Source organism: Vigna umbellata, chromosome 3 (genome assembly GCF_029865625.1).
Source record: "Vigna umbellata cultivar VRB3 chromosome 3, Vumbellata_1.0, whole genome shotgun sequence".
NCBI lineage: Eukaryota > Viridiplantae > Streptophyta > Magnoliopsida > Fabales > Fabaceae > Vigna > Vigna umbellata.
In genome coordinates this window covers 13,720,489-13,792,577 of record NC_142167.1, presented here as the reverse complement: position 1 = coordinate 13,792,577, position 72,089 = coordinate 13,720,489, and the positions used below count along the sequence as shown (strand labels likewise).

The following is a 72,089-nucleotide window of genomic DNA, read 5'->3' as shown; positions in this document are numbered from 1 at the left end:
ATATTGTTTTTCATCAGTATAAGACTCAACTGATTATAATTTTCCCCAAACTTAATTTCTACCTATATCTTGACAAATATGTTTCTTGTTCTCTTCTTCTAGAGTGTTGGATAAGGTAGATTGTTTTGTAATAAGCTCAGGGTTCACAAAAAATATATACAAGGCTCAAACAGGATAACAAAGGATGAGTATTCACATATGGATAGTCATATGGCCAAGTAGTTAATTTCAAAAACAAACAACTGCCTTTCTCATTTCTAAACCAGAATGTAACTGTATTAATAAGAATTATGCAAAAACCAAATTCATAGCAATAACTATGGGACTATATAAATATACTCTAACCCTACATTGTACTACTTATTTTAACAAGTAAAAAAATAAATTAATTGTAAACAAGTGAAATGTTAAGTTATCGCTTTCCTGAGTCTCGATTTATAAAAAAAAATCAAAGAATAAAATGATGAAATGTAAAACATACATTCATTAATAGATTCATAAAGCCAAAAACAAGATCAAGATGACTCTTTATAATAATATATATGTAAGTAGAACTTCCTCAATATAAATTTTACATAATTAAATAAATAAATAAATAAATATATATATATATATATATATATATATATATATATATATATATATATATATATATATAAAACAATGATCACTATATTTAAGTTAGATCTCATTACCAATTGATGGTTATTTTTCTAATAGACAATATTGTAGTTTTTTTTTATATTACACAAGGATTCAAGGATAAAGCACTTGTTTTAGGTTTAAAAAAAAGGCCTAAAAAATTTAGTACTAATATTTTTTTATTAAATTACTTATAACTTATGTTTAATAAAAAATGCTTCAAAATTTTTTTAGTATTAATATAACTCTAATAAATTAATTATAAAATAATGTTTAAGAAAAAAAAGGTTCATTTTTTTCCATACTACCTCTATTAAATTAATTATAAGTTTATGTTTGAGAATAAAATTGAATTAAACTATTATTAGTGTGTGTTAATTTTTATTGATATTAAAAATGATATTTGATGAGTTAAAACCCTTTTTTAGTAAATTATAATTTTGTTTATGAGAAAAAGAATCATTAGCTATCTTTATTCTCTTTTAATCAATTTTGATTCTATTTTTATTTTTTATATCTCTATGACTTCTCTTGTCTCTTCTTGTTTCCTTCTTTTCTAGAGTTTTTTTAAGGGTTTTGATAGACTACATTTCTTGAATCTCATGTTTTCTATGTATATCAATCCTTTTATCCGCATTTTTGGTTAGTGTGTATTTTTTTTCTATTTGCATTATTCTTATTTTTGTTGTATTTGTTGAATTTGTATTAAGATTAGAAATGCGTTTTTTCGTCTGGTTTTGTTTTCATGTATTTTCCGATTTATGGGTTTTGAGAGGTTTTTTTGGATATATCTTAATAAAGAGCATGAACTTCTTTTTATAGAACTATTAATTAGATTAGGGTTTTAGTCTTGTGGTTGATAATAGATTAATTGGAGCATAAGAATTAATAAACTACAAATAAGAGATGCTTTATTAATTTTTGTTAGACATATTTGATATATTTTATTTGTAGTTAACTCAATTAGTAAGAATTTATAATCAAAAGATACATGCATTGATGAAGCTATTGAACAATTAAAATGTTTTCTTTTATTTTTTTTTAAAAGTACAGAGAAAATGGATTTGAAAATGCATTGATTTCAGTCAAGGAAATTGCTTTTGAAATGAACATAGAACTTAAGTTTCGTGAAAAATGTATTAATCGTAGAAAGAAACAATTTGATGAAAATATTGAGAATGAAATTGTAAAATCTCTTCAAAAATAATTTATAATTGATTAATTTTCGTATATTATAGACAAAGCAATTACCACACTTCAAAGTATATTTGAACAATTTAAAATATACAAAAATACTTAGTGTTAAAAATTGAAGTCACTAGACTACACACTTTAAAAAAAATGTTTAAATCTTGAAAAATCTTTAAAACTTGATAATTTGTTGGATATTGGTAGATTTGATTTATTTTCAAAAATAAATATCTTAAGGAAAATTATAGGTTTGGAAAATAATAAATCACTTAACATTCTTAATTATATAAAAATATATATTCTTTTTTAAATGCATATATAACTTAGGTTAACGATTTAAGTATTAGTTGTGTAACATCCCAATAAATAGTAATTACCATTAATCAGAACTAATCACATTTACAGAAAATACAGTGCAGTTTTAAACTAAATAACAGCTGCTCCAAAAGAAAACAGCACGTATAAAAATAAACAGTACTGTACAGTTCATTACAGCAGATGCTCAACATTTAAAACTGAACTTGCAGCACTTTACAGTGTTCAGAAACTCATCAAAATATAAAACAGTTCAGTATTTACAATTCTGCAAAACTATATACAGAACTGTCAAAATACAGTATAGAACTAAATCCTAAAACTGCTACGGAATGAGCCTCTACTGCTCAGCTTTAACTTCAACTTCTACGAGGTTGGCATCCTCCAAATTTTCTTCTTCCAGCATAGATTCAAGGGGTGCCTCACCATCTGCTCACATCCACAACGGATGATCATTGCATTGACAAGACGGACATACAGAAAACAGTAGACAACACAAGGAAATTTGCAAGGGTAAGCTTAGGTAATTTAATTCAACACAATCAACATAATTTAACATATAAAATCAGTCATACAATTCATACAATATTAAACACATATCCACGCATACAGTGACTCATCCAAATTCTCATAATTAAAGACTGTCCGGACTGTATGATCCATGTATCTACAGGCGTTCTTGCACCCGGGTGATGTAGTAACTGGGATACCCTCAACAGCTGCCACCCGAGGTTAACCCTTATCAGCCCAAGTACTATAAGGACTAGTGCCTCCTGCCATTCCCACGCATGAACTACTCTCCTCTACATGAGGATGAGCAATCACGGAATATCAGGATGAACAGCCATCAGTAGCTTAATCCATGGTCATACTACACTACTTCTCATATTCACATCATGGAGACGTTCCTCCTTGGAACGCTCATTCACAATCCAAATCTCATAATTCCATTCAAATCACCATTTGTACATATTCACAATTTCTCTTATTCAGATTCGCATTCTGTATTCCACTCTCTTAATTTAAATACAAGTTACTTTTTAATAGATCACAACGACTGTATTACAGTGCACTGTAGTCTCGTTTCTGAACAAAAGAAACGAATCTGTATCCATTTACGTGAGTTAAGAACACTTAAGAATTTATTTGAGATTGAATCAAAAAGATCTGAATAATACTTAGAATAATTCTAAGTATAATACTGGAGATTGAATAAAAAGGATAAGTATAATTTAGATATATTTCAATAGATAACCAGAATACGAAAGAAATTCAGATATGAACACTGTCATAAAAAAAAACCGAACGTTAAATAAGAATTTGAACGAACACCATATACGTTCGCTCACGAGTCCAGGATAGGACGAGCGTTCAGTTATAAAACCGAACACTGCTTAGGACGAACGCCAGTCAATGACCGAGCATCAAATAAAACTAACGCGCATGGAAATGAACGCGTATGGGAACGAACGTTCAGTATCAGACCGAACGCTAACTAGAACGAACGCTCAATCTAAGATCGAGAGTTCCTTTGGGCGAACGCTCAATATAATACTAAGCGCCACTTATGACGAACGCTGGTGAACAAAACCGAGCGTACTATTACCCTTCAATTTAATTTTTAAATGGTTGGACACGCTAAGTTGAGCCGAACGCTCAAACCTAACTCTTGACACAAATAACGCTCGTTCTCGATCCGAATCCTCTCCAAATGAAAGAATTCTTACTCTAAGTTATTGTCCAGTGAAACCGAACGGTATAAGACCGTTCGATGACGAGCGTACACCATCAATCAGAGAAGACCAGACTTTCCAGATTTTCAAACACGAGAATTTCACAGTTTTACATACGATTCATAACTTAGAATTTATCTTTAACATAACTCTCATGCATTCCAAAATTCCTATTATCAATCCATAAATACAGAGTCTTCCATCTTCCAGTTTCAAACATATCATATCAACATACAGTTCAGATCAAAATCATTCCAAATTAGGCAGAATCAATCACATTACAACTCATACATTTCATTCACTGCATTATTTCATACAACATTCTTGATATACATCCATTTCAATTCTGCTTCATCACACATATTCAAAATTCGCATAATGCATACATTTCAGACATCCATCACAATTCATTACTGTCATACAGATCAAACATATATTAAATTAAATTACTAAAGCTTCCCTTACCTGTTACTGCAGTGTACTTCCAATTGCTTAGAATTTTACTCTTACACTCACGGCTTTCTATCCAGGAATTCACTCAACCAATTCCACTAAATCTGATACACCAGAATCACAACAGATCAGATTTCTAATCATGCATGCAACCAGAATTTTGGTTCGCATGAACTAAATGGACAATTATGCAGAATGAGAACTTACCAGTTCAGTTCTCAGTTCTGTTCGGATCAAATTGATGCTCACGGTGCAGTGAAGGTGTCTACGGTCTCTGAAATTAGATCAGAGGAGTTGATAGTGAGGTATTTTAGAGAGAAGATGAAAGAGTGCAGGGAAATACAGAGAAGATGAGAAATCAGAATTCGAGAGAAAGAAGAAGATTGCATGAAAGGAAGAGAAGAGTTTTCAGAGAAATTATTTTCTCTCCCTCGTCAAACGGTTGAGCAGTTACTCACTGCCACCTGGTCTCCACTACAGCTTTTAGAAGCTTCCAAAGTGACATATGGCATTCAGTGCATGCAGAGAGAAAGAGAGTGGAATTTTGACGTGGCAAGGTGAATTAAAACAGTGATCATAGGATGGATTTAAGTGTGTTAATTATCAGGTTCTCACATTCCCCCTAACTACAAAAATTTTCGTCCTCGAAAATTCTAAAGCTTACCAGAGAATAGGTGCGGATACAATTCTCTCACAGCCTCTTCAACCTCCCATGTTGAGTCACCAGTCTTTGCATTCCACACCACTTTCACGAGACTAACATCCTTTCCTTTGTAAAGTCTGGTGCGGCTGTCTTCAATGCAGACTGGTTGCATCTCCAGTGTTCTATCTGGCCGAAGTTGGATATCTTCTAACTCCAATACGTGTGATGGATCCGCTATATATTTGCGGAGTTGAGAGACATGAAAGACTGGATGAAGGTTGGACAGTTGAGGTGGTAACGCCAGTTCATACGCCACTGCTCCAATCCTCTTCAGAATTTGATAAGGTCCAACGTACTTGGGAGAAAGCTTCTTTGGACGAAGGACTCTTCCCACACCAGTGATTGGATTCAACCTCAGAAACACGTGATCTCCAGCAGTGAATTCTAAGGGTCTTCTTCTCTTATCTGCATACGATTTCTGCCTGCTTTGAGAAGTCTTCAAACGCTCTTGGATCAGTTTCACTTTCTCTGTTGTTTGCTGGATTAATTCTGGTCCAGTGACTGCAGTTTCACCTTCTTGGAACCAACACAAAGGAGTTCTACACTTTCTTCCATAAAGAGCTTCAAACGGTGCCATTCCTATGCTTGCTTGATAACTGTTATTGTATGTGAATTCAACAAGCGGCAGAACTTCATCCCATACTCCCATATGATCTATAACACACGTCCTCAACAAGTCTTCAAGAGTTTGGATGGTTCGCTCGGATTGGCCATCCGTCTGAGGGTGATAAGCAGAACTCATCTGCAGTTTGCTTCCCAATTCTCCTTGCAGTGACTGCCAAAAACGAGATGTGAATCTCGTGTCTCTATCTGATATAATGCTTGAAGGAACTCCATGCAGTCTAACAATCTCCTTCACGTATAGCTTAGCCAAATTTGTCATAGACATCTTCAAATTAACAGCCAGGAAGTGAGCGCTCTTAGTCAATCTGTCCACAATCACCCAAATTGAATCATGGTTTCGGACTGTACGTGGCAGATGAGTCACGAAATCCATAGAGATGCTATCCCACTTCCATTCTGGAATTTCCAAAGGCTGCAACAATCCTCCTGGTCTTTGGTGTTCAGCTTTGGCTCTTTGACAAGTTAAGCAAGAGGACACAAAACGTGCAATGTCACTCTTCATACCAGGCCACCAGAATGACAAACGAAGGTCTTGGTACATCTTAGTCATGCCAGGATGCATGCTAAGACGGCTGTGATGTGCTTCCTCCAATATGATTCTCTTCAGCTCGCCATCATTAGGGACACACGTCCTTCCCCGGTAACGCAACATACCGTCTGTTCCTGCATTGAAATCCTTATCTTTACTCAAACTGAGCGCGCTTAATATCTTCACCAGTTCTTCATCCTCACGTTGCTTCTTCCAGATTTGGTCAAATACATCACTGGAAATTCTGAGATTACAGCATCTGATAACATCCGTTCCCAAGTCAAACTGCAATCTTAGATCTCTAAAGCTTTCCACCAAATTCAGCTCCTTCACCATCATTGCAGAGACCCTTACGGCTTTCCTACTCAATGCATCAGCCACCACATTTGCTTTTCCAGGATGATACAGTAATTCAAATTCGTAATCCTTCAAGAATTCAAGCCACCTCCTTTGCCTCATATTCAACTCCTTTTGATCAAAGAGGTACTTGAGACTCTTGTGATCACTAAATACTTGAAACGTTGCACCATACAGATAATGCCTCCAGATTTTTAACGCAAACACCACTGCTGCCAGCTCCAAGTCGTGTGTGGGGTAATTCTTCTCATGAACTTTCAACTGCCTGGAAGCGTACGCCACTGCCTTTCTTTCCTGCATCAGTACACAGCCCAAACCTTGATATGATGCATCACAATACACTTCAAAAGGTTTGGCTGTGTCTGGAATGACCAACACAGGAGCGCTTGTTAATTTCTTCTTCAATTCCTGGAAGCTCTCCTCACATTTATCTGTCCAAGCAAACGGCTGGTCCTTCCTGGTGAGGTAAGTCAGAGGGGCTACTATCTTAGAAAATCCCTCAATGAACCTCCTATAGTAGCCAGCGAGTCCCACAAAACTCCTAACCTCCGTGACTGAACGTGGACTCTCCCAATCCAGCACTGCCTTCACCTTGGCTGGATCCACTGCAATGCCGCCAGCAGAAACAACATGCCCCAAAAACTGGATCTCTTTCATCCAGAATTCACACTTTGAACGCTTGGCATACAGCTCCTTCTCCCTCAACACGCTCAAGACAATCCTCAAGTGGTCTTCATGCTCTTCCAAGCTCTTGGAATATATGAGGATGTCATCAATAAACACCACAACAAATTTATCCAGGTACGGTCTAAAAATTCTGTTCATATAATCCATGAAGATTGCAGGTGCGTTTGTCACTCCAAAGGGCATCACCACATACTCATAATGGCCATAACGAGACCGAAATGCAGTCTTCTGAATGTCCTCCTCTTTCACTCTAATTTGATGATAGCCCGAACGTAAATCAATCTTAGAAAATACACAGGCACCATGCAACTGGTCCAGCAGGTCATCAATCCTTGGAAGAGGATACTTGTTCTTGATGGTCAGCTTATTAAGTTGTCTATAATCAATGCATAGCCGTGAGCTGCCATCCTTCTTCTTTACCAACAATACAGGCGCTCCCCAAGGAGAAGCACTTGGACGGATGAACCTCTTGTCCATTAATTCTTCAATTTGCTTCTTGAGTTCCACTAATTCAGCTGGTGCCATTCTGTAAGGTTGGACCGAGATGGGTGCAGCAGTGGTCACTAAATCAATCGTGAATTCTACCTCACGAATGGGAGGTAAACCAGGTACTTCATCCGGAAAAACATCTGAAAACTCATCCACTACTGTTCTCCCTCCACTGTTATCAACATCAGATGAACGCCCCATCTCATTGTCTTCATATGTCATGATAAGGAAACAGCTTGCTCCTTCCATGATGTCCTCCTTTAACTGCCCAAGAGTGATTGACAGTTCTTCATCTTCTTCAGCTGGAAAGAATAATTCCTTCTTCCCACAGTCAATGAGGATCCGATTGGTAGCCAACCAATCCATCCCCAAAATTACTTCTAAGTCTTGAAGGGGTAGGCAAATGAGATTAACTTTATATCTACGCCCCTCAACTTCTATAGGACATCTTACACAAACTGTAGATGTCTTGATCCCACCAGCCGCTGGGGTTGACACCACCAGATCGAACTGTAATTCGCTCTCCACTAGCCCCAACTTCTCAACACACGCCTTCGAGATGAAGGAGTGAGTCGCCCCCGAATCATACAATACACCACACGGCTTTCCAAACAGTAAACAAGTACTGGTGATAAGGGTACCTGAGCGAGCAGCTTCAGCACCAGTAATAGCGTACACCCTTCCTGTTGCTTGTGCACGTCCACCTCTACCTTGTTGAGTTCTTCCAGCATTTGGAGGTCTCATTACCGCACGGCCTCCCACATTACACTCCTGATCTGAATGTCCATTTCTCCCACATTTGTTGCAGCGTTTAATTCCAGCCAGTTGAGGACAAACCCATCTCAAATGTGGTCCTCCACACTGATAGCACGTCACAGTCCTTGACTGTCCAGTTTGGCCAACCGGAACCAAGGCCTGTGATCCACCAGATGACTGAGTTGGACGAACGTATGGGGATCTTCTTAAGTTCAGTGGGTTTCTGGATGCAACCTGCCCCCTGTTCAACTGCTGCTTCTTCTGTTGCTCGGCCTCAGCAACGTTCTTCTCCAATACCTTTGCTCTTTCAACCATGGCAGGGAAAGATCTGATACATAAGCAGGATATTAACACCTTCAAATCACTCCTCAGCCCATTTTCAAATTTCCTGCACTGCCATTCTTCACTGGTTGCCATGGTATTAAAACGGACAAGATGTTTGAATTTGTTGGTGTATTCTGAGACGGACATACTGCCTTGCACCAATTGAAGGAACTCCACCTCCTTAGCAAAACGCACACTGTCTGGGAAATATTCTTCATAGAATTTAGTTCTGAAAACCTCCCAGGAAATTGGACTTTGAGCTTCTGTCAACAACATCTTCACACTTGACCACCAATGGCTAGCTTCTCCCGTCAACAAATACTCTGTGAATGCCAAACGGTTTTCATTTGGACATCTCTTGGCCTCATAAATCCGCTCCATATCTCTAAGCCACTGATCCGCTTCATCTGGAAGTCCTTTCCCATTAAACTTGGCAGGATGGTGCTGTAAGAAGCTTTCCAAACTCCATTCTGCATGGGGTGCAGCATTAGAGGAGGAGGCTCCTGGTGTGCCTCGGCCAGCTGCCAAGATGTCCATTAGTTGTCTTTGCGTTGCTTCTGAGTGAACACGAGAAGCCTCCATACTTTGCATTGCTTCCTGGTTTTGCCTCATCAAGGCAGCGTTCTGCTCAACCAAAGTTGTGTTTTGTTGTTGAAGTCTGTCTATGACTGCCTCCAACACACGGGCACTAATTGGTGCATCAGATTCATTCGGCTGAGGTGGGGGAGGAAGTCTAGGAGCCATTCGTTTTCTGGATCAGAGAAAACGTACGTTAGCTATGTTCAAGAGTTAAAAATTAATAACTCATCAAACACATATCAAGCACACAACGAAAAGCACAGTGCACTCATACCCTATATGTCCATAAAAGAACAAAACTGCTCTGATACCAATAAATGTAACATCCCAATAAATAGTAATTACCATTAATCAGAACTAATCACATTTACAGAAAATACAGTGCAGTTTTAAACTAAATAACAGCTGCTCCAAAAGAAAACAGCACGTATAAAAATAAACAGTACTGTACAGTTCATTACAGCAGATGCTCAACATTTAAAACTGAACTTGCAGCACTTTACAGTGTTCAGAAACTCATCAAAATATAAAACAGTTCAGTATTTACAATTCTGCAAAACTATATACAGAACTGTCAAAATACAGTATAGAACTAAATCCTAAAACTGCTACGGAATGAGCCTCTACTGCTCAGCTTTAACTTCAACTTCTACGAGGTTGGCATCCTCCAAATTTTCTTCTTCCAGCATAGATTCAAGGGGTGCCTCACCATCTGCTCACATCCACAACGGATGATCATTGCATTGACAAGACGGACATACAGAAAACAGTAGACAACACAAGGAAATTTGCAAGGGTAAGCTTAGGTAATTTAATTCAACACAATCAACATAATTTAACATATAAAATCAGTCATACAATTCATACAATATTAAACACATATCCACGCATACAGTGACTCATCCAAATTCTCATAATTAAAGACTGTCCGGACTGTATGATCCATGTATCTACAGGCGTTCTTGCACCCGGGTGATGTAGTAACTGGGATACCCTCAACAGCTGCCACCCGAGGTTAACCCTTATCAGCCCAAGTACTATAAGGACTAGTGCCTCCTGCCATTCCCACGCATGAACTACTCTCCTCTACATGAGGATGAGCAATCACGGAATATCAGGATGAACAGCCATCAGTAGCTTAATCCATGGTCATACTACACTACTTCTCATATTCACATCATGGAGACGTTCCTCCTTGGAACGCTCATTCACAATCCAAATCTCATAATTCCATTCAAATCACCATTTGTACATATTCACAATTTCTCTTATTCAGATTCGCATTCTGTATTCCACTCTCTTAATTTAAATACAAGTTACTTTTTAATAGATCACAACGACTGTATTACAGTGCACTGTAGTCTCGTTTCTGAACAAAAGAAACGAATCTGTATCCATTTACGTGAGTTAAGAACACTTAAGAATTTATTTGAGATTGAATCAAAAAGATCTGAATAATACTTAGAATAATTCTAAGTATAATACTGGAGATTGAATAAAAAGGATAAGTATAATTTAGATATATTTCAATAGATAACCAGAATACGAAAGAAATTCAGATATGAACACTGTCATAAAAAAAAACCGAACGTTAAATAAGAATTTGAACGAACACCATATACGTTCGCTCACGAGTCCAGGATAGGACGAGCGTTCAGTTATAAAACCGAACACTGCTTAGGACGAACGCCAGTCAATGACCGAGCATCAAATAAAACTAACGCGCATGGAAATGAACGCGTATGGGAACGAACGTTCAGTATCAGACCGAACGCTAACTAGAACGAACGCTCAATCTAAGATCGAGAGTTCCTTTGGGCGAACGCTCAATATAATACTAAGCGCCACTTATGACGAACGCTGGTGAACAAAACCGAGCGTACTATTACCCTTCAATTTAATTTTTAAATGGTTGGACACGCTAAGTTGAGCCGAACGCTCAAACCTAACTCTTGACACAAATAACGCTCGTTCTCGATCCGAATCCTCTCCAAATGAAAGAATTCTTACTCTAAGTTATTGTCCAGTGAAATCGAACGGTATAAGACCGTTCGATGACGAGCGTACACCATCAATCAGAGAAGACCAGACTTTCCAGATTTTCAAACACGAGAATTTCACAGTTTTACATACGATTCATAACTTAGAATTTATCTTTAACATAACTCTCATGCATTCCAAAATTCCTATTATCAATCCATAAATACAGAGTCTTCCATCTTCCAGTTTCAAACATATCATATCAACATACAGTTCAGATCAAAATCATTCCAAATTAGGCAGAATCAATCACATTACAACTCATACATTTCATTCACTGCATTATTTCATACAACATTCTTGATATACATCCATTTCAATTCTGCTTCATCACACATATTCAAAATTCGCATAATGCATACATTTCAGACATCCATCACAATTCATTACTGTCATACAGATCAAACATATATTAAATTAAATTACTAAAGCTTCCCTTACCTGTTACTGCAGTGTACTTCCAATTGCTTAGAATTTTACTCTTACACTCACGGCTTTCTATCCAGGAATTCACTCAACCAATTCCACTAAATCTGATACACCAGAATCACAACAGATCAGATTTCTAATCATGCATGCAACCAGAATTTTGGTTCGCATGAACTAAATGGACAATTATGCAGAATGAGAACTTACCAGTTCAGTTCTCAGTTCTGTTCGGATCAAATTGATGCTCACGGTGCAGTGAAGGTGTCTACGGTCTCTGAAATTAGATCAGAGGAGTTGATAGTGAGGTATTTTAGAGAGAAGATGAAAGAGTGCAGGGAAATACAGAGAAGATGAGAAATCAGAATTCGAGAGAAAGAAGAAGATTGCATGAAAGGAAGAGAAGAGTTTTCAGAGAAATTATTTTCTCTCCCTCGTCAAACGGTTGAGCAGTTACTCACTGCCACCTGGTCTCCACTACAGCTTTTAGAAGCTTCCAAAGTGACATATGGCATTCAGTGCATGCAGAGAGAAAGAGAGTGGAATTTTGACGTGGCAAGGTGAATTAAAACAGTGATCATAGGATGGATTTAAGTGTGTTAATTATCAGGTTCTCACAAGTTGCTTCAGTCAAAAGAAGCTTTCCATAACTAAAGATTTATTTAAGATAAATTATATTTCAAGAAATATTAAACGGATTAATTTTATTATCTATTTAGAAAAAAAATGTTAAATAAAATTATATATGATAATTTAATAAATAATTTTACATAGAAAAAGCTCAAAAATAAAATTTAAATAAAATATCTTTATTTTTAAGTTTGTTTAAGGTTCCAAAACTTTAAGCTTTCCCTAAATACATATATAACGAAATATATACACGAAATTTGTAGTTCAAGAGTATGTTTTAATTATCCAATAATCAGATAGTTTTTAGTTCATTGAATATAAGTTTATGAATTATTAGTTACTTTTCTTTTTTACTAGTGTCATTAATGTATACAATGTTTTGGACAGTAAATTCACATTGTCGTTAAATGCCGTGGATCTATCATAAGGTATTTGGGTATGATCGAAACTATTATAATCATGCTAATTAGTTTTTGATGAATTAACTTTTTAGAATTTCATAATATAATGTAATAACCATCAAGAAAACTTTAATGTTATTATTATATCATGCATTTAATGTGGATCATAACCCATGTCAATATTTAAGATTATTGAGAGCAAGTAATATAATACTTCAAAAAAAATTAATAATACATTTTTTATTTCAAAAGTTGTTATAGAAAAAAATAATATTTATTATATAAGTCACAATTTTTTTTTCTGAAGACAGTCATTGGATACAAATAAATTGATAAAATTCATCATGAGGGACAAACTATTTGGGACGTTGACGTGACATGTTTTTTAAACGTGGCAGGATGTTACGTGTAAGTTCCTAAGTTTAACGTGAAAAATGTTTGATTAAAAAAATTAAAAAAAAATCATCCTTCATTACAACAGCACCCAGAAATCCTACATAGAAATCTTCTTCTCAGCTTGAGAGACAACAGAGAGAGAGAGACAACAGAAAGAGAAGAAGGAAGCAATGGGAAAGAAGAGTGGAAATGGTGGTTGGAGCGCTAGTGGTAGATGCACGGTTCGACATTTCTCGCCATTTGGTGAACCATTTTGGAAGAGGAAGTGAACCGTTTCTCGTCATTTTCCAAAATCTAACTATGGTTATTATTATCTTCCTTGATTAATTTTGAAGTGTGTTCTCTACTGTTTAGTTTTGCTTATCAACAATGTCTATCGACCCTTTCGAAATTAAAACATTTTTTGCTTTTAGTTGTGTGTTGTTGTTGCTATGCATGTTGCTTTCGATAGTATTGGTATGTCATCATTATGGTGTTGTTGAAGAAAGAAGAGACATTGAAATCGGTCCTTCATTTGCTTTTGTCAATCTAAAAGAACTATCAGAGACGATTCTTGAAAATGAAAGAACTGGAAAAATAGCACAGCATCGATCAATCAACCTCCAAAAACAAGAAAAGAAAAAAGAAAAACACCCATTTTCCAATCAACCCCCAAAATCACTTCTTTAAAATAAAATAAAAAATCATTTTACGAGATATGAAAAAAAAACCCAAAACAAAATTAATCTAAAATTCTAAAATTGCAGCAGAGAAAAAAACACGAAATAGAGAGGGAGGGAGAGAAAGAGAGACAAACATTGAAGAGAGAGAAAGTGATTTCCAGGAGTGAAAGGCATTGTCTTTGTAGGCAGAGAGGGTGCAGAGCATGTGAAACTCCTCGTCCCAGAAAACGACGTCGTCAGGTTGAGGTTGCACCTCTCTGGTGAGGTTCTTGGCTATGGCGTTTCTACACAACCAGCTAAACGAGAGTTTGGGACCCTTCCATTTAATCTGGAGTACCAGACCCATTATCTGCGCCTGGCCGCACCAGATCACATCCTTGAGAGTGAGGGTCTTCACTAGATCCCACCAGGCCGCGATGTGATTGGCGCGTGGAGGAGCCGTTGGAAGTGGTGATTCACTGGAAGAAGAAGCACCGACGATGGCAAAATCGATTTACCGAAAATTCTATTATTAAATCCCATTTCAGAAACCCTATTAATAAAATCTAATCTTTTAAAAAATGCTACGTATACAGGTTTCAACATGAAACGTTTAAAAAACATGCCACGTTAACATCTCAGCTTATCAAAAATTTAATTTTGTTAACACAATTTAACGACAGGATCTAATTAACTTAAATTAGCACTTTTTAAAACTAAATTGGAGATTCTAATAAAACAGAAATTGAACTAAGAAAAACCTACGAAAATTGAGACAAGGAATTTAACCTATAATAAAATATTGTTAAATTTTTTATTAAAATATTTAAAAACAAAAAACATGCAAAACTAATGTATTATGGAGATTCTGTTATCGAGAGAGAAAAGAAAAGACTGAGGCTGTGTTCGTTTGGAGTGATTTGGGGGAGATGATTTAGGGGAGATGCACATAGTGCTTTTGTGAGGAAAGAGACGATACAGAAAATGAGTTAACGAGGGATGAACACGTTGGACCCACCATTTGCACAGAACCCAACGAGTTGACAATCATATTAAACAATGATTAGAGTATGATAGTGCCATAGGAACACTCAATTACTGTCAAAGAGAAACAAACAGAGCTGATATTAGAGAATGTCATGGTTTCAGTGCCTTCTCTCACTGTGCCCACTTTCACCATTTTATTCTCAGATAAAATTGATCTAATAAATATATTAAAGATATAAAAATATATTAAAGATATAAAAATATAATTTAATAATATTTTTTAAACTTTTTCATTATTACACACTTCAAATATATATTTATATATTATATCTAAATTTTGGTAATTTCACGTGATAGTTATTATATTCTCTTGGACTCACTATCACATGCACGTTATCGTCATATGAAACTAGAAAGAAAAGACTAAAACAGCTGAGAAATAATAGGGATGAGGGGTCCTCTCCCTCCCATTATCTTCATCAAATTTACTCATACTATCTACATGGACCATTGGAGTATATTAGTGTTCTTCCTCCATTTTACTATATTTATCAAAAAATATATATGAAGAAACTGGAATCTGATAGTTTTTAGAATCAAATGTACTCACTTTTCAGATTTAGTAGTATTATGTTTGGTTTTTTCTCTTTAACTTTTAGGTTAAAATACAGATTCCTTCACGTGAAAAAAAAGAAATGTGTTCTTTTTTCTTCTGGGGAATGATTACTCTTGGGTTTCTAATTTAATGCTATATTTGGTGTTGTTTGGCAGAAACTCTTTATAAACTTTATTGAATTATCATTAGTAAATGAGAAGTTTTACAATATTATATGATAATGAAGAGATAAAATTATTCATGATGAAAAAATCATGATTTATGAAGAATTGGTAGATGGAAATATATGTAACCAAGAGTTTCTACTAAAGTTACCCAAATAGTATTCCAATAAATAATAATGATTAATGAACATAAAACATCTTATTAATCAATGTTCTTAAGATATTTTTAATAAATATTAGTCCGATTCAATAGGTTTTAGATTTACGATAAATTTTGAATATTTTTAATTAAGTTTTTATTAATTTTTTTAGTTTATTGAGTACGTTAAATTTTTTTAATTATTAATTGAATTTTTTTGTGTTAATATTTTCGTTAATTGAGTAATATGATTATTATTTTGTGATTAATATAAAATAATGTTAATATTAATATAAAATGATGAGTGATTTTTATTGTTTTGATTGAAAACATGTGTTGTGACAAGATCGCTCTCATCAATAATGGAGACAAGGACAATCTCTTAATTATTGAAAAATATGATAATATTATTATTCCAGATATTTTCAGTAAGAGTAATAAAAGTCGTAATTAATATTAACAATAATATAATTTTATATTAACCATAAATATTGCATATTTTACTAATATGTGAAGATAAATAAGCAAAATGAGGAGTAAAATAACAATTATGTCATCCATTTAATAGAATAATTAAATAACAAAAACTCAATAACTCGGTTAAAAAATATAGAAAATTGAGTACTTAGTAAAAAAAATAATAAGAACTTAATTAAAAATGTCCAAACTTATTAAATAGTTGAAGTTTAATTAAACCTATTCAACATCATGCAAAAAATAAGTTAAAAATGAGTCTAAGATAACCCGTAAGTATATACAACTAATTCAGAATTGATTAAGACAACAATATTTTATACATATATAACTTATTCATTGGTAGATACTAGTTATTAGATTGAATATTTATTATTAGATTAAAATTATATAATTAATAATGAGAAATAACTCTTTCTAATTACAAGTATAACAATAACTATTGTAATTTAATTTACTCAGTTTACGTCACAAAACAATTCATATATATAACTACAACAAATTCATTTTTATGAATATCAATAAAAAAACACTTGGTTAGGAAAAAAACTTAACTTAAGTTTTACCAAATTAATATACTTTATTACACTCGTTCACGAAATCTATTTCTATATATAGCTAAAACTTGTTATTAATTTTGAAGCAATAAAAACCGATTTAAAAATGATATCTTATCAAGAAAGATGAATTTCCACAATCTTTTTAATCATAATTGGTAGTCTTAAAACTGGTTTTTAAGAAAACCATTTCCTGAAAAAACAAAATCCCTTTGATTTAACTTTGAAAATGGCTACTTTGACAGGCTTAAGGCAAGTGAAGAGGAAGCAAAAGATGGCTGCTTTTTGTTGTGATTATTTTAGGAGGGCTTGTTTGGTACCATTATTGATCTCATGATCTATAGCAACTGTTAAACAAATTGATGGATACAGTTCTGAAGAGAAGCCAAAAATAAATAAATAAAAGCACGTGAGAGGGCAAGAATAATATGAAAGTTTTAGTTGAAAAACTATACAGAACAAGCTGGCACATGCACATGTTAGCATTTATGCTCTTTATCAAACTATATCATACATTTACTCTCTCTCTCTCTCTCTATATATATATATATATATATATATATATATATATATATATATAATCACCAATAGTATAATTAAATCTCTCTGAATACAGAAAAAAACTTAATTTAATTAGTATATTACTATCTGATTCTGAGGTATGTCAATAATAATAATAATAATGTAATATTTATCTAGGTAAGTTTGTGTCCTGTATATGAGCTATTATAGCCTCCTCTGCACAGTGTGATGTACAAATAATAATCATTATTTATTTCGCTTTCGGCTTCTCGCATTTCTTTCATGTGTCATACCTGTCATTTTAAGATGTACTTTTTTTAATGCTTAATTTTTCGCCATTTTCATTTTTCTTGAAAAGTTTCAAATTAACTTTTATTTTTATTATTTTTTATTTTCAGTCCATTTTAATGTACAAAATAAAAAATTTCATCTCATTTCAATGGCATATTAGATTTTCGATGATAAGAAGAAAAAAAACGGATCACATGGATAGTTTTAATTAAAATAACTAAATCTTCAAACTATTATTTCCCCCTTGTTATTGGCCTTTTTTTAAGATCAGCATGATATAAATGATTAATGCTCAATGATTTTATTATAAACTTAAATGCTTAATTCGTCCTGAGATCAATTTCTGTTTAGTATCCAGTTTTAAAAATGAAAATATTGGTTTCTATGTTATGAAAAATATATGAATAAGGTCATGTCCGTTAAGTTGATAGTAACGACGTTAAGTCAATGCTGATGTGGCCGTATTTTTTCTCTTCTCTTTTCTGCTGTCCAGCTTTTTCTATCTCTTGTTCAGTTTTTTCTTTTGATGATTTGTTGAACTTGTTCTTTCTTTGTGGACCTTATTCATACATTTTTCATAACATAGGAACCCAATGTCTTCATTTTTAAAACCGAGTACTAAACAAAAATTCATCGAAGACGAAGTAAGTATTTAAGCATTTATTATAACATTGTTAGTTTTTTTATGTGTTTTTTTTATGTGAATATTTTATGTTTCCACAACCTTATTTCTTCAACTACCTCTCGAACAAGTATACGTTTTTTCATGGAATGAAAGAAAATATTCTTTTCAATATGCAAGATACTCAATATCATACACATTGTTTGAGTTCCTCTATTAACATTTGAATCGAAATAACTTCCTTAACTATATATCATGTACTCAGTTTTTATAGCAACCAAAAACTTGAATATAAATAATTTATTGTGGTACATGCCAATGTAAACACTAATAAACTTTAAGTATCTATCCAAGAGAATAACCTTTTTTATTGTATACTTTTTAACATAAATCTAGGACCAAACCTCTAACTATTAGCAAAATTATATATCCCAAATATATTAATTCATACTAAACTAAAAATTTAAATAATGAATTAATCACTAGTTTATTTTAAATATATCAATCGTGTTTAATAATAAGCAATTAACTATCCTCACCCCAAGAAATAATTTACTAAATGACTAAAAATTAAATCAATAACAATTAAACAACATTAGTCTATTTTTATATAATTGTTTATACTCTTAAAAACAAAAGAAAAAAATATCATAATTTTATAATCACAAATACCAAAAATAGAAAACTAAACTAAAAATACCTTAAAATGATAACGTTATTCGAAACAGCTCAAAGCATCCTAAAATTATGATTTAAATAGAAGCATAAAAACAGCAAAATTTAACTCAACTTTGCTTTATTTTCCCAAAAGGAGCTTCTCTGGAATTGTCATGTCACCAAACTATGTTAGATACTATTTGTTTACTTAATTACCTGTTTGTTTGTTAATGGGTTTTGAAAACAAATAGTACCATGAAACATAAAAAGTGACATGCGAAGAACAGAAGCAAGGAATTGAAATGGAAAATCATGGTGGGAAGAAGAGAGTGGTGGTCGTAGGAGGGGGTATTGCGGGTTCTCTCGTCGCTAAATCTCTCCAATTCACTGCCCATGTTACCCTCATTGATCCGTAACTAAAACATTTTCTGCTACAGTTTCTTTTCCCTCTTCAATGATTATGTTTAATTATTCAAATTAATTTTTTAATTCCAAATTAGCTAGTTGAGACACCCATTTTTTTTTGTATTAATCCATAATGTTAATGGGCTGTTTTCTTTTGCTTTGGTTCTCTCCCTCTACGTGAGTTGGTCAAGAGAATGTCTGTAATTCAAAAGGGGCATTTTATACCCTTGTCAATTTTTGAAATTTTTGTACCATTTTGAAACTTCCCAAATTTTCAATTTTCAATTTTGTTCATCAAAATTGTGTTTTTTAATGTGTTTGTCATTTTCCCTCAAACACTGCATTGGCATTTCAAGTGTTTAATCTTTACAGCATTTTGAAACTTCCCAAATTTTCAAGTTTCAATTTTGTTGATGAAAATTGTGTTTGTCATTTTCCCCCAAACACTGCATTGGCATTTTAAGTGTTTAATTTTCATGCGCACGGCTGTTGTTGTTCAACTCGTCAATGTATGTTTTCTTTTTTCTGATTGAATGTGATTGAATGCAGGAAGGAATATTTTGAGATTACATGGGCAAGTTTGAGATCAATGGTTGAGCCTTCTTTTGCAGAGAGATCTGTGATCAATCATAGAGATTACCTTGTCCATGGCAATATCATTACGTCCAGTGCCGTCAATGTTACAGAAACTGATGTGATCACCGCCGATGGCCATAAAATTGCCTTTGACTATCTTGTTATTGCCACTGGCCATGCAGATGACGTCCCCAAAATTAGGAGGGACAGACTTCATCAGTTCGTAGAACGTGAGTTTGAACTTTGAACATCTATCTATGATAATCAGTTCAAAATACCTAGAAAACATACTATGAATTTACTCTCTAACTTATTTAGAACTAGTTGATCCTACACGTGTAATAAAAATGAGATTTTAGTGTTGCTGGTATTGGAATAATCTGAGAGGAGAGTAGGTTATTACATGACATGAAAACGAAGCATTATAATGCTCATTAAGAGAAACAAAACAAAGGATCAGGAAGTTCTGGATCAACCGGAAGAAATAGTAGAAGCACAGAACACATAATAACAGACTAAATGCTGACTATGTTGTTGCTTATTATCTTCATCAAAGGAGTTGTTTCATGCTATCAGGGATTATATTGTTTCTTATTGCTCATTTGGCCATAATGTTCTTGTGAATTTATTCTGTTTTGTCGAATAGTTTCAGTTAATAGTGTAACGAATTATTGTAGTCAGTATATTTGAGTTATGAAGTTCCTTTTCTCTGGCAGACAACGAAAGGATAAGATCTGCTCGTTCCATCATGATTGTTGGAGGAGGTCCTACTGGTGTGGAACTTGCTGCAGAGATAGCTGTAGATTATCCACATAAGAAGATTACGATAGTGCACAAAGGACCTAGGCTACTGGATTTCGTAGGGACAAAAGCTGCGGATAAGACTCTAAAATGGTTGGAATCAAGAAATATAGTGGTGAAACTAGAGCAATCAATTGACTTGAAGGAATTATCATACGAAAACAAGACATATCGAACTTCAAACGGAGAGACCTTTGAAGCAGATTGTTATTTCTTATGTTTAGGGAAACCACTTGCATCAGCATGGCTTGAGGAAACTATGTTGAAGCATGACATGGATGAGGAAGGAAGGATTAAGGTAGATGAAAAGTTGAGAGTCATTGGTAGGAGAAACATTTTTGCAATTGGAGACATTACAGATATTCCAGTAAGTACTTGCTATAAGTATAAGCTTTTTCACAATCACATAATTTCGTATGTATAACTTACTCTGTAACAAAATAAGCTACCTAGTCTTTTGCTGCTCACATGATTTTCAGATTTTTTTTTTCACTAGAAAAAAAGTTCATGTTTTGTTTCCTGGGTTTGGCCAATTTAGTTTATCCTAACTAGTAATGAAAATAAATTACTATGCAAAAATGAATGAGTATATTGCTTGTATGCTCATGAACTAGTATTTCTCCAATTCTATTAGAGGAATCTGTTTCATTGCAGAATTTGGATTCTCTGCTGCATTTTTTGTGTTATTCTTCTATTATGTCTGATGGATACTGATTTTGATGTTTTAAAATATATTAAAAAAACTTTTAATATAGCACCATCAGTGTATTTTTAATGCTCCACAGAGGACAATAACAAAAAATTCAATAGAGAATCTGAACTCTTCATTACATCATTGTACTACAATTCACTGCCTATCCACGAGTTTCATTGTTGTTCTTTAGGTGATTTTCTTGAAGAGAAATGTCCTAAATCCTTGAATTCAAGGCCTAAAGTTACTTTTAATGCATGATTTCCTATAGTTTTATGTAATTGCATAAATCAGGCTCTTGACAAGCCATCTGATAGGAATTAAGTTTGTAATGGAAATGTATACAACAGGAAATCAAGCAAGGATTTGCAGCACAACAGCATGCAGAAGTGGTTGTGAAGAACTTGAAGGTGATGATAGATGGAGGAAGAGATTGTGGTCAATGTAGGATGGAAAATTACAAGCCACAGATGCCAATGGCAATCGTTTCACTTGGGAGGAAAGATGCTGTGGCACAACTACCATTAATGACAGTCATTGGAAGAGTTCCTGGGTACATCAAATCTGGAGATTTATTTGTTGGTAGAACAAGGAGACAAATGGGACTGGATTCTCATACTGTGCATGCTTGAGTCCATGTAATGCATTATGTGTACACAAACTACAAAACCAAACATTGTTTCATACTTTACATGTTATATTGATGTATTTTGGTACTATGATGTTTGTTCGTACATATAGTATAAAGAAATAGAGTGAGCATACTAGAGAATCAAATCTTCTCATATGGTGTTCCATACTACCTTAACCCTTTTCATTTTTTCTGCACTATATTCTCAGAGTCAACAACATCTTTGTGAAGATGAATCAATGTTTTACATTTCAGAAGAAAGAGAGATTAAGGCATGTGAAAATTGAAAAACTTATACTCTCAGAAGTGTATTGCTGTATAATGTATAAGTTTGACTGAAAATTAATATAAAATAAAACCTTGTGGCATGTTTATGTTGGAAAAACAGTGTTTATCTTTACGTAAAAGAAATTCGAAATGAATATTATTAATTAAAAGAAATATTATGCGTATTTACATAAGAAAACAAGCTGTAAACAGTATTGAAAAGTTCAAGTTATTCTTTACTTAAAAATTATTTTTCAAAAAAACTAGTTGGCATTACAGTGTTGAAGAGTGACAAAATGTTTAAGAAAATGTATAATTATTATGATATAATTTTTTAATTTAGAATATATTAAAAGTTGTTGTAGTTTTAATTACTTTTCTTAATGTGTAAATTAAAAGTAAACCATTAAAAATGCATGACTAAAATGTCAATAGAAGAAAAGTCAACTGACATCAAGAAAAATTGTTATTAGGAATTGCAAAAATCCGTAGATAATATTAAAAAAATTGTAAATTAAATTATTTATAGATTATTTATGGTAAAAAGTCTGTATGTATACCGCTCTTAGTTAATTGTTTAATATCTATTCTCATGTGCAGAAAAGTGTCATACACGCCGTACATAATAATATATAATATGAAATTATTTATGAATAAATGTAGGAAACTTTTTCTGCAATTCTAATAAAAGTGTACTTTTCCTACATTTCCTGCAAAAACATATATAAAAACTAAAATTGCAGAGACCAAAATTGTCTACGCAGAATTAAAATACCAAAAATATAATAAATCATTAATTTATTAAAAAAAGAGGTAAGCCCAGTTTTAAATTTGCTGTAGTCACAACAATCAATTGAAATCAGTTTTAACTTTCAAATTAAGATGAACCAGTATATTCTCTTTTAAACAAATTCGCAACTTTCCTTTCGTATACTTAATTATCAATTATGATTAATTCTTAAATACTTTATTTATTTATTTATTACGTTGATATCTCGGTCTCTTTAATATTTGAGTCATTTGTTAACATAATAAAAAATAAATAGTTAATGAATTTTTAAATATTTTGTTTATATCTGATTATTAAATATTTATGTTCGTATATTTTACGTATGTAAAACTGAAATTTTTGTATATTTAATTTTAAATTTATATGTATCGACATTTTTTTACATATTAATACTGATATAATTAACATTTTAAAATATATAATTATAAATATTTGGTGTAAACTGTTAATAGAAAATCTAAATATATTTTTTAGATTTTTTTTAATGTTTATCTTTTTATCATGTAATATCCCATTTTAATAGTATAAAATTACTAAAATGAAACATTACATAGATGCTAAAAGAACGACTAGGTAAAACAAATCTCCTCCAAAGAAGAGATCTACTTTTGTAAATCTATCTAACAACTCATCTGCTACTCCCTCACCTCTAGTTGAAACAACTGAAAATATGAGTTCCTAAGCTCACATCATTAGGTGATCATCGCAAAAGAGAAACAACATACAAAGACAGACAACAAAAAAACAAGGGTAAGCTAGATATAAAAGATTCATACATTAATAAAACATACAATCACAACTTAATTCATGCATATGATATAATTGACTTCAAACATCATAAATATATCATGACTTAGACTTGACTGTCCTAACTTAGAATGATTGTCGAGCTATGACGGGTTGTGCACTCGTGGTGGCCTCTACTGCTTTGCAAAGCCATTGCTAATGAGTTTCGCCCTACCACACTCACGAGGTTAGTCTGTTTCGGACCTTGAGACATACTGGAAGCCCCCAAGACTAAGACCTCCTGCTACTCCTCATGACATGGATCAATCCTCTCTACTTGAGAATGAAAGACCATTGGAGTTTCAGGATAACCCACAAGACTAAGCTCTTGCATTCATTCTAAACACACTTGGATCTCACCAAGAGATTCCACTTTGAAACTTACTAAATCACTTTGAAATTATACTTTACTTCCATTTGAATCACAACTCAAGTCTTTGATAATTATAAAATCCATTACATACTCATACATAGTCCCAAGTAATTCACCACATCATTTAAATCAAACAAGAACAAATAAGAAAAGAGTAAACTAAAACCTGGACCAGTCGTTAAGCGCATACCCTCAACAATTTGAATAAAACTGACAGTGCTCCCAAACCTCAACAATTCGCTTAGTGCATACCATTCGCTAAACGAAAGTCCTCTGACAGAAAATCCACCTCTACCACCACTCGTTAAGCGAATCCACTCGCTCAGCGAGTCTACATAATCTACAGCACCAAATCTGCAAAATTATGCAACCTACTCCAAATTACCAATTCCAACTATTTTTCTCAACTTCTAACCCTCCTAGATTGTATTATACACCTAATTAGACTTGAACAATTGTTCCTAAACCTTACTAACATCAATTTAGAGAGTTTTCTAACCCTATTCTACTTCAAAACCTCCAAGACACCAACTTATAGACCCAAATCCCATTCTACCCCTTTTTTCACATTTTTGATCAACTAAGTAGTTCTCACAAGTCACAAATGACTTGACTAAACTATTACAACTGACCATTTGAGCCTCTAATCCCTAATTATCATTTTCACTACTCCACTTCCTCAAAATGAACTTAAACATCCCAAGATAACTATTCATAGACAATCAACATTATCACATACATTATCATAGACTCCTCACATTTCATATTACCAAAACAAATCAAATTCTCACCCAATACAATTCAAAATATCAGTACATGATTTATCACTTAAAAACCATCAAATTTTATCATACTCTTATACCATAAAACAATATTTCAGCTCAAACAATTCAATATTTAACTTATACACAACATACTCTAGGAGTTATAAAATTAAAGAGTTTACTAGCTTCCCTTACCTCTAAACTAACCGTCAAACTCTAAAAACGCTCCGCCGATTACTTGAACCGCAAGGAATACCTAGATGAACCTATAAAACACCAAATTGGAAACGGACAGAGTTCTTAGAACTCTAAATGAATCAAGAACATGTAGGAGATGCATGATTACTCATGCAACAGAACAATATTACTCTAAAACAGATTTAGGAACGAAAAGGGGAAAAACGAGTCGAAACTTATTTGCTCTATTGAAGAAACTGACCGGGTAGAAACATAGATCTCGTTGCTGTGGTCGATTAAGTACCTTCTGATCGTCAAATAAATGACTCAGGAGTTAGAACTCTTAGAGAAAAGGTAGAGAACTCTAGAAAAGTGGTTTCTAGAGAGATGATACATTTTAAAATAGCGAAACTCGTTTATAACAAAACTATTTATAATAAAACTGTTTAATATTAAAATAATCGAGTCTCACTAATTTTAGACTACCACTACTTCTAAAAACACCATTTTTTGGGGTTTTACATGTCATATTTTTAGTTTTTTCATATGTTCATTGCATTTGATTTAATTTACTTTTTTTTTGTGCTTTTTAGTTTGTTTCTAATTTTTTTTTTATTTTTCATATTTTAAATTTATTTTTTATTTAATTATATATATATATATATATATATATATGTATGGATGTATAAATATTATAAATTAATGATACTCGTTGTTCGGAAGGTGATATCATGTAGTTTACCAATTCATCTAAAGAAGTACAAGACAGACTTAGTAGCATTAGTCTATTTCATAGCCCATAAAAAATTTCATTATGTTTTAACTTTTAAGTTAGTCATATTTTTTTTTTTTTATTTCACTTCACTCTTAGGCTGTGTTCGTATGAACAGAAAACACTGTTCAAGCGAAATTGCGGACGATGAATTACAAACTGTGTGCTGTTCGTTTGAGAGGAAAAAGATAAATCGTCGAGAATGGATTTGCAGGATACCCTCGATTTTGGTCACTCGCAAAATCGAAGAGATTTGAGTGGATTGTTACTGAAAAGTCATATGTGCCCTCCAATTGTTACGAAACGACGAGGGTGGCGTAACCGGTTACAGCGATATGAAGTTTTGGCTGGCGCATGTGTAATCGGTTACGCAAACACGTAACCGGTTACCGGGCTATACATTCATTTCCAAAACAATTGCTGCTACTCAATGACCAAGGTCATTTCCTTTTCCAAACTAACACCTCTTTATTTTATTTTTCAGTTTTTTGTATAATTATTTTCATATTATAATTTAAAAAGATCTACATCTTAATAAAATTAGGTATATACTTTCAACTATTTAAATTTAAAATATATTTTTTGTTGTATTTTATACTCTCAATTTCACGTGATATGAATATGTTATAGAATGCATTATATTTTCTAATTTATTAAAAATAAGTTGATTATTTAATTTTTATAATTTTTAAACATTAATTTTATAAATTATTCATAATTTTTTTTTCTTTATAAACATTTTTACAATTAAATATAACATTTATAAATAACATTTTATATTACTTTTATAACTATGGGGATTTTGGTAATCTTTAATTTCTACCAATTAAACTAATTTTTAAAATCTATCACATCAATCAAATCCTACATTAATTCTCACAAACTTTACTTCCAAATCCACTCTCAATTACCCACAGATCCACTCAGAAAAACAACTAAAAAATTATCCTCAAATCCGCTCCAATCCATTCAAATCATCTCCCCCAAATACACCCAATAGAACAAAGCCTTAATCCATAAACTAGTTTGTTTGTTTTTTCATCATTCCTTTAAAGAATCTAAAATATTAAAAAAAAATTGTTAATGCAATATTTATATGTAAGTTTTATTATTAAGATTTTGCTTTAATAAATTCACAGACGAATCACTATGCCGAAGATACGAACAAAAATAGTTAATAATCTATGAATTATACACATTTAGGAAACACAAATAGCATTTTTAAGTTATTTTATAAAAAACAAATATTTAAACTAAATATGAAAATAGAACTGTCAAAATGGGTCAGAACCTGCGAGCTAATCTGGCCCACCACGGATTTGAGCTGGATTGGTTAGAAAAAAGGGTATTGCTCCCTACACCACCCCACTTTGCTCCTTGTACCACCACATTTTTCTAAAATCCCAAAACTATACTTTATATTTTAAAATATTCTACACCCCCACCTCTTTTCTTCAACGGATGTCAACATCCGTTGAAGAAAAAATTCTTCAACGGATGTGCCACATCCATTGAGTTTTTTTTTTTTTTTTTAATTTTTTTTTTAATTTATTGTATTTTAAATTAATATATAAATATTATTTAATTTTTTTTTAAAATTATTACTTAATTATTTATAAATTAATTTTATTTTATTTAATAAAATAATTATTATTAATTTTAATTTATGTATTATTATTTAAATAATAATTAAAAAATTTGTTATAAATATATTAAAATGGATGTGCCACATCCGTCATCCCTTAACGGATGTGGCGACATCCGTTACATTTTTTCTTTTGGTTTTTGGTTTTTTTTTAAATTTTTTTTATTTTAAATTAATGTATAAATATTATTTAATTATTTTAAAATTATTATTTAGTTATTTATAAATTAATTTTATTTTATTTAATAAAATAATTATTATTAATTTTAATTTATGTATTATTATTTAAATAATAATTAAAAAATTTGTTATAAATATATTAAAACGGATGTGCCACATCCGTTACATTTTTTCTTTTGGTTTTTAGTTTTTTTTTTTATTTTTTTTATTTTAAATTAATGTATAAATATTATTTAATTATTTTAAAATTATTATTTAATTATTTATAAATTAATTTTATTTTATTTAATAAAATAATTATTATTAAATTTAATTTATGTATTATTATTTAAATAATAATTAAAAAATTTGTTATAAATATATTAAAACGGATGTGGCGACATCCGTTACCTTTTTTTGTTTTTTTTGTTTTTAATTTTTTATATTTTAAATTAATATATAAATGTTATTTAATTTTTTAAAAATTAGTATTTAATTATTTATAAATTAATTTTATTTTATTTAATAAAATAATTATTATTAATTTAATGTATATATTATTATTTAAATAATAAATAAAATATTTTTTAAAAATTTATTAAACGGATGTGGGACATCCGTTAACGGATGTCAACATCCGTTGAAGGTGAAACGGATGTTGACATCCGTTTTATAGAAGGGCAAATTAGGTATGGAGAGGTGCAGAGAGTGGTTGGTGGTGGTGGAGGGAGCAACTCCCTAGAAAAAATTGTATTTTTTTTATGCGAGTCAGATTTCAACCCGGTTCGTTTAAACCCATCTCATACGGGTTGAACCCGTGGTGGGCCGGGTTGGCCCACCAACTCACCTACATAATTGTATTTTATTAAAATTTAATTTTAATTTTATAAAAAACTATTTATTATTTTGTTTTTTCTTGAGAAAGTTATTTAAGTTCTTTATTTTCAAAATTAATTAAACACCCATGTTGTGAGTGAAATTTGTGAGTGAAATTTGTTTACATTTGTATTATAAAAAGTTTGTAGTCTTTTTTATTAAAAAAAAATTGTAATTAAGTGAGTCAGTGAGCCAATCCGTTTACCACCAACCCGTGGTGGGTCGAACCGAATTTGAATATTTCCGACTCGCTAATAAATGAGTTGGGTTAGGTTAACTCACTAAGTGACCAACCTATAATGGGTGGATGGCACGTTTTTACGTCTCTATCTGAAAATAATCTGAATAAATATAGAAGGTGTAGAATGCTTTTACCGTCAATACGTGGCATCTCCACCATTCAACAAGTGGCTTTTCCATTAACTGCCACGTCACCTTAAATTGGTTTTTTAGACATCACTTTCTTTATTCAAGACCACTACATACATATACGATCGATTTCAAATTCAACATTTTCTCTCATGTAACTTTTTATAATTTTTACAATAAGGTCACATGTTACTATTTTATTAATCTGTTTAAATTTATTTTTAAAAAAATATTTAAAATGGTCAATAACAAATTATCATGTATACGTAGTAAAAAAGTTATCAACAAAAAATTGTTAAAAATATATTTTCTATTATTCTACGCCTTCAACATCTTCACCATCTTCTGGAGCTAGGTTTTCAAATTGCATTGCATGCTTCTTATATTTGTTATTATTCTCTCTCCGATTTTGGTCACGATAACCATTTTATGTTGTTCTTTGTCTCTTCTCTGCTTTCAACTAGTTCACATAACCATTGTAGAAATGATGTTGTCTTTTGCTTTCATCGACATTTTCCTTTTCTATGTTTGTATTCCTTTTCTAACTCTTTTAGATTCATTACAAAAACCTATTTCCATTTCAAACTTTTCGTGTTTTTGTTTTTTACTTTTACCTTCCAGGATTACATTCATTGTTCACTGCAAAAAGGCTGCAACCATAGTCCTTCAAGATTTCAAAACCTTATTTCTTACTCAATTTTGGTAATCTCTGCTTTGGAATACTTGAAGCATTGTTCAACATTTATTTTGGTGAAATTTGTATTTATTTGTTTTTCTCATTTTCGATCTCGTTTACCATTATATTTATCCCTAATTTCTTAACGTCTAATGTGTTGTGTCTCAATGTCTCAATTACGGATTATTAGATATTAGGTTTAATAGGTTCGGAAGTCCCTATATTTGCGGGTTAGTTTCAATTGGGTCCTCCAATTTTGGAAGTGATCAATTGAGTCTCTGTTTTGGTAAAATTGAATCAATAATGTTCTTGCCGTTAATCTTAGTAGACGGTGTTAACTTTCTAGCGAGGTGGCATGCTGAGGTGGCTTTTAATTAGCACGTGGCACGTTGTGTGGAAACCTTCTCCCCTTCCCCTTTTCCGAAACCTTTTCCCCTTCCCCTTTTTCGAAACCTTCTCCCCTTCCCCTTTCCCTTCTGAAACCTTCTCCCCTTCCCCTTCCCCTTTCTCGAAACCTTCTCCCCTTCCCCTTCCCCTTCTCGAAACCTTCTCCCCTTCCCCTTCCCCTTTCCCGAAACCTTCTCCCCTTCCCCTTCCCCTTCCTCTCCAACTCCAACGTCACCTTCTCCCATCTTTGGGAAACTTTCTTCTCGCCCTCCCACACCCACCTCTTCAACATCTACATTCACGCCCATCCCCCAATCCAACCGTCAAGCGCACCTCCCTTGCCTCCACATCTCTCACCGTCGCTCGCCATCTCATTACTGTCGCACTCCTCCACAACCCCCTCAACCTCTACTTCGCCCTCCGCCGTTGTTTCGGAGTTGCGGTGGCGCACCAATGTCTACGGTTCAGGTTCGTGACAGACATTTGCAGCAATATTTCTGACCAGTCCAAACATTTGCAGCAACTCCTTTCTTTTTTCAATTTCTTTTTATGTTGGAATCGCATATATGCAATGTTGGTGTTATTTGTTGTAATGTCTGACAGTGATTTGAGAAAGATGGGAGAAGGTGAAGTTGGAGGGGAAGGGGAAGGAGAAGAGGAAGGGGAAGGGGAAGGGGAAGGGGAAGGAGAAGGGGAAGGGGAAGGGGAGAAGGTTTCGGGAAGGAGAAGGGGAAGGGGAGAAGGTTTCGGGAAAGGGGAAGAGGAAGGGGAGAATGTTTCCACACAGTGCCACGTGCTAATTAAAAGCCACCTCAGCATGCCACCTCGTTAGAAATTTAACACCGTTTACTAAGATTAACGCCAAGGACATTATTGATTCAATTTTACCAAAACAGGGACTCAATTGATCACTTCCAAAATTGAAGGACCCAATTGAAACTAACCCGCAAATATAGGGATTTCCGAACCTATTAAACCTAGATATTATTAGGGATAATGTATTCTGTCACACTTAGGATTGGAGATTTTGAATTTTGACAGCTACAATTAAGGATTTTGAATTTAAATTCAAAAATATTTTACATTGATTTATATGTTTTTATATATACTTTTTGGAGCCTTATATGCTTACAGGATTACATTCTTTATTTTACATGCTTTATAAATTGTGTTTTTGTGTTTTATATATTGTGTTTTTGGGTTCACGACTTGGTTTTTTTGAGTCTATTTCTTTATTTAGTGTATTTGATGTTTGCATAACATTTTGAATATACAGAGATGAACATACAAAAGCCATTTCATTCGTTGAATGAAATCAATTTAGAGAAGGAAAACTAGAACATAATGGTAAGGGTATTGAGATTATGGTGTTTCAATAGACAATATACTTCATTCATAATTAATATAAATTCATCATTAATATTAATATGTTAGAATTTTCTATATGACTTGACTTAGTACTTTTGATATTTAAAATGGAAAATATGAACGCAGAATTATATCATTCCTGCCATAATTATGAAGACATTAATTTACAAATTTCAATCTGACGTTTTGAAAGACAAAGTTTACTGTATTCAGTGTTTTAGTATTAACTTTCAATTCGGAACAAAAGTTTTTTTTTTTTTTTATAGAACTAATCATCATATAGTATTAACTTTCAATTTGGAACAAAAGTTTTTTTAGATGATAGTGAATTAGTTCTAAAGGCTAACCCAAAATTCATTCCTTTGTCAAAATTCATCCCTTTCTAGATTTGACAATGGCTATTTAGTAAATATGTTACTTCTTTTAGATGAAAAAGTACATACTTGAGCTTGAAGTCTACATTTTAATGTTGATATTTATTTATTTATTTGAAAGTCTACATTAGTTTTTAAATTTATTTGTTAATACAAATGTTATTAGAGAGTTTACTAGAGTTAGACTTCCAAGAGACATTAAAAAAAATAAAAACAAAGTTGAATGTTATTTCACTCGATATTGATAAAAATGAAAAAAAAACAAAGTTGAATGTTATTTCATTTAAGATTGATGGATAACATCAATATTATTTCATTTTGTTCTTCTTATACTTTTTGTTTAACTTTCATATTATATTATCATACTAATGTTTATTTGTTCTTCTCAAGTGATTATAATCAATATTTTGTTATTATTATTCACTTTTGTAAAGTCAAAGTTTTCTTATAAAATCAAAGAGGTATTTTGTAAAGAAACTTTAACTTCGTAAACTTGTGAAGCGATATTTTGTAAAACATAATTTAATACTTATAGATCTTTATCTAAATGGTTTGAGTGTAGGCTCAATGACCTAATGAACCATTTATTTTGAATGAGGTGATGGTTAATTAGATTTTGCTAAGTTACACAGCAGGTGGTACACCATTAGATGTGGTAGGTCTATACGTACTTGACTAGGCCGTTTAGTAGGTAGTTCATTATTATCTTCAGCAGGCAGCGCACATTAATGATAGAAAACATGCAACCCTCAACAAGCAACAATTACTAGTAGACAACACTTAATTATGGCGGGTGACACATAATCTTTAGTAAGAGGCCTACCATCTTCAATAGATAATGCTTATTCTTTGACAAGGATAGATATGCTTATTCTTCGGCAAGGAACACTCGACCTTCAACATGTGACACATAATCTTTGTCGAATAATTCTCAACTTTCGGCATGCAGCTCTTAATCTTTGATAAGTAATACTCAACATTTTCGACATGTGACATTTTATCCTCGATAAACAACATTCATGATGTGCTTTGTAATAATTTGTTCTAGAAAAATATCAATGTTGAAGGATACTTGGCCATATATATAAATATTGCTAAGTTTTCAAATAGATCAAATGATGATGATATTCAATATATTAAGTATTGACTTGAGTTGTAATGTTGTTGAAGATAGATTCTACAAGTGCACACCCCAAAATAGTAAATTACCAACAAAATGTTATAAAAACAAATATTAAAATAAAGGAGTGAATGAAAGCTCTTTTTAGAAAATAATGTCTTTTGAATTTAAAAACAATTTGTATTCATTTGTGCATTGTCTATTGTCTGTTGGATTTATTATGTATACTATCTATATGTATTTGGTTGTTTAATTTATTTTGTGATCCATTACGAATATTTGATTTTCTAATTTGAATGTTATTTTTGGTCATTTTAATGTGAATATTGATTTCATATGTTTTAATTAAATGATGATGTAATTTGAAAATTTTTTCTTAAAGTTTTCCTTAACATTAATAAAACACATAAAATTAATTTTTCTCTCTCTACTATTTAAAGAAGAAAAATAACTTTAATTTTAAGATTTTTCTTTAAAGTATTGTTTTAAGAAACTTAAGCATGCTTTTAATTTGGTGCAATAAAAAGGTAGAAGGGAGTATGAAGTATTTTTAGCGTGTTTGATTTTTCATTTGAAACGCGTTATATTATTTTTAAATTATAGAAAATTTAAACTAAATATAAATATTTTAAAAATAAACTAAAAATACCTTAAAATGATAAGGTTATTTAAACCAATTTTTTACTCAACTAATCTGTTTTAAATAAATTCCAAAAATAAAATAAAAACATAGTATAGAGATTCCCATTTTTATAATAATCATTTCGTAAGAGTAAACACAAATCAAAGCATCCAAAAATTATAAAAAAATTGAATAAAATTTTGAAGAGTAACAATCTTTTTTTTTTCTCACTTTATCTTTTTCTTTACCCCAAACAGAGAAGCAGAACATAATCGTAGTTGTCGTGACCCCAGTCCAACCTATCTATCTAACCTTACAAATTTGCAGACAACTGTGTTAGATGGTATTCTCCTGTAAGAAAACTGTTAGATACTATTTTTTTACTTCTTCCCTTTAATTATATAATGCCAGATAGCAACAGGAGTAGAAAACTGCGATCGGCGAAGAAACGAAGCAAATAATCGAAATGGAAAAAGACAGGAAGAGAGTGGTGATTCTTGGAGGTGGCGTTGCAGGATCCGTCGTCGCTAGATCTCTTCAATTCCATGCCCGTGTCACCCTCGTTGATTCGTAATTCAAATATTTTCCGCAACTTTTTTTTTCTTGATTAATAATTCAAGCAGAAATATTTTTTATTTGAATTTGGCTAATTGAGGCACCCATTTTCTGCATTTAATCCCTGAGGTTAGTGGGTTGAAGATTATGGTGTGTATTTTTAGATTCTGCTCTGCTCTGGTTCTCTTCCTTTTGGTAAAGAGAAGGGTTTTGAGTGACCATTTTCAACCCTTGTCAATTTCGGGAATATTTATCGCCTTTTGTTACCTCCCAAATTTCCAAGTTTCAATTTTGAGGTTTAGAAGTGTGCTTTTGGAGATGTTTGTCAATAGGAAATATCTTGGGTTTGAAGTGGTGATGAGCTATACATTGCATTGATATTGAAGTTTCTAACTTTTCATGCATATGGTGGTGGTGGTTGTTGTTGCTGCCAACTTTTCATTGGGTTTTTCACCTGATTCAGAGTGATTGATTGCAGGAAGGAATATTTTGAGATTCCATGGGCAAATTTGAGGTCAATGGTTGAGCCATCTTTTGCAGAGAGAACGTTGATCAATCACAGAGATTACCTTACCAATGCCGATATCGTTACGTCCGAAGCCGTCAATATTACAGAAACTGAAGTGTTGACTGCAGATGGCCGTCGAATTGGCTATGATTATCTTGTTATTGCCACTGGTCGTGCAGATTCTGTCCCCAAAACTAGGAGTGAAAGACTTAGTCAGTTCAATGAAGGTGAGTTTGAAACTATATCCGATAATAATGGATCCAATAACAAAAGGACACAACTTCATATAAAAAAATTCTAAAATTTCCAAGGTTCTACATATTACAATTGCTCTCTGCATTTTCTTATTTTAGAAATATTATATGTTCTGTTTCAAGCAAGCGTTCAATCATTTCTCTCTCTCATAAGTACACATTGATGTATTCTTGGGTTTTTATATGTTTAGTAATATAAACTTAGAAAGTAATATAATAAAATTCATACCAATCAATAGGAGTGGAAGATCCTATCCATCCTCGAACCAACGGTGGTTCTCCATTAACTTGTTTAAAGCTATCGGTCATTATTTACATTATTGTGTTTTAGTCTATTGAATCATGGATTGACATTGCTCATTTAGTAATATTTCTTTTTTCTAGAATAGCTTCATCTGTTGAACCATGTAATATTTGTCTTAGTCAGTACTTGAGTAATGAAGTTCGTTTTCTCTGGCAGAGAATCGAAAGATAAAATCTGCTCGTTCCATTCTGATTATTGGAGGAGGTCCCACTGGTGTGGAACTTGCCGGAGAGATAGCTGTTGATTTTCCAGATAAGAAGGTTATACTAGTACACAAAGGGTCGAGGCTGCTGGAGTTTATAGGGGCAAAAGCTGGGCATAAGGCTTTAAAATGGTTGAAATCAAAGAATGTTGTGGTGAAACTAGACCAAAGAGTTAACTTGAATGGATTCACAGATGGACAGAAGATATATCGAACTTCAATAGGAGAGACAATTGAAGCAGATTGTCATTTTTTATGCATGGGAAAACCACTTTCTACTGCATGGCTGAAGGAAACTGTGTTGGAGAATGATTTGGATTCTCAGGGAAGGATCAAGGTAGATGAAAAATTAAGAGTCAATGGACGGGGCAACATTTTTGCAATAGGAGATATTACAAATATTCCAGTAAGTGCTATTAATAACTCATTCAGCTTTTCACAATTATATAGTTTTATTAAAAAATCAATAAGTTCCTGAATCTCTTGCTTTTTAACATTGTCTTCTGGCTGGTTCTCTTGAGCTAAACTGAGAAGTCATGCTTTACTGCCTGAGTTTTGGCCAGAATTTAGTTTCTTCTTACTGATAATTTATGTGTATTACTGGAGATCGTTATGTAGAAGTCTCTTTGGTTTTGTCCCATATAAATTGGTTAAAATGCTATAGGATCATTGGCATTTTAATCTTCTTACAAGGCACCTAATAAGAGGTTTTTTAATGGAAATCCATACAACAGGAAATCAAGCAAGGGTTTTTGGCACAGCAGCAAGCTGAAGTTGTTGTGAACAACCTGAAGGTGATAATACATGGAGCAAGAGAATGTAAGATGGAAACTTACAAGCCACATTCAGCAATTGCAATAGTTTCACTTGGGAGGAAAGAAGCAGTGGCACAGTTACCATTCTGGACAATCACTGGAAGAATTCCAGGATTCATTAAGTCTGGAGATTTGTTTGTTGGTAGAACAAGAAGACAAATGGGACTCAGTTATGATATTGTAAAAGCTTGACGCTAAATTGTGTGCATGGTGTGTACATAAATTACAAAATCAGTCCGTTTCATAGTTTTTGCTGTAGATTGGTGTTTTTCAATTTGTTTTTCCTTTAAAGAATACATATGTACGTGAAATATCTTTATGCTTAAATGGTGTTTCCTGGAACCATGAGATATAATTGTGATTCAGAACCATCGTATCGTTGACATGTACGGTTGATAAAATTGATGGGGTGGTTTGTCTGCAGAAAGTTTGACACACTACATGAAAATGAAAAATAATATTTTCACACAGTTCGAAATTAATTGACAATTATATCACATAATAATTTGATAGTTTGTAGGAGTCGAGATTTATATTCACATATTCAAACTTCAAAATAGACCCAGGTGAAATAACATACAAGCCACTTGTATTGCATGAAATCTCATGTTATGCTTGCTGTACAATGTGCAAACTTATCTTCAGTTCGAGTAAATCCTACCAAAAGCAAGGATACTTAATTAGATTCTTTAATCATTTTTGTGTAATCATCCACTAACTACTTAAAAAGGTATCCCTGTTCACTTCTAAGAGTGCATTCCAACTTTGACATGTTGGTGAAGATAAGACAAGAAAAACTTTAGGTGAGGCCATTTTAAAATACTGAGATCTTAATGGATCTCAAAGCTTTATTGTTTCATGACAGAACACAATAGTATTGTTTAATCCATATGACCTATTTCCCTCGAATAAGTATGGCTGTATAGATTAATAATGGTTGTTGGTACATATAGGATTAGAAAAGAAATAGACCATGCATTTGAGGATGTGATTTGAATTTCATATGATGGTGTTTCGCCGGCAAATCTGGTACCAAAATAAAGTGCTGGCTCGTTTGTTTTCACACTATTTCCTTCTTTTTAAAGTTTGATCTGCAATGACATTGGAGTTCTAAGGTCAATCGACTGTTTCACATTTCAATCTACATGTACGATCAAGAAGTCACTTTCCATGTGAACGAAAATGTTACTTTCAAAACAATATTGCTCACAACACGCAGCAGCGAAATATAAGGAATTGAATGAGAAAAAAAAAACATCTTGCATTAGAGAGCATTTTGGCTGCTAAGTGAATAGATAAAATAATATGAAAAATGTTCAGCTTAATGAGTGGTGTTAAATTCAAGTCTTATGTAGTTACGTTAAATACTAAACATAAAAACAAGTTTTGTCCTTCTGTTTTTACTGATTCGAACAAAATTGTCTTCCGTAAAAGATTTATGCAGTCTCAAATCAAATTAGTACCTTCTCCTCCACCCTTAAGATCAAGATTGCACTATATTAAATAATGAACAAAAATCATTAACTGGAAGACTAAGAAATTGCCAAAAAACTATGAGGGTGAATTATAAAAGATAAGAACAGAAAAGAAATTGATATTTCCAAAGGTGAAAAAGCATTAAGAATAATAAGAAAAAACTATTTCTTTAGGGTCGAACTAACCTGGATCCTGTAGCTATTGGTTCTCTTGGTGAATTTATACTGTAAGTTCAGGATAAAAGGCATAAATGTCAAAAAAGAAAGATTGGGACATAAGAAGAATCCAAAGCCTAACTCATCTAGAAGGAAGATAAGTCAACTTTGAACCCAATTAGTCAAAAGCTGATGAAAGTGAAGATAATAACCTTATCTTAAACTACACGAATCAAGACTATATCAAATCCTTAGCTCTTAATCTGCTGCTATACTAAGAAAGAAGGTCCTAGAAAACTTACGGCAGTATTTGATCACAAAGTGCCAAATCTGTGGTTTCAAGTTGGAACTCCAACTCATTGTCCCCAACTCCTTGACACCTTGCACGAAAAAGAAAAAAGAATACATTAAATAAAGGAAAATATCTTCTAACATGATTTATTTTAATCCTTTGCATTTGAATAATCACCTCTAGGAAGTCTGAATCAGCAAGCTACACCATATGCTGGCTGGCACCTAAGAACCTTTTTGAAGAAGCCATCATCGTCAATGATTCAAGAGTATTATACCATGTAATTATAAATTTTCATATAATTGTGGGGTCATTTTATTTTGTTTAATAATATTTTCCTAAAGAAATTTCACATAAAGAAGTTGTTGGAACACAGCTTTCTTTCTGGTTGTGAACTAGGAAGGTGATTGGTTGACTACAGCTACAGCTTCCATTTGGCTTTAGTCTTATTTGTGTCCAAATTCAAGATTTGACATTTCATTTTGATGATACATGCAATGACGCAGAGACATCTATTTATGTTGTTGCCTTATCTTATTTCAGGAACATAACAATCATTGCAAATTACAGAGTAAATTCCAACTCTTATCAAGGGTGAGTATATTGCAATCACTAAAGATGGCGGAGAAGAAAGTGGTCATCGTAGGAGGTGGTGTTGCCGGTGCCACCCTAGCAAAAAATATACAAAATCAAGCCAACGTTACCCTTATTGATCCGTGAGTTCCCTCTTTCTATATGTAATCGTACCATGGTCTCTCTGTTATCTCTTTTCTATATCTAATTGAAGTTCAATGTTGTATACAAGTATAAAAACTGTGGCTCATTTCAAACAACGCTTAAGTGCTTGATACTTAAGAGCTTGATTGCACAGTTTAATGAAATAAGTAACCTCTAGATGTTTATTAAATTAAGTTTAAAAAATAAACTTTTACTTCTTTGATAAGTTCAAATGAGTTTATAACCAATTTTAAGCAGACCCAAAATTTGAGAGTAGGTTTTACCATAGAGCTTGTTATGTGTATGTTGCATTGACTGAGTTGTTGAACACAGGAAGGAATATTTTGAGATTCCATGGGCAAGTTTGAGGGGATTGGTTGAGCCATCTTTTGCTGAAAGGATAGTGATCAACCATAGAGAGTACTTCAAAAAGGGTGACCTTGTTGTATCCAGTGCAGTCAACATAACTGAAACTGAAGTGTTTACTGCAGATGGCCAGCAGATTGCCTATGACTATCTTGTTATTGCCACTGGCCACGCAGAACCTATTCCCAAAACCAGGACTGAAAGACTTGACCAATACCAAGCAGGTAATACTTTAACTTGAATTCTGGTTGGATAGATTTATTTTCGTAAATACTTAGAGAAGAAAATAAGATAATAAAATTTGTTAAGAAGTTAATTTTAAACTAAACTCAACCCTATAAAATCTTGTGAGATGAGTTTTGCTCTACTTATATATATTTTAAATTAATCTTATCTGTGTGAAAATTCCAACAAAACAGTTCATATTGTTTTTATCAAAAATTAGCTTCTAAAGAAGTTGGATGAAAGAGGTTCTATAGAAGTTAAGTACAAAAGGTGATTTTAACACATAGGAATAATTCAATTCAATTTTACTTTTCTTTATTTCTTTTCCTGTGAGTTTTTTAATCGAGAAGTGTATCCAAAGAACACGTAGCTGTGTATTTCTAGTCAAAGTTCCATTATATAATAAATTTTGGCATATGAAGCGATTTTAAATGTATTTATTTGACTTATGAGGAGAATTTTGCATGGCAGAAAATGCAAAAATCAAATCTGCAAGTTCAATTTTGATTGTTGGGGGAGGTCCAACTGGTGTTGAGCTTGCAGCAGAGATTGCTGTTGATTTTCCTGACAAAAAGGTCACTATAGTGCATAAAGGGGTAAGGTTGCTGGAATACATTGGGCAAAAAGCATCAAGTAAGACTTTGAAGTGGCTCAAATCAAAGAAGGTTGATGTGAAACTAGAGCAATCTGTCGAAGTGAAATCCTCTTCGGAAGAAAATAAGACATATGAAACTTCAAATGGAGAGACTATAGAAGCAGATGCTCATTTTCTATGCATAGGGAAACCAGTTGGTTCCACATGGCTTAGAGAAACACTTCTGAAGGATGACTTGGATGGTGATGGAAGGATCAAGGTCGATGAAAACTTGAGAGTGAAGGGCAGGAGCAACATTTTTGCAATTGGAGATATTACAGGTGTTCAAGTAAGTGTTATTAACCAAAACAAGATCATTTTGGTAATTTGATTCTGTGCACCATATTTGTGGCATTTAAAAATCTTTGCTAGCAATGAACTATTGAATTGTGTGACAGGAAATCAAACAAGGGGTGTATGCAAGTGGTCATGCTCAATTGGTTGCCAAGAACCTAAAGTTATTGATAGAAGGAGGAGGCAAAGAGAACAAATTGGGAACATACAAGGCGCAACCACCAATCTCTATAGTCTCATTAGGGAGAAAAACTGCAGTAGCACAGTTCCCATTCATTACAGTGCTTGGAAGGCTTCCTGGCATGATCAAATCTGGAGATTTGTTTGTGGGGAAAACCAGAAAGGATTTAGGACTTGAACCTAATGTCAAGAAGTCTTAATTTGGTTTAGTGAGTGGTGTATATATACATCTTCAACTCTTCTTTTCATAGTCATTGTTGTGTATCTGTTGATTCTATGTGTTTGATTATTTCCCGATTGTATTCAAACTGATTCCAATGTATCTGTAATTTCCTGTTGATTTTGAGGCCAGCGTTGTCTCTTGAGAAATGGAATTGAAGTCAAAGGCAGAATGTAAGTCTTATTGAATCAAAGGCTGAATGTACAAGTGTTACAGTGTATTCATTGCACTAATTACTGTGTGTTTTATTTATCAATTTTGCTAAGCTGTGCACCATTCTGGAGATTCCGGTAGTTCTCGAACTTGTTCGAAGAAAAGAACTTGAGAAACAAGGCATGCAACCTTGCTTGCTACCCGATTCAAGAGCCTTTTCCTTTCCAGTTTCATCATCAACAACGAATTTCCCTGGAACATGGAGGATTTATTACTGGTAACTAGAAGATAACTGAATCTGCACTCCCTGTAAAGACATAAATTCTTGCCAAAATTGGCTAATGAAGATGGCGTCACGATCACTGGTGATGCTAATTGGGTTTCCAAGGAGTTTAAAACATAATCAAGATATGTTTGAGCTACATCGCTAGCTGTATACGTGTGAGTTAAAGTCATGAAATGGGCAGCTTTACTCAACCTGTCCCTCCTAATTTGGGCAATCCTTCAATGATATCGTTGTAGAAAACTAGTTTAGGGGTAAGAGAGAGCTACAAAAGAACAAGTATATTTTTATACATTTATTTCTACTATTAGTCATTTTTATTATTTGTTATTTTATTTTAATAATTTTATAGTCATATGCAAACAAGTATATTTTTTATACATTTATCATTTTTTTTTTAATTTTTAATATTGATTCTTTTAAGATTTGGTTAGTTGCAACAATTTTCAAATAAATAAAAAGCACTAAAAAAATATATTAAAAAAACGTAAATTAAAAAAAAATCTATTTGGTCATTGTTTAGTTTCATATGGGTCATATCTCTATATTGATGGTAATGTTGTCCACTCGTCCCATCTTGATCCGTTTGCATTTAGCTTGCAAAAAGCGAGTTAATTAGGTTAGCATGTTGATAAGTTTTTCATTTAAGTTAATTTTGAGATGAATTTGATACATTTTTTACTATATTAAGATTTTACTAAATTTATTTTTGATCCAATTGGTTCTATAGTTTTTAACACTAAAAGAGAGTCAAAGTGAAAACTTTTAAAAATTAGATGAAATTCTAGCAATTTTGGACAAATGGTAACTTGTGTAATTGAGTAATAGAATTGAAGTTCGGCCACAAAGAGTAAACCCCTTGGAAGAAAAAGCTTCAAACACCAAATCTAAAGCTAAGCCATGAAGACTCATTTTCAAAGCACTAGAGTAGGAGGGTGAACCATAAAAGCAAACCCATGGAAAGGAAACCTCTATTGTTGAACCACAAGGGGACTATAAAGATCCCACCTTGAGCCATTTATAAAAACAAGAGTTATATTCCTATTTTAGGGAGATTTTTGGATTTTCATTTTAGATACTTTTTTAGAGAGCTTTGTAAACACTTTTATCTACACTTATTGATTATTCTTAGAGAGTATAAGAGAACATGATTATTCAAATCACGTAATCTTTACATCCATTATAAAGAGCTAAGTCTCTCTTGTGTTGAGGTCAAGATGTAATCCTTTGAAACTCTCTTATATTGATAGTGTTTTATTTATTAAAGTATGTTTTTGTTTGCATGTTTGTGAATCAATTTATGTTTGTTGATTGACGAACTAATCACTCATCTTATTTCACTAGCTTGAGATTAAGTGGAAATTGATTTCAAGTTGTGGTCCAACCAAATCTCTTCTTCCTTTTAGATGTTAGGAATAAATCTAAGGTTCTAGCAGGCTGTAGAGTCCAAATCTTAATGCAAGTGATTCATTCAATTAGTCACTGAAGAATCATATTAAAGTTTGATGATCTTAGACTTTAGGTTTCAAGAATGGACCTAAAGTTACGCTTAAGAGTACTCTATGATATGAATAATTACATTTATATAAATAATAATTTGATTGGAACAAGTGAGAGACAAAAAGGTGAAATCTAAACTCAACACGTCATCATCATATTGCAATAGACCTTTTTTTATTGAATTTGTTTCAACACATTTTTATTCAACTCTTTACTACAATAAATATGTTTTTACATGCTTGTATTACCACCAAACAATGTATTATCCAAATCAAACCAGTTTAAATACTATCTATTTTATCAAATTTATGTGGATACAAAACTTGTGATACTATAAACTATCTATTATACTTGTTGAGAAATTTATTGCATTAGAACATCAACAAGTTTTTAACACCGTTATCAAATATTTGTGTTAAGAAAACAAGTATTATAATTAGTTTGATTTCTATATCAATAAATAAATAAATATATATATATATATATATATATATATATAATATTTGTATTTAGTATTTGCTATTTATTGCTCTTATTGAAGTTTTAAATACAAATAAAAAATCAAAAACAAGTTTTACTCTTTAATCCTCAAATAGAAAGGACAATAAGGATAAATAACAACAAAACAAAAAAGCACAAACCGCTAATGAAAACATAGCAATAAGAAGACATACAATTTTTTTGCACTTTCATATACCAAAGCAAATGTTATTTTATCTTTATCTAATTATTATTTAATATTGGAAAACAATTATAATTTCTTTACGAATATTCAATATTTAATATTGGATGAAAGAAGATGTGTTGATATATTATTGTGTTTTCTTTTATGTGACTTTTATTTTTTAGTAAAAAAAATGATTTAATTAATATTTCAAACAGTAAACAAGTAAATACGGTGCACTTATTGATATACTTGGTGCACTTATTGATATACTTGTTTTCCAATGTGACAAAAAGAAACTTATATCAGTTGAGCACATGGATGAGAATAAGAATGGGATAGTCATACCCTACATTTGTCCACCCATCTTCTCATCTCATCTTCATTTTACATTGACTGTAATATCACTTTTTTTATTAACCAAAGAACTTTACCTTTCTTGTAGAGAGTAAACAAGATCATAGTCACCAAAATAACAGTCACGTCTCCATTTAACCAGAAAATTAAATAATAAGAATTCAATTAAAATATATAAAAATTTTAAGTACTTAATAAACTTTAAAAAAAAATAATAGAGACTTAATTTAAAATAATCAAATTTATTATAAACTTGAAACTTAATATTAAAAATAAGTATATAATTTGGGTATTTTTTTATTTTTTAAATTTCGCATTATAGTGAGAAACTTCGTTAATACATAAATTAATTTTAATTAATGAAAAATATTTTTCTTATCCTTATTCTAAAAAATATATATTTATAGTAATTTGGGAACATATTTATGTGCATGTACTCGTCTTTGAGACAAAATTAATGTAATTTTTTTAATCTGAATTTGACGCATTTAGGATATGAATAGGTCTTTCTAATTTAATGATGTAATATATTAATTTTAATCTTGTACTTAAATTATAAAATTTTATATATATATATATATATATATATATATATATATATATATATATATATATATATATATATATATATATATATATATATATATATTAAAGTTAGTACTGTCAAAATGGACGGTAACTCGCGAGCCAATCTGACTTACTATGGGTTTGAGTCGGATTGGGTTTGAAAAAAGTGTAATTTTTTTATGCGGGTTAGTTTTCAATCCGGCTCACGCATGTTGAACCCGTGATGAACCGGGTTGACTCACCAACCCACCTAATTTAATTTAATTATTTATTATTTTGTGTTTTAATATTATTAGTTAGCATTTTTTTATTATATTATAGATGGGATAAAAAAATGTTTCAAGAGAGAAAAATATTATAATTTATCTATTTAAGACTCTAATATTATAGATGGACAAGTGATACAAAAATTATCAATATTAAATATTTATTTATTTGTCTTTTTTGCTTGTTTTTTTATTATGCTTGTATTGTATAATATTTGCTTTTTTTAATTATCTTTGGAGTTTAACATCATTTTAAAGTGAAATTTATTTAGATTTGAATTAAAAAAATTATAATTTTTTATTTTAAGAAAACTTATAATTAAGTGAGTTAATGAGTCCACCCGTTTAACCCACCAACCTGTGATGGGTTGAAGCGGATTGGATTGACTCATTAAATGACTAATCTGTGATAAACTGGGTCGAGTCGAGTCGGATTATCCATTTTAATCGCTCTAATTAAAACGTATTTTGTAAGTAAGGAGAAATAAGGAGAAATGTTATTCATTGAATAAAAATTATACTATTAAATATTAATACATTGAAAAATATGATATTGAATAAAAATATAAATTCTAATTCAGAACCATATAAATCCGACCGAGTCCAGAGCGTAAAATTTGTGGAAGTTCCTTTAAACCGAACGCAACCTATGAAAACACCTCGTAATATTTGTTGGAATTTGCCCTTGATTACTTTGTTTTGGCAGAGATTTTGGACCTCCTTGGATTTTAGGGGTGATTTTGGACCTTTTCTTCCTGCACTTCTGTTACTGCTAACTGCACTTAATTTCAGTACAAAAAGATTAAAATGCCCTCCTTTACCACGCCATTATCACCGTTGAGAAGAAAATCAGAGAGAGCTTATTAAGCAAAAACCTCGATTGATAATGTGGGGGGCTTTCTTCCTGCATCCATTTTTTTTTTCCTGTACCTGTAATTTTTTTAAAAATTAATAAATTACTGTTTTGAGTAGGTAGAAACCTTAGTTCATACATTTCTCATTCCCTTTTGTGCTACCTCCTCCTTCACAGCCCCTTCACCTTCTTGCATCTCCTTGATTTCTATCACCATTACTTCTTTATTTTCATTTCAATTTCCTTTAGTGATCTTCTCAAGGAAAATTTTTTTTTAACAACTTTTTTTCACAACCTTTTTATTGTACATGGTAGTTCGTAATTGGTCCATTTCAAATATACGGACCAATAAAATAGTGACACATAGTTTATTGTAAAAAAATTGTTAAAAGAAGTTGTTAATATATCATAGTCCTTTTCTCAATGGCAACTTCAGTTATTTCTTACGTTGTAGCGCAATGACACATTGTGTAACAAGTGCAATAGGGTCAAAAAAGTCAATTGAAGATACAGTTCAACAAAAATATTTGGCAGCAAATTCAAATAATCTGAAAGTGAGGAGAGGCACACAAATCATAATAACTAACTCTAGGCCATAGCATTTTTATTGGTCCACGATCTAGTACATATATTTTGTTTGTTAAGGAGAGAGAGGAAGGAAGATTGATTCTGTTTTCTTCTCTCTACATTTTTTTTTCTGTTGGTGCCACATTGTTTCTCCTTACATAATATTTTTCTTTGTAAAGCTATAGACTATGGCTCATAGTTACTAGTTTTTTTCCTGAGTATTTCTTTAATATCATTCAGAGTAGTATCCTCTCATTAAAAAATTTCTTTTGTATTGGTTGTTAATTATCCTGTTACATTGGTGCTTTCATTCATATGACAAAGAATACTCGTCTTAAAGAATTCACTGTTGATGTTAAGCGAATCTTGTAATTAATAAAGACACGAGATAGAGAAAATGCCACTAGATTTGAGACCCTGGAGTTTGCCATTGATACATTGCTGCAACAAAAATCTGCGATCCCTTCCCAACCGTTTTAGGTGCGTAATGTCAAACTGGATTTTCCTTAGTTTGATGGATTCGATGTATTGTAGTGGATCTTCAAGACCGAACATTTTTTTTCGTATTACAATACTCTTGATGATCATCAATTAACTATTGTTGCCATACATTTGGACAAGAACGAGGTACCTTGGTATCAAATGATGACTCCTCATGATTCATTTCATTCATATTTGAGCTTTAGAATAAGAGTTTGGTAATTCTTCATATGAGTGTCCTTGGTCTCATTTGTTTAAGCTAACCCAAACAAATTCTATGCATGATTATTATGTTCAATTCACTACTCTGGCTAATCGTGTGCAAGGTATCACCACTGAAGCTTTGTTAGATTGTTTTGTGGGGGAGGCTTAAAATCGGATATTAGAAGAGATGTAATTGCTCAATCGCCCTCAACTTTGATTCAATTTGTTTCCTTGGCCAAGTTATATGAAGAGAAGTACCTTTCCAAACCCAAACACTATCAAACCTACCCAACAACCAAAACACATGCCACATCTTCAAAAGGAGGTAGAATCACTCTAAAATGCAACTGAAGGAGAGTTGTTGGAACACATCTTCAAATCAAGTAAATACTGGAAAAAAAGGTATATGAGCTAACTCTTTTCTTTGTGCATGATAATTGTATATTTTAGGATGAAGAATATGAATATATGAGATATGGGCATGTTGGGTTTTAGTAAGAGGAGATATCTTGTCCACTTGTGGAGGGTTTGGTTTTCATGACTATGCTTTCTTTGTTTTCTATTTTTCGAGTTATCTCGATAAACACTCAATTCCTACCTCATTTACCATTAGATTGACCTGAATTTTTGATACATGGTTCATATAAGACATATTAATTCACCTTGATTTCTTGGATTATTTATTTGAGGTTTGTGCTTAAAGGAATTAATTTCACATTTTTTAGTGAACTGATCACCACTTTATTTTTGTTTCTAAGTTGTCTCGATAAAACATTAATTTTCACCTAGTTAACAATTAGATTAGCCTAAAATTTGGATATGTAGTTCCTAAGACATATTGATTCACTTTGACTGCTCGAATTTTTAATTGGATGCCTGTGTTTATAGAAATTGGTATCCTATTTCTTAATAAACTTAAAATCATCTTAATTCTATTTTTGAGTCATCTCGGTAAACTTAAGATTTTTGTTTCATTAACCGTTGAATTAAACTGAAATTTTTACCATAGGTTGTAGTTATATTGTTATTTACTTTTACCATTCAGATCTTTAACTACAGGTTTGTGGTTAGAAATTTTCCACTAATTTAGGTTGTTGATAACCTTGACCATTTTGGGTGAAATCATGAGTGATTGTATCACTTATTTGTATGTATGACTTAATCTTTGTAATGAGTTAAAATATGAAAATGAATTTGGGCTGAATGTGTATGATTTGATTTTATATAGTATGATGAATTGGTTTATGAATATGGACATGATATGAGTTTGACTAGGGATCTCATGGAGAGATTTAGTGTTTGTAATTAATTAGTGTACATGTTGATGTGGGAGTCTTGATGTTGGAGGTTATTCTGATATTCTAATAATCATTCAATTTCACATAGAGAATGATGAGTTATGTGGTGAGAGTGACATGAGATTTTAGTCTATGGGTTGATTTTGGCCATAGGTGCTAACAACCTAACCTTGTGGATGACATGATGTATTGTATTGGGCATTGTTTTGTATGAGGAGTGGAGGCCACCACAAGTTCACGATCTCCTGAGATTTCGCATCAACATTTCATTCAGATAGTCAAGTCTAGTATGATTATTCTGAGACATATGCTTTATAAATGATTTTTTTATGTAAGCTTACCCTTGCCTATGATTGTACGATGATCATATAACGTGTGTTATAAAGAGCATATGAAGAAGTGAGTACCGTTTTAGTATAAGGCAAGAGAGATGTTGCGAAATAACGACAAAATTTTTAATCATGCATAAGTTTAATTAAAATAAATATATGTATTTCCTTGAGAGTGTGAGACCTTTGTTAACCACAGTAAATTTAATCAATTCTACTAAATTGATTTCAACACATCACGTATAAAAATCTAATTCATTTGTTACTTAGAATGTTCTATTTTTTATTTCTTCATTTACCTCTCATCTCTTTTCACCACTTCTTCCACCTATTATAACTTTCATACACTTTTCTTTTTTTTACTTTTCTTCACCTCTCGGTCGATTATTTTGAAAACAAAACATTATAATAGCCTAATTTATGTAATTTCAAAAACAAATTGAAAGTAAAAAATATTGTGGACATGTGTAGAAATTTTTTTCACAAAAACTTAAATTAAAACACCTAAATTTGCAAAGTTATTCAAAAGAATTAAATATTTTTTTAAAAGGAAAAAAAGTAACTATAAACAATAATAAAAGTCAGCAAATGAGATGACGTGGTAACCATTTTGGTTTTGAAATGCGTAACTTCATTTTGTACTTCGCTTCTAATGTGGTACGACATCTTTTTAAAGTAATGCCATTCATCATGTTTAGTTTAGGTAAAGTGAAAGTCAAAATATAAAATTCAGGTAATTATTGTTGCATGTTCGTTTTCACTTTACAAACTCTTTTTTTCAATATTGTTATATTATTGAAAAAAAATTATTTTAAATTCAATTTCAAAACGAAATTTGATAACTGTAATTATACGGTAATTACAATTTATAGTAATATAAAAAATTGTATGTGTTGAAGATATTCCGATTAAAATAAGCATTTAGAAGGTTTCAAAATTATAATAAAACTCTGAATGGAATGAAAGGAGATTAAGGAAGGGTTTATAATGCCGACTTACTTAAAATGGGGGACAAGATGATGATGATTCAACACGCAACAAGCTAGCAAGGTGCAAAGTATTACGTTTTCCCATTTTGTACTTTTTCTTTTATTTTTATTTTTCATCTTTCAAAATATTTATTATGGTTAATTTATCTAAAAATTCGAAAGATTCATTTATAAAGATGGCCTTTTAAAAAATATTTCAACCACACAAGCATGAGAACTGGATTATTAATCAGATATCTAAATAACGTAATTGCATATCAATTATATTATTTGTTTGAAAAAAAACAACTTTCCACAATTATTTACAGAAAAAAAAAATGAAAAAACTCGTTATAAAAACTAAACTGATTCATATGTTAACTAATTCATAAAAATCACTTATGTTAATTTTTCAAAAGTTATTTTAAAATAATATATAATTTAATTTAAGTTTTGGATTATATTTTTTCTTCTTATTTTACTTTTCTAAATTTAGTTAGGATGAAATTAATCTCAAATAACCCTAATGTTTTCGATCTCAATATAATATATATATATATATATATTATATATATATATATATATATATATATATATATATATATATATATATATATATAATATTATATATATATATATATATATATATATATAAACATTTTAAATGTAAGAAATAATAACCCACAATCCTAACTTTTTTTAATAGTCCAACAATGTGAGGAATTCATGGTAAAAAAAATTATTTAAATCAATATGCACGAAATGTTATTCAGCAATCCATTTCTAAAATGTGTGGATATATATTAAAATTATTTAAATACAACTATGGGTATGAGTGTAAGTTCATTACTTAAACAAACAACTACTCATATGTACAATAGTTTTAATTGCATAAAAATTATCAAAACTTTTATAAATTACCTTTTACATTGTCAATGTGAATCATTAAGAAAAGTTAATAATCATTAATTTAACTAGACATTGAAAATTTTATATTAACTACAATAAAATCAATTTATATATATAAATAGAATATTCATTTTTTTTTATTTCACCTGAAACCTATTTCTTAATCATGTATATGTTATCAATTAAATGATTAAATTTTAATTGATGTATATAATATGATGATTATAAAATTGTGTCTGTATTTTAGTTTAGATAATTTTCTGAAAAATCAATGTAATATGTGGGTTAAAATGATTAATTGATATTAGTGGTAGTTGTTCAAGATAGATGATGATAAGCATAGGAGATTATTATTTATGAAGAAGTGATATCTGCTATAACAAATCAAAAAGGGTTATAATTAAAGCACTTTTGTTTGAGTTTTGAAAAAGTGGTAGCAGTAGAAATTTATGGTGGAAGACACCTCAAAACCCACTTTTTTCTTACACACTGTTTCTGCTTTTTCACACTTTAGCATGTTCATTCTGTGGTTTCTATGGACTCTCAAACGCACTTTCTATTTAAAAATACAATTCTAAATTCTTACTCATAACATAACCTAACGTGAATCGTCACTCATCCTTTTATTACAAAATTAAATAACTCTCCTCATTGACTAGTGACGACTACTGACCAGTTTTTCTAAAAATTATTAAATATTTTGTTTCTGTAGAAATCATTAGGCCTGGTATTAAATTCAAACAAAAGTGCTACCACTAAATCTTCAATATATTCTTTTAACGCACATTTTTATCATAAATTATAAATTATTAAATTAGGAAAGAGACTCTCTACATAATAAATAAAGAGGGAGAATCAGTATCTCTGTCTAGGCAAATTAACTAATGTAAATTATCCTAGGTTTCTTTGAAGACGTACTTTTACTTTTAGTTAATCTAAATCATCTCTATCTAGCCAAATCCTGCGTTTAATTAGGTTCTTCAGTATAAATATTTTGTTGAATAGTTGGAAAGAATTAAACCTTTTGTGGTTCAAAATTTAACTCTTCATTAAAGGCTTCTTGTTTAGTTTTCAATTCTTCATGACATAAATAATTAAAAAACTACTGTGCACACATGTAAATTGACAAGATAAAATAGAAAATAAAACAAATGAAAATTTAATTAAACTAAAAGAATTTCTAAACCTGATCCCAAAAATACATTAGCAACACCTACACTGTGAAAAATTATTCGACTTGTTGACATTTTCTCGCAAATTGTTGGGTCTATTGAGGGGAAGATTCACCGAGAAGACACAAATACTAATGAGATATGAGTCCAACTATACAAGAGATTGACATCACTCTCTATCAAAAATCTTAAGACAATAGGTCTTTCATCTTTATATATTGTTCTACTTTCTCATTTATATTTAACATGAGACTTAGACTCACACTTGGATTTCCAACACAAATATTGTTCTAAAAGATATAATCCAAATGAATTTTGGATGGATTTATTTCTCCAACTAGTAACTTCATTGTTTAAGGTAGAAATTCGTTTTCTTTCCACCTCATGATAAAAATTTTATTAGAATTCGGTTTTCAATTTGTTAAATTTTGAGGTTGTTTGAAAAAATAGTTAGGGAAAAAGTTTTGGACTAATAAGATGGATAGCACCTCCATATGATTAATATAGTGATGAAAATTTCTCTAAGGTTCCAAACCAAAACAGGTTAAATGGGATGAGACAGAGGTTTTCGACTAATAAATGAAAAATTGTTTGAACAAATTATTATTTCTTGATATAAAACGTTGATATTTCGAGCTATAGATCGTGACTTATTTTGTCATTTCTTATGTAAATTTTATTTTTCTAACACAATTCTCGTATTCACATGGATGTACTAAAACCTTTATTTTGAACCTCTTACATCAGTTTGTCTTTTATTTTAATGTATCTTAAACATTTATAACTTAACTTTTCACTTTAAGCATATTTAACTTAACCTTATTTTTTTTGGACATATTTGGCTTGATTTCGCACCTGAAATACTTTTAGCTCAATCTTGTGTCATGAATTTTTTAATTTGACTTCACATCTTAAGTATTTCTAATTTATCTTCACCTTGAACATCTTTAGTTTAATTTCCCATATTGAGTATCTCTAATTTAGTTTAGTTCATGCCCTAACTTTTTTTTTATTAGCATGTCATTACGTTAATAAGTGCACAAGTCACCTTCTTAAAGACATTGAGTCATAGCATCAAGCTATATTATTATATATCTTGTATAAACATCACACTATACTAAATAAATTCAAAATATAAATTTCATTTACAAAGTGTAAGCATCAAAATAATAAAAGCATGAAATTATACCTGGCACAAACATCGTAATACAGTATGTAAATTTAAAAGTTAAAATCATGTTTTACAAAATTAAACTCACTGAATCGTAACATCAAGATATATTATCCAACTAAGTTACACACTAAGTTATAATAAGCATAACTATCAAGCTACATTACACATAAAGTCAAAAGTACAAATTAAACTAAGCGTAAACATTTAGCTATGCCACACATCGAATAACAAAATTAAGTTATACTTAAGAATAAACAAATATCATGCTATATATACTACAACTTAATATAACATATATAATTTAAAAATTTACAATATATTATTATTATTATTATTATTATTATTATTATTATTATTATTATTATTACGTTTACGTAGTGAGCTTAGCTGACAAATAAAGTTATTCATTTTAAGTTTTACAATATCAAATTCAATTATTTTCATAATATTTGAACTTAGTAATAAGTTATCAAAGTCGACATTTTACGTTTAAATTGAATTATTCACATAGGCTGATTCCCAAATTTAACTTTTATATTATGCACAACAATTTTATAAATTATAAACAACTTTCAGTTAAGTTCTACATATATGCGAAGTTCCAATCTGAATTTAATTTTTATCATCAAACTTGTTTTTCAACCATTTGCCATTATTGATACTTGAAATGTTCAAATTCTTGATTAGGTATTATCACACTCAAGTTATTTTTATTTTACCATAATTTTTCACCAAGTAATATAATATTTTAAAAGAACTCTTAACAAATGAAACACAACCAATTTTAAAAATATTGTGATATCTAAATTCATGGAAACATGTTATCAAGAAATTTTCATACCTCCTTTAATTTCCTTTCAAGTATCATTTAAGGTTCTTTTAATAAAACCACAAAGTATATAAATTTCATTGAATTTAATTAAATATTTATAAGATTTTTGTATTTTGGTCTTTTCATTTCTACATTACAATACATACAATAAATACATACATGTAAACTAATTAAATATTAGGTGAATGATAAGATAATAAATGAAAAAAATAGCAATTAATGTTATCTTGAACTTTGAAAACAATAGTTAAATAAATAAAAACACTTTCAAAATTTGACAAATGAATAAAGGAAATATTACCTCAAAAAAAATTACTTACAAGCGATCATATCACCAATAATAACTGCCTTGCAAAGCTCAACTAAAATTAACATTTTCAAAATGCTCCAATATGCTAAAAAATATGTAAGAAAATCATCATGATAAAATTTACAAAACTTGAAGATCATGCTAAGTTAAATAAAACAAGAGTTACTGAAGTTGTTTAAATACATATATTTAAAATTAAAGAACATCCACTTACATTAAATAAGATAAAAAAAACATGAAAAAGTAACATCATTATTAAATTTCAATATAAGTGTCTGTATAATAGTTTAAAATCTGGTGAAAGGCGATGAACACCGTTCCTAGTGATATGTGTGTGCGCATATCTCTGCCTTGTGTGAATAGTGTGCATGCGTATGTACATCTAACAGCTTTTTTCTTATTTATTTATTTAGTAAGCATCTCAGTGCTCTTTTGCTGTCAAATAAATTTTACATTTCTAGTTGAATTCTTTTATCTAACACTGTTGAGATACCAGATAAAAAAAATGATCCATAGTTACATAAAAAGATATAAAAGTTATGGTGATGGAGAATAAAAGATCAATTTCCAGAAATATAATAATATACTATAAGTGAAAACAAAATATAAGCCAGAAATATTTATTTTGAGAAAATAATTGCATGTTTTATATTCTAGTTGTTTTTAATGGTTGAGAAAATTTGATGGAGATATTTTTGAAGAGTCTAGAATATATACATGTTGCTTCTTCTGTGATGCATGATTATATAGAGGTTGGATAATGTTTGATGAATAATGGCCACAATTATGCAGGTAATGAAAAATCATGTCCACCATAGCTAATTGACTAGATAACCACCTCTGTGCTTGCTGTGGTAAATTACATCCATATATAAGAAAAGTAAATATTCAAGTTTATTTTTGGTAAAGAAATTTAGCAAGAACAAGCATTGCCATAATTGCAGTGTAATGCATCTGATATGACACTCTATGTATTGGTTGGTGAAAGCAAATTATCTTTTTCATTGAATTAATTGGACGGTGAAAAGCATGAACCCACTAATTAGATCTCTCCACTTTCTTTCCAACTGAGAAGAAGTAACCTGTCATTTGCTATAGATACTCATCACCATACCTATCAGCATGTAGGCAATATTAAAATAATCCTTATGGCCATATACCCCCATAGCCGCATAGAGGAACTAACTGGGTAAGATCAGGGAGACCGGTCCAAATTGGCTCTGGTCCAAACATCTAAGATAAGGGAACGTTCTTTGTTAATGAATCTCAGGGTCACGGAAAGGGATATCGAACGGACGATTCCTTGCAATAAAAATATCTAAATAGTACTTCTAATCAAGATTATTAGTAAGAATTATTTTCGAATAATAGGTCATGATTGAGTCGTGAATAGGATTCCATTAAAATCATAAGTCCATATTAAAACTTATAAATAGAGGTATTGATACTTATAAATAGAAATCTAACATAAAAGATAAGTGTTTGCATTTATTGTGAATTTAAAATTTTATTGTGACTCTCGATTGGATTAATCACTAACTTGATTGTCGAGAACTAGATAGATACACCCTAACGATTTACAACTTACAAAAGAAGAGATTTTGACTAAAGAGGTTTGGAAACCTAAGCAAACTTAAAATAAAATAGGAAGAAGTGTTATATGAAAATCTTCGTACATCCAAAAAATCCTCGTTTAGATTAATCATGATAAGTGCTTAATTAATGAAATATACACCTTTTTAAGAGAATTTATGTCAATTAAATTCAACTCACATAATATATTAACATCAACTACCATCTAAAACCTTAAAAAATAATAAACTTATAAGTTTTTTTATATACTGTATTCAATTTTTCTGGCTTATACTTGGATTCCTAATATACTATACTTTTTCATGTTATGTGTTTATTTATTGACCATTTACCACAGAGAATATATGTCAAGCATGTGATTTCAAAAGTAATCATCATTAGCTGCTGGTTTACCACGAACTTATCTTTACCTTAGAGTAACATTAATTGGTGGTATTAGTTGCCGTGTTGAATTAAGATGCCTAGTTTATTTATGGTTTGGTAACAAACTGAATATTTGTGGTACCAAATTTACATGTACTTTTTATATATAGTAAAGAATCCTATTTAAATTAGAGATGATCACTAAATGACAATTAATGACGAGAATTAAAAAATAAATAAGTATAAAGGGTTGATAATTTAACTTGGTAATATTTGTTCCAAGCAAAAGAATATTATACATATGTACAACACAATTAAGGAATAAAAGGGAGAGTGATTAATTAAGAGATTCAAATTCAGAATGCAAAATATCAGTTAAAATAATGAGAATGGTGCTCATAAATGAATTGAAATCCAGATTACAAATTTGACATTATTGTACATAAGATACCCCTCACGGTTTAGAAAACATAAGGGTATGCTTTCAAAACACTCTATAAGGTGCAATTAATGCACCATTATTTTCTGTTGTGAATAAGTTGAAGCAATGATATATTATTACAATCTTTACGTGTGCTAATTGTCAAACTCAAACTACGTTTGATTTTTCACTATCTGACACAGCTAGTGCTGACTCCTCAATTAGAATAACGACTTGGAGATGATCAGTTTTGGCAACTGGTTCATCACATTCACAGTGTGAAGATTGTGATGGTACTTTAGGAGATTTATCTGTATCTACAACCTCAAAACCTGTCAGGGTGGCAAGATCATTCACCGAATCTGCTATTTTCTCTGTGATTTCCACAATATCAATCAGTAGTGAAGCCACTGTTGCAGCTGGTATAAGTGATAAAAGGTCTGTTTCTTTCCTTGTACATGATTGGAGCAACGACTTGAGGCTCTTCACTGCAGATTTTGCGTTTGCAACATGTGTGTCGGAAGAAGAAGGCCTAGTCATTGTTCTAATCGATGATCCTAGTTCCTTGAAGGCTTTGCTAGATTCCAAACTCATTTCTGAGCATAACTCTTGGATGGTGGAACGAAAATCCTGGGATCCCTACAGATGTTGAGACAAGTACATGTCAATATATATGTAATCATCATGAGCCATAACAAAGTTTATATATATATATATATATATATATATATATATATATATATATATATATATATATATATATATATATATATATATTCAAATACATGCAAGGTTGTAAAAAATTGAATCACAATAGTAAAAGTTCCAATTATTTATTTGTGTTGTCACAGATGAAAAAATTATTACACATAATACATTTATATCAAGGTCACGTGACATATAATTGAATATTGGAGGTTTTTTTCTTATATATCAGGTAAAAATATTGATCAAGACTACAAATATATAATGGTTGTAATAAGTTTTTTCTTTACATGCTAATACTGTTTAATGATATTTTACTTGGACATGATAATAGAAGATGTATTAGATTGATGGAGGAATATATACTTTGATATCTGAATTAAAGTTTGCATCTATAGCTTCCATTCGATATGCACATTGGCGAGAAAGAGCACCAATCTTGAGGTATAGGTCCCAAGGATGACGAAATCTAAACTTGCCATGACCTGGCTCCCATTTTGCAAAATTTGCCTGCGCAATAAGAAAGTTAAATTAGATGAGACATGTGCATGCATGAGATTTCATTTAGGTGAAGAAATATATACAAAGAACACTCACCAAAGAGTCATCTATGCTTTTAGAATTGAGAACCTTTTTGTAACCTTCCAAAAATGATTTGTCTTTAGAATCTCCTTTGCTGTCTTCAGATTCTCCTTCTTGTGGTTTGAAGTATTCATGTACAAAAGCTGTAAAATACGTAACAAGTTATGCATGATTCAAGATAATGTTTCCATTTTGTTGTTAGAAAGACAGCATATTATTATCTGTATGGTTATCCACTTGCAATAACTTGTACTATGTAACTAACCTTCCAAGAAATCGCCGAGTATTTCCAGCTTGTGAGCAATGGAATAGTGGAACTCTTCACCAGCCCACACAGGGCAAACAAAAATGGAAATCATCACACAGGCTGAACCCCCTATAAATATAGTTGAGAGTCTCTTGTGTGCCATTTCCAACACTTCAACTTCTCGAAAACCAGACACGGATATCAAAGAGAATGTCAAGATGAATATAAGCATCCCATAATCATATCTCGCCTTCACCTTCGGAAAAAACCTTATAAACGATGCTATGGCAGCTGCAAAACAAACAAAAAAAAAATCCATCAAAACAATTATACCATAAATGGCTACACCAAGAGACGTATTCTGTTGGCTTTTTCTATGTTTATTATAAAGTTTGTAACTTTTTTTCACCTTGCACAAAGACAAATGCACCAATCAATATTGGTTCCCCTGTTGCTCCAGAAAGGCTGGCTAAGTAATGAGCACCAACACCAAGAGCACCAGCTGCCAATGTTGCAATTGTCCTATTCAAACCTTTTCCTAGAGTGGCTCCTAAACATGTGCCAAAAATTATAAATAGAATGGTTAGTTTAACTGTGGAATAAATAAAAACAAAACCAAACATGGGTTTTGTATATTACGATGATTGGTTAAAACATGAAGAAACTATTAGCTTACCGACTGTATATTCAAAAACTACCACTACAGTCATCACAGCCCACATTGCTGATAGACCAAAATTCTCATATAGTGGTTGATAGTAATAGAAAAGAGAAACCAGTGATATTGCAAGCCCCACTTTTAGTGAATGAATAACTTTTCTAGGATCATCTTGGGCTATCTCTTTTGTTAACCTACAAATTCCCAACACCTTCTTCTTAAGAACTTTTGGCAAGGCCAATACTCGACCAATCACCCCTGATTTCTCCTGGTTTGTGTTTTGAGATGCCATCTCTCTTGAAAGAAAACAACAGGCAACGAGGAACAAAGATAGATATGATGCTGTTGTTGCTTAATTAGGTTCTACACTAGCCACCTTCCTTGTTTATTTATAGAGTGAGAGGGGCAAGAGAAAGCACCTGATTCGGACTTTGGAGAATGATGTTTTAAAGCAAGTAATAAACATTAGTTAGTGGCTTAATGCGCTTAATAGTTGTACGGTGAGAGTACAAAGACTATCCAAATACCAAAAGGGTTTTTGAACTCTGTAAGGTGGAAAAAAAAGGTAGCTGAATTGACATAGACCCTTAATAAAGAAAATAAATAGATTGGTGCTATGCGACAAAAGTTGACAATAATGGTGCATTTTAGACGTGTGTGGATTGTGTTACATGTTGCAAGTAGCCCACAAGCTTAGAATTGCAAAAAAACTGATGGCTGGAGACACTTGGCTTCAGTGACAACTTAAATCAGGTAGGTGAAACAAGAAATATTGCACCCACTTGGATGTATTCAAGTGGTGAAAACTGGAAAATGTTATTGGAGTACAGCTTAAGTGGTAAAAAAGTTTGTATGTGATGACTGTAGCTAGCTGTAGTCTTTTTTCTCATAAAAAGAATATGATATGTACAAGGAATTGAGTAGGACCAAAAGTTTTAACATTAAGATAAGTTTTTTTCTTTGGAGCTTATTAATGGATATCATGGTAGGAGAGGCTTGAACTCATAATTGCAATCTTCTTGGAAAAACAGTCACATGCAGAGGCCAATAACATCTGTTGGAAGTTAACATGAGCTTGTAATTAAGGACATGGCCATCCATGTGTAATTATTTGGGACTTAGTATCATTTTCAACTGTTGAAGTTCGTCTTATACAACATCAGTGATAGTAAGGCAAAGGTTCTGATGAAAAGGACTAGTCCTTGGTAATTCAATGGAATTTATGACACGGGGATTTTATCTGTATCTTGGAATGTCATTGTTCGTGGAAACCGGAAGGTAGGTCCAGTGGCTGAACCCATGTAATTAATGGCAACAGTGAGCATGCAGCTGCAAACAATTATTCTCAATCTGAACTTGCTAATTATATAACGAAGTCGTGTGTGGATGATGATTCCCTTTTAAACAAAGATTCATTAACCCCAAAATTCAAGTCACCACTTCAAATTTAAATTCTGTCTTCTTTCTGATACATGGATGATGCAAAGTTATCATTCAATGGTCAGATATCTCACATTATCTCACATTGACTAAAGTTAAGATGATTTTATAATATGAAAGTAGATGCAAACGTTATTTTATAAGCTTATTTTTTATTAGTTGAGTTAGATTTAAAATCTACTTTTTAATATGGTATTAGAACTATGAATTTTTGTTATTTGTTGAACCTATTGTGTTACTCGCTATTAGAAAATTTGTTGTTTGTTTGACATATCGTGTCATCTACTATCAGACCGTTATCGAACCATCCATTAATGTCTAGTTTTGTGTTCAAAATGTATATATATCTCAGCTTAAGCAGGGTGTCTTGAAAATCTCACATTAATTAGAGATAAAGCGAGTTCACTAGTGCAGAAAATGTTTATTAAATTGGTTCTAAAGTACATATTACATCGATTCTAGATATAATATGTAATATATCCTAGATATATTAGATCAGTTATATACAATTAATGTAATATATCTAACTATTATATTGGTTATGGACAAACCAATCTTATACATTTAGCTAAAAAAGTTAAAACAATATTTTTCAAAAAGGATTGTTAGATCGATTATGACACTAACCAATCTAATATTTGCTTTAATTTTAAAAGTAAGACAACAAATATTAGTGTGCTCGTCGAAAATTGTTTTCTTCAATATCTTGAATCATATCTTCCATGCGATCCTCACAATGTATTGACTCTTGACTTTGAGATATGATTGAAAGGTGTACAACTTTACTATAGATTCATGTTGCATAACTCTTTAGGATACCATCACATAGATGTTTTTATATCCATTTAATTTCTTGTCTTCTCTCATTCAAACAATTAACACAAGGACAATAATATTTTCCATTTAAAGCAGTCTCATGCCATAGAGCAAATTGTAGAAACTCTTCAACGTCATTCTCATACAGATCATTGATTTGAATCACATTCGTATAACTTTGATCCGTTACTAGCTAACATGAGAACTTGGTTTAAAATATCTAACTTGTGGTCGAGTGGTGTGTGACGTAGTTGGATTGGTGCAACAACGTAGGTGGAGTGGTGGTCCAATGCAGCGACGACGGTCTAATGGAGCCTAGTGTTGAACGAAGCAATGTGATGGCTAAAACACTAGTGCAGCGAGGGGATTTTACCGCGGTTATTTTTTACTATACGTCGCGGTTTACGAACCGCGGCATATCCAGCCGTGGTAGTAAGTCAGAGACTTTAGGCCGCGGTTATGACCGCGGTATATAGGTTGCGGAATATGCCGCGGTTGTCTACGGAACCGCTGCCTAAATTCAATTTTTTTTTAAAAAAAAAAATTTATCCACTATATGCCGCGGTTCAACCGCGGCAATATACTCTAGTATATGCCGCGGTTAGTGCTAAAACCGCGGCCATATGTCTCATTTTAAAAAAACGAAACACTATATGCCGCGATTGTGGTTAGAACCGCGGCATATTCCCCTGTAGTTTCTTAAAATTGCAGGTCTGTTTTTGTGATATCCACTACCACAAAAACAGACCTGCATATAAAAACATGTACACAAATTCAATTTGAACATAACAAACACATGTTCAAATGTATTTCAACATCAAATAAAGTACAAAGTCTAAGAAAATTCAATCTAATCAAATGCAATGTTTAAATCTAAGAGCTATTGTATAATCTAATTATATACTTCGCAGCAGCGTTCCTAATGAATAATAGTGACTTCTCAGGAACTGGTGTAGTAGTCTTGAATCTCTGCAAAAGACAATTCATATTAATTAGTGTATATGAATTCAACATTTGGGAAAAAATCAAAATTTGTTAAAGTTAAATATTACCGTTTCCTAGCGACTTGTGATGTGAGAACGAACAATATGGGTCATCCAATACATTACATAGTATCCGCACTCATATGACCCATTTTGTCTGTTACACTACAATATATCATCACAGTTGATAATAGTTAGTGAATTACATTAAAATAAAACAATCATAACAAAGTATGACTTTAGCATATGTCAAACCTTGAGAGAAATCCAAGCAATCTTTCTACTATTAACAATTGATCTCTCACCCATCATCATACTTGCTGGAATAGAACTGTATATAAAAAAAGGTTTTAGCATTCATTTATATAACAAAGAAAGTCCAAACATTGAGGTTCTTACCAATCAATTGCTTGTTTGAGTTGTGTGGGAGGAGGCCTGTGCAATGAGCAGAACCACAAAGCATAGTTGTCTTGCATAGACATAACAAGAAGTTGCCAATGGCGCCTGAAATTCATAATAACGTAACTATTAAATATTAAAATCACATATGGAACATTATTATGTTAACAAAGTTCACCTACCCGGATATATAAGGCAAAAAGTATATTTTCTTGCCCCTTCCAAAACTTCTTATCAGACTCATGTTGATCTGCTCAAAATCATTTGATTCATGAATTGATTGGGGATCAATGAATCCATAATCATCAGAACGCCCCAACTGACCCCAGACATATACCTGAAATCAAAAATTAACTTTGATATAAGGATACTTGATATATAAATCAATTTTATATATAAATAATTGGTCATAGACTTACATCGTCCATAGTTGAATAATTGAAATATTCAACTCTTGTGTTCCCGACGCAAGCTCACAGACATCTTGGCTATTAATGTATATTGGGACCTCAGAGCCTGCCCCAAATACATTAGCATCATACTCAACCTCCAAAGGCTTATCATCAAGGATGTCAGCAAGTAGATGCAATGAAGAAAGAGGGTCATCCTCAGATAGAGGAATCTTCTCTTGTGCCTGCGTCTGTTGTTACATGAAAAGATAAGATAAGTTTTGACATCAAAAACCTTTAAAATTGAGAAGTGTAAAGAAGAATTTCATACCGAGGGGTCAGAAACTGGTTTAACAAAAAATTTAGGCCAAGTGATAAACGACTTATATGCTTGTTCCACGTGAAAATCTCTTCCGTGGACAGAGGAACCGAGGCATCGGGTATGATCATTTCATCCACTGAGACCTTCACCTCATCCTCTAATAGTTGCATACCATGACATACAGTCGCTGACCTAAACTCTGTTCCACGAGCTACCAGCACCATCTCAGTATCCTCTAAAATGTATAGCAGACATGGACTACCATCGTCCATGTCATCCTCTAGGATGGCTGATGCAGAACAACTTCCTTTGCCGCTTCTCCCTGTCAGAGTAAATGTTAGATTATACAAGAGATAGAAATAATTGCACATAAATGTTTATTAAGTTTACCTGTGGGAGGGGGAGGGATAACATGTTCCTGATCAATAGGAGATGGCACCGGGCATAAATACCTGGAACAGGGGCGGCGAAAAAGCTTGGTGCAAGAAAAACGAAATGGCAGCGGAGAGGAATGACAGGCGTTTCAAACGATTTTGATCGGCTAAAACTGTTTTTTATCGTCAAAAATGAGAAATGACCGAACAATTTTAAGTTTAAACGGTGAAAAATGAGGTATCGGAGATGATGGGTGTCGGAGGGAGAAGAAAAACGCGAAACAGAGAGCGCGCACGCGAAGAAGACGACATTGTTCCAAGTTTTATTTTTTAACTCTGAACTGGAGAATCTACCGCGGTTCACTACTTAACCGCGGTATAATATGGGTATATGCCGTGGTTTCACGCCCAACCGCGGCATATACTGATTAAAAAAATTAACCTAAATGGCATTTTTGAAATTATTTTCAAACTATATGCAGCGGTTCAGCGGGCAACCGCGGTATATACCTCGAAATATTTCAAATTCATTTTAAATTAATTTCAGGTAGGAGAATAGGTCGCGGTTGCTCGTAGAACTGCGGCCTATACCCTTGTAACGTGCTGAATACAACTGTCTCCCCAACTGCCTTTTGGGAAATTTCAGTAGATGACAGGGGTATATGCCGCGGTTGCTCTGTGAAACCGCGGCATATACCCCTGTAACTTCTGAAATTCTCTGACTAGCAGAGAATTTGAGAAGTTACTGCGGTATATGCCGCGGTTTCTCTGAGGACCGCGGCATATACCCTTGTAACTTTTTAAATTCTCTGACTCAGTCAGCCCTGCAATAAATTGGCAGGGGTATATGCCGCGGTTGCTCTGAGGAACCGCGGCATATACCCTTGTACTTTTGAAATTCTCTGAATCAGTCAGCCCCTGCAATAAATTGGCAGGGGTATATGCCGCGGGTGTCCATAGAACCGCGGCATATACTCTGTTATTTAATTTTTTATTCACACGTGGCGTCAAAGGGGATGGTTGACTGGAGTATATGCCGCGGTTCCGCTCTGAACCGCGGCATATGTTTTCGATTTATTTACAAAACTGCCACCGCGCACCATTATGCTGCGGTTTCCGGTGAACCGTGGCATAATGTGCGCTGTAAAAACCCAATTTTTTACTAGTGAAAGCTTGGAGTCAAAGGGTTTGGTGAAGCACTGCAGCAACGATGGTGAGCAACAATGCTGAATAATGGTGAGTAGTGGAGGCTTGAGAGAGAAGAGAAAGAACTTGTCGAAAAGTGAAAAGGAGTTTCGTGCCTGAGTAAAAAGATGACATATTAGATCGGTTAAAAATGCAACCGATCTAGTATACTTTTCAGTATTCTCAAAATTGCTACTACATTTTGCACTACATCGGTTCTCGTATAACCAATTTAATGACTTGTTTTAGTATCTCTTTTGTACCAGTGGTTTATAGTATATAAGTAAGTATAAACATCATTTTACAAACTTATTTTGTAAGGTTGAATTAAGTTTAAAGTTCACTTTTTTTAACATCACACATATTTTTTTATATATGAAGGTTAAATGATGTAATTTTATCATTCAAAGATTAGACATTTCTAGGTCAACTTTTATCTCAATTATCACTCACTATCAAATAATTATAACTAACAAGGGAATCAGTAATGATATAATATGTAAATTTAAACTTTACAAAAAAATCTTGTAAATTACCATACTCAGATTTATTGTCTTAAAATTTTATGAATGTGACATATTGCAGAAATAGGTCACCATATTCTCCTTTTTTTTCTCTTAGATTTAATTAAAAGTTGAATTTAGCTCAAATTTTAATTTACTTTCAAATTCTAATTGACTTAAAAGTTACAACTGAGTTTCTTTGATCAATGATAATTTTACGGTTGAGTTTAATTTGACTTTGTAATTAAAATTTAAACATGCACTAAGTGGGTAGGTATGCAAATCCTTCCATTAGTATAATTTGTTCTTATTTTATAATTGTCTTCAGGAAGACTTAAAAACAGACAAGAAAATAAATAAATATATATATATATATATATATATATATATATATATATATATATTTATTTATTTATTGGTGAGATAAAGTAAACAAATTTGAAAAGTTCTAATGTTTGTTTTCTATTGTCTCCATGTCTACATTTTGTCTTTGTATTTGCATTATGTTCGTTCCAGTCATAACTAAAACACTATGAAATAAAAAAGTGACTACATGCTTTGAATCATGTAGTTTTATATTGTGTCTCCATCATTTTCTCTTGTTATTTTTAACAATTATTGATCTATTAAAAATCTTCATATATATATATATATATATATATATATATATATATATATATATATATATATATATATATATATATATATATATATATATATATAAATTCCAAATTAAGGAAAAATATTCTTAAATATACACATATATATATATATATATGTATATTTTGAAAAAAATGTTACCATAATATTGTAATATTCTTAGAAATTGAAATACGAAGATCTTACGAGTAGAAGCTTAAATTTTACTTATTGCAATGTTTTATACATGTAAAAAACTTGCTTCAAACTTTTTTCTTCAAATATCTTACGAGTCTTAGAGTTATCTTTCAATAATACAAGGTTGTTGTATAAATTAGGATAATGTGTTAAGTACGGCCGGCTTCATGAAAGACACGTGAATTAATCTCCCTACATCTAGAAGACTATAGATATTATAAATTTGTTTTATAGAAAATGTTATAGACTTTGCTTCCTTTCATAAGTTATCTCGATGCAAAGAAAATTTATTCTAATTTTCTGGCTATTTTTAGCCTCAATATATATTTTAAAACTCTTAAATTCTATGAAATCACCTACTAAATAATGTTTAGAAACTGTCAATACAAATATATCATTCGATCAAGTCATCAACATAATATAACATATTGATATAAGTTCTCACTTTGTTTAACTCCTATTTTCTAATCCGCTAATAATACATTACATGCAAAGTTATGACCATTTTATCATTAATTATAAGCATAACAATAAAAATAAGTACACAAATAACATCATCAGAAAACACTTTTTCCAACAAACATTTCATGTGGTAATTTATTCTTTAAGTAAGGTAGCCGGTATCAATTAATTAATTAAATGAGATGTTACCAACACACATTAAACTCAAAATTCGATTGGTAATTTTCCTTAAAATATCGAAGTTCTAGTCACAACAATAACTTTCAATAGGAACCACTCAAACAACGAAACATCATCTACTTTCAAGATACTTATTTGAGGAATACCATTAAAAAAAATAAAGTTAATGTAATTTTTCATCCGCTCCAATCACCTTTCTTATTAGTTTGTCTTCCCAAAATAAATATTAGTAGTGAATTATACAATTAACTTGATTCAATAATTAATTGCATCACAAAAGTTAAATCACATGTTAATTATGAGACATAAAACACATTTAATACTTTTTGTGATAACACTACAGTCCTCTCTCTCTTAGTTTAATTTTGTTGTGTCTTCATTTGTAATGTATGGAAAGTAGAAGAGAATGACACATCAACCAGCACATTAGCATCATAGGAGATCACTTAAGACATCTACATCAATAACATTATTTTTAACTTATATTATATAATAAAGGATTAAAGATAATTAATTAAGTCAAGAAGCTTTAAAATAAGATAAACATATAGATCTTAGTCCCAAAAAAAGACAAATTTATATACAAGTAATATAAATTATTAATGTTCACCAAAAATTTTAATAGATTCACTAATTACAATATTTATTACATATATCATGTTACTGACTTTAGCATCGAAATATATTTTTATACTAAGGATCCTATTACCTGATCGAAATAGATAGATGAAAAGATTGATAAACATATTATTAACATGAAGGGTGAGAACAAATAAACATATAGATAATTAGAGTATATCTCGGCATTTGTAATAAAATCACTTTTTTTTATATTTTTTTTATCATAAAAAAATAAATATATTGAGTGAAAACAATTGTATTGTCTCATTCCATGTAAAATTTTTTTCTCACATTTCTTAAAATAGAAAGTCACTCGTCACATAATTTGACGCTGATGTGTAGAAATCTAACTAAAGTTAGCATTCGTCATGTAGCCACACTTTAATTTTTGACTAAGTTAAAAAATTTGGAAAGTTGTCGAAACGCCCATAAGAGTAACAGCTTCAAATAATACAACGTGATACATCATATGTGCCCTTTTTTGTCATCAATCTCTTTTCTTTTCTCCTTATCCGTTAACCATTACATTTTGTAGAAATTAAATTATTGTCAAAGTTATAAAATAAATAAAGTTATGAGATGTTCAAATCCATGAACACGATCATATGCTGTCATTAAATGTGAACTTTCAATGTCAATATAACCAATGTATAATTCTCGTTGTATTCATGAACTGGGCTATTAAAGATACCACCAATTAAATATCTTCAAATATCACCAAAAGAAAAATCAAGTCAAAAAGAAGATGGCAAGAGCAAAGCTACTGTTATAGTATCAATACCACTGTTCACTTTTAGTTTATAATTTTTCAGTTTTGGTTTGAATGATCAACTTTTGTGTGTGAATATGTCTTTATATATTTAATAATATTACATACAAATTTATCATAATTTTAGCATATAATTGATTATATTGTGAATTACAAAAGTATGTATTAAAAATAATAAATTATTCTATACTTAAAATCATGATGAGTCACTTTTAAGAAATCCCCAAAAAATTTAGTTTGGTAAAAAAGATCTTTATTGAGAGTTTTGATTTGAAGATTTTTTTGGAAAATATTTCATAATGTCTTGCTTGTAATCTTATCGGAATAGTCATCACTATAAATGATATTTTTTTCTTGATATTTTTCTAACTTTACTTTCAATTTTCTTCTACCTATCATTAATGCATTCATGTAGAGGTTTTTATACGGTGTTATAATAATTTTAGCCAAGTTCAAAAACTTCTGTACAAGTTGGAATATTGTCATATATAAAGTGTAGTTATAATTAAATATTCAATCTATTGAAATAATCTTCCGGAAATTGTGAAGACTAAAATTAAACGTAAATTCAAATAAATTGTGTTAAAATATTTTTAACTTTTTTAGTTTTTCATATTACTTTCTTTCAATGTGATTGAATTTTTTTATTTTATATTCCTTTAAAAAAGAAAACATTGTTCAAGTATTCTGTAGTGGAAGTTTCACATTTGTTAGAGATAAGACTAATATAAAGTATATAAGTGATGTAAATCTCATCTTACAAATTAATTTTGTGGAAGTTAAAGTTCACTTTTTACCATTAGAGTCTATCTAGCCATAATTGTTGTTTGTTACTAAAATATTAATATGTCTTTAGTTTTATTTTTCAGCTTTCTGTTACGTATGTTCCTTTTTGCACTTCAACATCTAGCTTCTATAATCTTTCAATTTGAAAATTTGTTTTAGAAATTGTTTTTAAAATATAAATAAAACAGAAAGGAAACTAGCACACTCTAATCCTTTTAAACCCATAAAAGTTATTAGAGTTGCATTTGCTTTAAAGGAATCAAACAACTTCTAAAATATAAACTCTTTGCCATATATAAAGAAATAAAATGAAGGAAACAATAAGGGAAAAGATCTCACGAATTATCATGTAATCCTAAAGGGGATTCTGTCGATGCGTGTGTCATCAAAACACAACTTATTATTAAAAAGTGAATACACATTATTTGTATAATAAAAATAATCCTATGATTTTTTTTTTCAAAAACTGGTTAAGAAATTTCCTTAACCAGCTTTTTAAAACTGATTAAGAATTTGTTGACTTTTAAAAATTATTAAATTTTAATGATTTTTGAAATTTGTAAAATTTTTAATCACTGTTGATTTTTAATGAAAATGATTAAGATAGAATTTTGGAGATTCGAAAAAAGAATAGAGAAATGTATGGAAAAACACTCATGTATAAAAATTATTTATATAAGAGATACTAACACCACTTTCAATATAAAAACCAAAACATCTAAATAATGTTGTCTAACTAAGAAATCTTACATCATTTTTAACAAAATCTAAAGATTTAATATTTATAAGTTTTATTTTTCTTATATATCACTTAATTTTTTTCATTTAATTAACCGTTCCAAACGTATATATGACGTAGATTTTTGCTTTATTTTCTATTATAGGTAGAGTTATGTAACTGAAGTATGAAGATGAAGAAGATAATAAAAACAACCTAAAAGTGAAGGTATTATTAGTGGTGTCAAAACCCGCGAGCCAACCCGACTCGCCACGGGTTTGAGTCGAGTTGGGTTTGAAAAAAATGTAATTTTTTTTTTTATGCGAACTAGTTTTCTTGGATAAGTGATACAAAAATTATCAATATTAAAAACATATTTGTTCGTCTTTTGTACATGTTTTTGGATTACGCCTCGGGTTCGGTAGTTCATAACCATAATGATATTATTTGATGTTTACTTAAACTATTTTAATAGGAAGTTTGTTAGAAAATGATTTTTAAGTCTAATTTAATCTCACAAACCCGATTTGTAAGGTGAGGGTTGCACCTTACTTATATATTATAATTTGGCCTTATCTTTAGGACTTCCAACAAGGTTAATGAATATTTTTCAAATTATTTTATATGTTTATTGTAATACAATTAAAATAAATTAATTGAACTCATTATTGATTGTGTGAGGTATTGTGTTTGGTGGAAAATTTGAAGTAGAGCGTTGGGTGATACAGCTAGTAACTCACTTTCTAGGATAGGTAGTTGATTCCACTACAAAATGATTCCTTCTAAACTATCATATTTTGTGCATCCAGCTTTAAAGTTTTCCTTCATACACAAAAACGAATATCTCAACACACCTAATCCATAACTTTTATATGTATCCAAATATATTTCCCTTTTCTCACAATTATGTCTAATAATATTGCATAATCTTTTATGCCTCAATTTTATTCAAGAATATTTTCGATTATGTGCAATTCGAATAAAGGCTATAATTTTGTAAGAAACAGAAAGAACTACACTTCATTCATATTAAATGAATAATATAAAAAAAAACTATACACTTAATGAAAAACTTTACTAAATTAATAACATTAGTAATTGAGATATTTAATAACCTTCATCAAGTACTAAAGCTATGAAATAATTGTAATTACAAGATTTAAATATATTTTTAGTTCTTCAATTTAACACAATTATTTTTCTTAGTCCTTAAAAGAATATGTAGAAATTATTAGTACTATAAAAAACAGCTGTCGTTTTTTTTTCAGTCCATTAGGGTTGTTATTTACCTGTCAAATGAGGAATATGTCACCAACTAGAATATGTGAATCCATTGTAAAATAAAACATTATTATGAGTTTTTATTTTTATAAAATATTCTTAAATCCTTAAAGTTGGCCACAAAAGGGACTATAGGTTTATTTTCTTTGAGCAACATGTACAACCTGGTTTTGTCAGAGGGGGGATTTTGTTCATGAAAGAATTCATGAGTTTATTTTCTCAAGAAAAAGAAAAAGAAGAAGAAATTTGTTTGATAAATGATGAAATGTGTAATTATTAATCAATTATAGGTTGTAGTTGGTAATTTGTCTCCTGATTGCCACGAAAGTAAAAAAGAAAAAAAATACTAACGGGATAACATGAGACCGATACCATTTTTTAAAAAATAATAATAATTATTATATAATTTTAGAGGTATAATTTATTCTATTCATAATTAAAAATATTTTTTAGTGGTTAGTTTTGTTAGTGGAAGAGTTTAAAACACAATCTCTTCTATCCTTTCTTATAAATCTTTCAAACCATTAATCTTACGTTTTTCAAATGTTAGAAAAAAGTTAAACTCAAAAATTTTCTTATCTTCTCTTTTAATTTGTATTACTAAATCAACTTTATAACTTATAAAACTTATGTCAAAGTGTGTGATGTGATTAAAATACAAATTAGGGTAAGAAAAATGATGTCATTCATATATTTAAACAAAAATTGTTTTACAGAATATCTAATTATTGATCATTGATATAATTTTTGTAAGTAAATATAATAAAAGACAACATTCTTACCATTTATAATCATTTGTGATTAAATATCAACGGTTAAAATTTCGTATGCATGGTATATTAAAAATTAAGTTTTAACACTACCAAAAAAAAACCTGAAATTATACGTTCATACTTTATATATATATATAAAGGAAGAAAGAAAAAAAAACCCACAATTTTAGATCAATAAACATGGAATAAAAAAAATCCAAGCATCTATAACTAATGTCTCCCTTGCTAAGGTGAATTAAACGAGAAAGAAACAAAATGTTGACGGTGCCATAATTGGAATAAAATTGACATGTACATTATCATGTGTTGGACATGTATTAGACACATTGATGAAAATTGAAATTGTGGCAAAGACAAAGAAGGAAACATTCTCAACAATAGAACATAAAAATCACATAAAAAGAGGTTGTGCATATAAAAGAGTTTCTTTTTAGAAATGATGTGAAGCCTCATTTTCGATGATTTCTTCATTAATTCTATACCTTTCATGGGCTAAGATGCCTTCTGTTTAACCTATTTTATTCTTTACATCGTACGTTAAAACAATTCTCGTGGTCGAGATTCTACGTTAACCATGAACTCGTCAGTTTCGTGAAACCAATAACGTTGGTTATGAACACAATATAGAACATCCATACATACATGCATATTATTTGAATATATTCTTTGTATATGATACATAAAGTATTTTGCATTTCATTATTTTTTTCAGTTATTGTTCCCTCATTTTTAAAAATATATATATAAATATATACTTTAAAAGAAGAAGAAGCAGTAGAAGAATCATATCCATCCCTATCAGTTTCTTTACTGAAATGAAATTGTGGCCATTGACAAATATTGGAGCATATTAGATCATTGTTCTTTTTGTTTTTGCACTTTCCCTCTAACTATAAACTTCTAAAGGTTCATATATGTAGGAAAATTACTTATAATCGGTTGAGAAGGACGATTAAGAAACAAAAGTGTTGGTGATTCCTTGGTACCTGGATTTATGGTAGAAACATCAACTGAACATTACAGCA

The 72,089-nt window shown here is 31.2% G+C and overlaps 4 protein-coding genes across 5 annotated transcripts; 3 read left to right on the top strand and 1 right to left on the bottom strand.

Annotated features, from left to right (window-relative positions):
- Positions 1 to 19,195: 19,195 nt before the first annotated feature.
- Positions 19,196 to 22,119, top strand: LOC124822567 (uncharacterized). The gene is made up of 4 exons (XM_088110350.1): positions 19,196 to 19,357; positions 19,900 to 20,156; positions 20,643 to 21,094; positions 21,769 to 22,119. Exons 1-4 carry the CDS (start codon positions 19,248 to 19,250, stop codon positions 22,048 to 22,050), a joined length of 1,101 nt encoding a protein of 366 aa, XP_087966476.1. The 5' UTR covers positions 19,196 to 19,247; the 3' UTR covers positions 22,051 to 22,119.
- An 11,709-nt stretch (positions 22,120 to 33,828) lies between these two features.
- Positions 33,829 to 36,583, top strand: LOC148201683 (uncharacterized). Its single transcript, XM_088108569.1, has 4 exons — positions 33,829 to 34,144; positions 34,608 to 34,864; positions 35,352 to 35,803; positions 36,132 to 36,583. The coding sequence occupies exons 1-4, from the start codon at positions 34,041 to 34,043 to the stop codon at positions 36,402 to 36,404; spliced, it is 1,086 nt and encodes a 361-aa protein (XP_087964695.1). The 5' UTR covers positions 33,829 to 34,040; the 3' UTR covers positions 36,405 to 36,583.
- A 1,998-nt stretch (positions 36,584 to 38,581) lies between these two features.
- On the top strand, positions 38,582 to 41,611 carry LOC148201682 (uncharacterized). Of its 2 annotated transcripts, XR_015784684.1 has the most exons (5): positions 38,582 to 38,851; positions 39,186 to 39,442; positions 39,915 to 40,366; positions 40,476 to 40,944; positions 41,038 to 41,611. XR_015784684.1 is itself a non-coding variant. In XM_088108420.1 (4 exons), exons 1-4 carry the CDS (start codon positions 38,754 to 38,756, stop codon positions 40,749 to 40,751), a joined length of 1,083 nt encoding a protein of 360 aa, XP_087964546.1. In that variant the 5' UTR covers positions 38,582 to 38,753; the 3' UTR covers positions 40,752 to 41,004. The 2 variants fall into 2 exon arrangements, 1 of the variants encoding a protein (XP_087964546.1); XM_088108420.1 differs by lacking the exon at positions 41,038 to 41,611 and having other exon boundaries at positions 40,476 to 41,004.
- Positions 41,612 to 55,996: 14,385 nt separating this feature from the next.
- On the bottom strand, positions 55,997 to 58,561 carry LOC124823070 (aluminum-activated malate transporter 2-like). The gene is made up of 6 exons (XM_047295201.2): positions 58,245 to 58,561; positions 57,978 to 58,118; positions 57,587 to 57,859; positions 57,337 to 57,464; positions 57,106 to 57,249; positions 55,997 to 56,673 (listed from the first exon to the last, which is right to left on the bottom strand). Exons 1-6 carry the CDS (start codon positions 58,516 to 58,518, stop codon positions 56,203 to 56,205), a joined length of 1,431 nt encoding a protein of 476 aa, XP_047151157.2. The 5' UTR covers positions 58,519 to 58,561; the 3' UTR covers positions 55,997 to 56,202.
- Positions 58,562 to 72,089: the final 13,528 nt, after the last annotated feature.

What these genes read in the sequence shown, in the direction of transcription:
- LOC124823070 (XM_047295201.2), bottom strand. Translation starts at nt 58,518, where the DNA reads ATGGCATCTCAAAACACAAACCAGGAGAAATCAGGGGTGATTGGTCGA. An exon ending in AAAGCATAGATGACTCTTTG is followed by an intron (nt 57,250 to 57,336) that starts GTGAGTGTTCTT and finishes CTTATTGCGCAG; the next exon opens with GCAAATTTTGCAAAATGGGA. An exon ending in ACTTTAATTCAGATATCAAA is followed by an intron (nt 56,674 to 57,105) that starts GTATATATTCCT and finishes CAACATCTGTAG; the next exon opens with GGATCCCAGGATTTTCGTTC.
- LOC148201682 (XM_088108420.1), top strand. Translation starts at nt 38,754, where the DNA reads ATGGCGGAGAAGAAAGTGGTCATCGTAGGAGGTGGTGTTGCCGGTGCC. An exon ending in ACTTGACCAATACCAAGCAG is followed by an intron (nt 39,443 to 39,914) that starts GTAATACTTTAA and finishes TTTGCATGGCAG; the next exon opens with AAAATGCAAAAATCAAATCT. An exon ending in GAGATATTACAGGTGTTCAA is followed by an intron (nt 40,367 to 40,475) that starts GTAAGTGTTATT and finishes ATTGTGTGACAG; the next exon opens with GAAATCAAACAAGGGGTGTA.
- LOC148201683 (XM_088108569.1), top strand. Translation starts at nt 34,041, where the DNA reads ATGGAAAAAGACAGGAAGAGAGTGGTGATTCTTGGAGGTGGCGTTGCA. An exon ending in CGTGTCACCCTCGTTGATTC is followed by an intron (nt 34,145 to 34,607) that starts GTAATTCAAATA and finishes GATTGATTGCAG; the next exon opens with GAAGGAATATTTTGAGATTC. An exon ending in ACTTAGTCAGTTCAATGAAG is followed by an intron (nt 34,865 to 35,351) that starts GTGAGTTTGAAA and finishes TTTCTCTGGCAG; the next exon opens with AGAATCGAAAGATAAAATCT.
- LOC124822567 (XM_088110350.1), top strand. Translation starts at nt 19,248, where the DNA reads ATGGAAAATCATGGTGGGAAGAAGAGAGTGGTGGTCGTAGGAGGGGGT. An exon ending in ACTTCATCAGTTCGTAGAAC is followed by an intron (nt 20,157 to 20,642) that starts GTGAGTTTGAAC and finishes TTTCTCTGGCAG; the next exon opens with ACAACGAAAGGATAAGATCT. An exon ending in GAGACATTACAGATATTCCA is followed by an intron (nt 21,095 to 21,768) that starts GTAAGTACTTGC and finishes TGTATACAACAG; the next exon opens with GAAATCAAGCAAGGATTTGC.